The sequence below is a fragment of the Rhinolophus sinicus genome, chromosome 3 (assembly GCF_057876585.1).
Source record: "Rhinolophus sinicus isolate RSI-liver-muscle chromosome 3, RSI-T2T, whole genome shotgun sequence".
In the NCBI taxonomy this organism is placed as follows: domain Eukaryota; kingdom Metazoa; phylum Chordata; class Mammalia; order Chiroptera; family Rhinolophidae; genus Rhinolophus; species Rhinolophus sinicus.
Genome location: NC_142503.1, coordinates 154855249 through 154910838, shown reverse-complemented (window position 1 = coordinate 154910838; position 55590 = coordinate 154855249). Strand labels below are relative to the sequence as shown.

Below are 55590 nucleotides of genomic sequence, written 5' to 3'. Positions count from 1 at the left end.
ATCACCACTTCTATTCAACATAGTATTGGAAGTCCTAGCCACAGCAATCAAGAACAAAGTAAAAGGCATCGAATTGGGAATAAAGAAGTAAAACACTCACAATTTGTAGATGACATGATACTATGTCTAGAAAATCCTAAAGATGTCACCAAAAAACAATTAGAACTAATAAATTAATTCAGTAAAGTTGTAGGATACAGAATCAATATACAGAAATCTGTTGCATTTCTATACACCAACAATGAATGACCAGGAGGAGAAAGTAAGAGAACAATCCCATTTACAATTGCATCAAAAAGCATAAAATACCTAGGAATAAATTTAACCAGAGGTGAAAGACCTGTACTCCGGAAATTATAAGATACTGAAGAAAGACATTGAAGAAGACACACATAAATGGAAGGATATGTATACCAAACTCATGGATTAGAAGGATTAATATTCTTAAAATGTCCTTACTACCTACAGCAATATACAGATTCAATGCAATCCCTATTAAAATACCAATGGCTTTCTCCTCAGAACCAGAACAACTAATCCTAAACTTTATATGGTACCACAAAAGACCCTGAGTAGTCATAGAAACCTTGGAAAAAACAAAGTGGGAGGTATCATACTCCCCAATGTTAAACTAACTATACTACAAAGATACAATTAAAACAGTGTGGCACTGGCATAAAAGCAGATATATAGATCAATGGAATAGAATAGAGAGCCCAGAAATAAATCCTCACTTATATGGCAACTAATCTATAACAAAGAAGGAAAGGATATATTATGGGGTAAAGATAGTATCTTCAATAAGTGGTGATGGGAAAACTGGGCAGATAATGCAAAAATAAATGAAATTTAACCACTTTCTTATACCTTATACAAAAATAAATTGAAAATGGATAAAAGACGTAAATGTAAGACCCCTAACCATAAAACTCCTAGAAGAAAACATAGGCAGTAAACAATTGTCATAGCAATATCTTTTGAGATATGTCTCCTCAAGCAAGGTAAAAAGAAAACAAACAAATGGGAATACATCAAAATAAGAAAGCTTTTGCGCAGTGAAGGAAACCATCAACAAAATGAAAAGACAACCTACTGAATGGGAGAAGATATTCACAAATGATACATCCAATAAAGGGTTAATATCCAAAATATGTAAGAAATTCATACAACTTAACACCAAATAAACAAACAATCCAATTAAAAATGGGCAGAGGACCAAACAGACATCTCTCCAAAAAGGACATACAGATGGCCAACAGGCATATGAAAAAATGCTCCACATCACTAACTATCAAGGAAATGCAAATCAGAACCACAGTAAAATATCACTTCACACCTGTCAGAATGACTATCATCCAAAAATCAACTAAGTGCTGGTGAGGATGTGGAGAAAAGGGAACCCTCATACACTGTTGGTGGGATTGTAAATTTGTGCAACTACTATGGAAACAGTATGGAGATTCTTCAAAAAATTAAAAATCGAGCTGCCATATGACCCAGAAATTCCACTTCTGGGTATTTATCCAAATAAAATAAAAATACTAATTTTAAAAGATATATACACCGCTGTGTTCACTGCAGCATAACTTACAATGGCCAAGATATGGAAGCAACCTAGGTGTCTATTGATAGATGAATGGATAAAGAAGATGTGGTATACACACACACACACACAGAGGAATCTTACGCAGCAATTAAAAAGAATAAAATCTTGCTATTTGCAACAACATGGACGGACCTAGAGGGTATTATGCTAAATGAAATAAGTCAGACAGAGAAAGACAAATACCATATGATTTCATTTATATGTGGAATCTAAAAAACAAAACAAATGAATAAGCAAAACAGATCCATAGATATAGAGAACAAGTTGATAGTTACCAAAAGGGAGGGGGTAAGGGGATGAATGAAAAAAAAAGCAAAAAAAAGAACAATATTTACAGGTTCTTATTAAATGAGATTTCTCTATATTGCATATTCAAAAAGTACATATTTTTATCAGAATGTTTTATTTCGAGAGTTAACATTTTTTTCAAAAAGTAAACACAATAGTTATACTTCCCTGAGTATAAAGCACTAATCCTACAATAAAAGACAATTACAAAATTAAGCAATTAGAGGTATATAACTCTCTGCATTCAATTATACTCTAGTACAAATTTATTCTTAAAAATCTCATGTGTTTTGGAACTTTAGTTAACGTTTTAGAAAACAAAACAGTTCATTTTACACCTGTGATGTTAAGGTATGTCTGATCTGTCTTTATCAAATTCCAGAGCGATCTTTAAAGCAGTGCTATTAAGGCCAACAGATTGCATGTTACATATAATAGAAACAACCACTCCTCTTGGGGGAACCTTGTTATTTATAGATTCTGCATCCAGTTCTTCAGGAAGGATCAGCAGGACACTACTGGCACCCACTGCACCTCCAGTATGGGAGGCATAATGCCGCTGCTTCCTACAAGAACCATATGTTTGCTTCTTTTCCACGACACCCCATGCCATGGCGTATTTACCCTCTTTATCCCATGACATCTCCGTGTTAGGGACTGGTGTCCAAATCATAACCATTGTTTCTGGTTTGAGATACCCAGGTAAAAGATTTTCATTTGAGTTCTTAAACAGCCCGACCTGGTAACCATACAGCATTGCATTCCCAAATTTGATAAGGTCACCCACTGTCGACAGAAATCCACCACCAGCCCATTTATAGGAGTTATCCACGTAAGGTGTGTTGACAAGACGTCTCTTTTTATTGTAAACATAAAATCTAAAATGAAATAAGAATGGTCATTAAAAATTTAATAGTCTATTATTGACTTTACACATGAAAATGAATAGGAAAATGTATACATCAGACAGATTATATTTCAATGTAGTGATCATACATTGTCAGAAACCAACCACTAATTTTTAGTATGATTCAGATCCTAATGAAACACTGATAACTGAGTAAACTAGTCTAATTACATGTGAATTAAAGCATAGGAAGTGGGTTGTTTTTCTATTGGCATGGCTTACCCATGCTGTTATCAAAACTTTCAATAACTGCAAAAAAGTGTTATCAAACTTTTAATAACTGCAAAAATTTAACGCTATTACACACGACATATTTTCCCCATGCATATATAGAACCTCCTATGGTTTGGTAGATATTCCTTGGGCTTAACAAATCATGGGACACATAACTAAAAGTGTATACAGCAGGAATAAGGCTAATATTTGTAAGGAGACAGGTACTATTATAATCCCTATTTTACAGATGAGGAAACTGAGGCATCGAGTATAAATAGCTTGTCCACATTCACACAGCTTGTAAGTGGTAGAGTTGGATTCACACCCAGGAAGACTGGCATCTCTATTCTATGTTGCCTCTCTGCTTCAGCATCCTACCTTGTACAATGAAGACAAAAATATCTACTTTGCAGAGTTAGGAATATATGCACAAAGTACCTTGCATATTTCTGGCAGGTACTTAATAAGTGATAGCTGTGATTTACTCATGCTCTCAGCAGTTACTGTGGAGCACTCACCATGTGCCCGGCACTGCTTGGATGCTGGGATAAAGTGTTAAACAAGAGACAAGGTGCATGACATCACCAAGTTTCTATTCTAATGTGAGGAGACTGTACCACAAATATTAGGTAAATATAATGAAATCGGAAAATAATTAACAAAAAAACTGAAACTTGGCTCATGAGGATCCTTTCTTTCAAGGTTCAGAATAAAACGATGCTCTGAGGTTTTCAGTTTGCTGACCGTCTCACCTCTAATGATCTTCATTCTACTTTGGATATTTATAAGCACTGTCAGACTGGAATCCACCATTACTTTAAACTGCTTTCTCTCTAAGGTCTCAAACTGAAAAATTTCTTCCTATCACTTCCAATTGTCCCAGCGCTCCAACTGAACATGCTCTCGGCCCTCACTGTGACCTCCACCTATTCCTCCTGGACTCTTTCCAGTTTCTCCAGTTCTGTTAGATCCTAATGATTTCACCTGCTTTTCTGTTCTAGCCTGAACGGTACCATCAGCCATTGCAACTGTTTCAGCGGTGGTCTCACTAGCACCTTTAGGTTCCTCACTCTTTTGACCTTATTCTACACCAATCCACCAGTCCTGAATACATCTCGGTACCGCTCTCCTTGTTTCCTTATCTGTCAAGAAAGGCTGTGGAAATTCATATAACAAAGATGAGATATCAATCCATACTCTTGCTAAGGGTCTTCACTGCTGTTAACAGATCTTTCCCTGGTCATTCCCTGGTATATTCATATTAGCTATTCCCTAGCTCTTCCACCCTCAGCCTTCTACTCTACCTCATGCCCAATCAGCAGACAACTATATCCTCTGTTATACTGAGAAGATTGAGGTCATCAAAGGGAGCTGGAAACTCCTCCAAAGTGAGCTGGAAACTCCCATCTTTATCTCAAAATGTATTTACATCATCATCCATTCTTTTTGCCTTCTCTCTAGAGTCACTTAAGAAATTTTCCTGTTGTTTTGAAGACTAATTCCACTACCTACATCTTTGCCTCTACAACTTTGCTTCACCAGTTATACTTTTAGATTATTTTACCTCTTTGCAGTCCATTCTCTATGCAGAAGCCAGAGATTATGTCTCCCCCTTCTCCCAACCATTTAAAACCCTCTAATGGTTACCACTGCAATGATAATAAAACCCAAATTTCTTACCACGGTCTACAATACAATCAGTGGACCTCAAAAGAGGCAGTACCAACCCCATAAGCAAAAATTGTGGAGGAATGTTTTCAGTTGTCACAAGTCCTAGAGGGCCCTGAGTGACACAGAGAGGGGCCCAAGGGGCCTGGATGTCCTGCGATGTATGGAAAAGTCCCACACAATGGTGCATCCTCCCATATGCTGCGAGACCTGCAACCATCACACCAGATATTCATGTAAATAAAAATCTGTTTATAACCAGGTGAGCTTAGAACCCTCTCTGTGTTATATAGTATAAACACAAAGTACTGATTGCGCATTTTTACTCTACAGTGAGTTTTTTTTAAAAAATGTAACCACCATAAAAATTGAAGAAAGACTATTTTATTTTGTTCAAACTTTAGCCAGAGTTGGCCACCAAGGGCATGAGTTAAAGCACCAATACAATATCCCTGTGTTGGTCTACACTGACACTTGTCACCTTTACAATGCTTTTATGTATTAAGTTGCATGTGACTGTCTTCTGATGTTGTCATGAGTAAACTTTAACATTGAAATATCTACTATTATAAATGATACTCATTTTATTTCTTCTTACATTCTAATTAGAGTACTAAGTGTCAGTTATATGATCTATGACTTTCATTTCAGGGCATTAAAGGAGGTGTTATAAAATATTTGTTAAATTAAGGAGCAGTGGGTCTAACAGCATTGAAACTCACTGTCCAAAATGATTTACCCCCGCTTACTACTTTGATCTCATCACTCGTAACACCTTGACTTGCTTCTTTCACACGCGAGACTTATTTCTGTATTTGCACCAAAGCAATCTTGCTTTCGTCATTCATGTCTCAGCTCAACTAACATGGCCTGAAAACAATGTATGGTAAATAAATTCCACTCCTCGTCCTCTCCTTGTTACTCTATATCCCATTGCCTTGTTTTATTTTCTTCATATCAATATCTGAAAATCTTAAATTGTTTGCTTATATGTCTGTCTGTCTCTTCCCGTAGAATGCAAGTTTCACAAGTGCAGGAACCTCATCTACGTTATGCATTGATGAGTCCCTGATCCAGAACAGAAGTGCTCAGTAAATGAAAGCTGAATGAAATCATTTGTTGGCCAAATCTTTAATGGAGAGACACTGGAGAGATCAGTAAAACCACATGCTGTGGTTGCTCTCAGGGGGCAACAGTCTTGTTGGACAGTTCTTAAATTTCCAAGCACCATATGAGTCACCTGGGGATTTTGTTAAAATGCAGATTCTGTTTCAGTGGGTCTAGAAAGGGACCTGAGACTCTGCAATTCTAACAAGCTCCCAGCAGATGCCAATACTGCTGGCCCCTGGGCCACACTTTGAGTAGCAGGTTGTGGAATGACTAGCAGAGATGGATTTGAGGAATCCTGAGCTCAGTGAAAGAGCCTTATTACAACGGCTGTTCACAGAGGCCAGCCGGCGGATCAAAGCAGTTCAGTTTGGCTGAAGCAGAGAGCTTGAGGGGAAAAGTCACAAGAGTTGATGCTGGAGGGGCAGACATGGGACAGGTCACAAAGGACTTTCTGTGCCATGCTAGGAACTTGGACTCCTTCACCTTAATTCACAAAATGCTCTAGTTTCCTAGATCCTAAGTGGGGGAAGGGGAACTGTTATCTTTTTTACCCTTGTTACATCTTCCAGTTACCAGTCCTTTTTTTCTCCTCATTTACTACCTACCTACATAACACAGTCCACACATGCTGTTTTTTCTATGTACTCACCCTCTGCGTTCATTCAATTCCTTAAAATCTGGCTTCCGTGCCCCCATCACTACCAAACCACATTCTGTGGGTTACTCTCTTGTGGGATCTTCTAATCCCCCTTTCAGACCGCATGCTGTGTGCCCCCTACAGCACTTTGCTGACATTCCCACCGCCCTGCGCTCCGAGCTCTCTCCAGCTCTCAGTCCTATAACTCCCGTGCCCCTCCAGTCACCAGTGGCTCCAGTTTCCCAGGCCTCTTCTATACAGATAACTATAAATCTGCATCTGTGCCACAACCTCTGTTCCATATTTACAATCAGATTTTCTACTAGCATTAGTCATTCTCAAACTTGGTTTTGGAGACGGGCAGGAGAGTTGTTTATCAGAATGACCTCTGGGTTTCCTCCCTCCCAAAATTATACCCTCCCTTCAAAATTCGTAACTTTGGAGAGCCTGTGGGCATATATAGTTTGAAAAATGACTCCTCTTTCTTCCTTCAAGATTCTTATATGTCCCCTGTAAGCCCAAGTCATAATATTGGGTGAAGCAGGGGTGGCCATAGGCATGTGCTTTGAAGATTTTAAAAAAGTCTACAGAGAATCTTAATATGCTCTCTGGAGAACCAATGACTTGATATGTGGACTTCTCATGTCTCAAAATGAACATGACTAAAACTAAAACTAAACTAATCTCTTCCCAACCTTTTTGTCATATTTCTCCTCTCCATTAAAACCTTGGCTGACTATCTTGCCCTCAACTCTCATATCCATTAGGACGCTAACTCCTATTCTTCAATCTCTGCTTTGTGTTTTGTTCTTCTTCCTTCCATTCCTGTAGCCATTATCATATTTTAGGTCCTCATTACTTTCTGCCTAAACAATGATTACACTTGTAATTCTAAGCCAATCAAATCTGAGAGAAGCCAAATAATAGAAATACATTTTGTCATTGAGACACATACTTCTTAGAGTGAACCCCAAGTTTGTGAACTAGGAGAGAACTACCGGTATATTTTGGCTAATAATCAGCTTTGTGTAACTTCCTTTTAACAGTAAAGCATTTTAAACCACTTACATCAAGGCTGGAAATTAGGACTCCTCAGTCATTCCTCCTTTAAAATAGGAAACTATGGAGAATTTCCAGACTTTAGTCTAGAGTTCTAAACTTTAAATAGCCAAATTCTAGACTGTAATCCCTTGATTCCTTTTCACAGAGGGCAAATTAATGGTTTTTCATGAAAATAAGTTTTTTCAGCTGGAAGATAACTTTATTTCAAATTCTTAAGGAATTTCTGCTCTAAAAAGAATGGGATATAGACACAAATTCTTGAGTAAGTTACTAGGACATCTTCGTAACTAAACTGATGGAATGATGCCAGATGACAAACAGCCTCTTCCTACTTATTTAAGAATCTCCAGATTCTGCACCATAACATTATATAACCACAGAAATCTACATCTGTGCATTCTTTATAGCTAAGTGTGGCCTGTGGCTAGAATTCTGGCCAAAGTAATCTAAGTAGTATTTTGGAGAGGGGTTCTGGGGAAATACCTTGAATAGGTGACAGACACTGAGAGGCACTATTTTAAACACATACATATACACACACAGACGTGATGAAGACAATAAATATTTACTCCTGGGGTACAATAACTCTAAAACGCATAGCATATTTAATTTATGGTCAGGATAGCATATTTAATTTATGATTATGACCAAGGACTCAAAAGGCTAAATAACAAAGCTGAAAATTTTTGCTGGAAATTTTATAAAACAAATGACTAGAAATATGCATTTACTAAGTTTACTTTAAGGGTTTTTTTAAAAAAATATGTTTGAAATGATTCCTTTTACTCCCTGAACTCTCCAAAAAAGGTGGTCCTTGTAAGCTCTTTTCAAATAATTACCAAAGAAAAAAAAAGAACCAGAGTTGACTTTTAGAGGCTCACATAGATATTGTATTAAGTAAAATAAAAACAAAGCAAATGGATAGAACATTTTCCTAGGTAACAATATTTCCTTTTTTTCTGCACCTAATTTTATTTCAGCAGCCCATTTAATCTAACTAAAATGAACCAAATATCCCTTTAGCACCATTGGGTACTACCAAAATCTAAAGAAAAAACCCAGGGCAGATAGGAACCTTTTACAATATAAATGGAAACTCTGCCTTTTTCCAAAGAATGGGAGATAAAATAAAATGAACTCTTCATCATATTCTGTATTTTGATTTTTGTGCAAGTCAAATTAATCAATCATTAAGAAAATAGAAAATAAATGACAACTATTCTGCAGTCTGTACATTCATAGCCTTAGTTTTCAGCTTAGAAAAGAGGCTCAAGGATACATAATGTTCTTTTCTCCCTTACATGCAAGTCTAGGCATTCATTATCAAATGCCTAGATCTAAATCAAAATAAGGTCATACATCTATGCCATGTTTATTAGAGAATCTTTTTTAGATTCAATTGACAACCTCTGGTAGTTGTCAGTTTTTCTTATGTTCCAGCAGAATATAATGTTGGACCTAAAAATAATGAACCCTAATAGTCTGAACTAGTTGAGAACTACAGGCCATTTAAAAAATTAAAATTCATTGCTTGCAGCTAACCCAATTTCCTTATGGTCCAGAAAAAAAAAAGTCTCTTTCAGGCCTGACTAACAATGCACATTTAATTCCTTTAAATAAGCTGGTAATTTTAAAATGGTAATTTAACTAAATACAACAAAACATTAAACAAAATTAGTGTGGAGACAGGAAGATAAAGCTAAAAAATATTCCACCATTTCATCTCTTTCCAGTACCATTAAGCCATTTAAAGCATGTACTAATGGAAATATGCAACAGTTGATTTGTTAAATGTTACCTTTCTAACAAACCAAATAATTTGAGTAAAATGGAAAACACTGTAACCATAAAACTCTTATTAGTCATTAGCTTCAAAATTCCCTCCCAATGCCCTTTTACAAATTACTGGTAAAAATTATGGTAAATTTTTCATTTGATGTATTTCAATGAAATGACGTTCACACTTTTACAGTGGAGAAACCTGGCAGGTACCACCTCAACAAGGTGATTAAAATTACCATCACCAATAATGGGACAAATTGGCATCATGAGACTTCTGCTATAAAGGACATTATTGGGACAACTGACAAAATTTGAATAAGGTCTGTAGATTTGATAAAAGCATTGTGTTAGTATTAATACCCTGAATGCCCTTGTTTTTAGAACATACACATTGAAGTATTGACAAGTAAAGGGATACCATGTCTGTAACTTATTTCCAAATGGTTCAAGAAAAAAATATATTAATAGATAAGACAGTTAAAGTAAATGTGGTAAAATGATAACATTTGTGGACTCTGGGTATATGGAAGCGTATATGGAAATTCTTTACACTATTCTTTTAACTTTTCTATAAATATGCAATCATTTTGAAATAAAAGTTAAAACAATTAAAAATAAAAAAGTAAACAAAGAAAGCATTAGCTTATAAAACATTTAAGAAAAGGGATGAATGAAGAACAAATTATAGATGCCCGACAGGTGCAATTTTGGTTTAATTATTCATGTGTTTAAATTATTATTGATGCTTTTCATCTAAGGATCTTGGGGGTACTTTACAAATATGTTTTGTTTCCCTCACTTTATGGATGGAAAAACAGACATGTAGAAAACCTCCCAAAATGGGGCAGCAAGTTGATTTTGGAAAGGAGACAAGGAAAATTTGACTTTCAATTGATAACATATTATTGAGATGTAATATAGCTAGACACACCAAAAGTATTTATTTACCTTGCTCTATTGTAAATCACTGGTTCATTTTCTTCCTGCACAGTTGTCAGCATATCCAAGTCATGGAATATTTTCTGCATATAGTCCAGATACTTATATCCTGAAGCTCTTTCAACTATGGCTGCCAGTAGGGTATAGCCAAAAGTGGAATACAAAAACTGACTACCTTGAGGCATCATTGCATGGAGAAAAAAAAAAAGAAAATGATTCATTATTATTTAAAAACATGTAAAATATTTTCCCACTGAAAACTGGTATACCTTAAAACTGGAATATTTTACTTCGGCATTTATAAAACATGGATGTTATATTAAATTTAGTCAGCTTTGCAATGGCCCTGCTTATTCCATGTACCTAACGAATGAATGAAATGATGATCAACATACTTAAAATTTCACATAAATCGACTCCTTTCTATGAAAATGAAATAAATAAATCCTTCCCTAAACATCACAAAAATCCTTCAAACTGGCAACAAAATAGGCAGGGAAAGAAAAGCAAATTTGGATTCTTGTGTCAATTGTCTTGTTCTTAATATACCTACTACCCATTGTTTAAGGCATAAATAGCTGTATAAGTTATTTTAACAAAACATATGTAGATATAAAACCCTTTCAAATACACATTAAAATACAAATACATATTCAAGTATATGTACTGTTTCAAATATATACCTTTATCTCATTTTGGATTCTGGAAATGTACATTGTATCATTTATACTAAATATGGGTGAGAATCTTATTTTTTAAGACAAAATCCATAATTATATTTCTTTGTCCTTATTAGTTATACCTACATAATATCTATTCATGGTAAAGACAACTTTTAAAATGAAATGGAATAAAAGTAAATAAACCTATGGTACATTTAAAGATATTAAGTGGTTTCAATAGGCATCATACCAAAAAATATACAAAAACAAAGATATTTATTTTTATAGATTAACTCTTTGGGAAATAAAATTGAGTAACACTAATTCTTTAAGGAATGAAGGCACAAAATAAGTTAAGCAATTTAAATTCTAACTAAATAGTAAAATACTAGCAATACTTTATCACGTCAACTTTGATCCAAATTTTATTTGGAGAACTATTATTCCAACATTTCTCCATAATTTTTCCACAAATATCCTGATATTGAGAATCCACTAAATTGGAAGCCTCTGTGAGGCTAAATTTAAATAACTACCTGGATGCTAGGCAGGAACTACATGTTAAGTTCTTAACTATTCAGAAACACAGACAAAAGGCAGGCACTGGACTGACAGCAAAATCCATGCCACAATCTTCAGCCACATCAAATGCCCTCAGGATGGTATCATTTTGGATTTCCTAACAATTAACACTCCAGTAATGATGACTTTGTTAAGAGAAGGAATTAACACTCACCAGGTTTAAAGAATAAAGGATCATTTTTAAATAATCTTAGGGATTCAATTGAATTTTCGAACTTTTCTCTCAAATATAATTCACCTTGTTCAAAATCATTTTTTTTCTTGACAGGTTTTGAATTCCGGCCTTTGGCTTCATTATCCTGCTCTATCTTAGCTTTAGCAAAATCATTCTTTTCATTACTTTTGCCTCCTTTTTCTTTTAACTCTTTTTCTTGGTCAGAGTCCATCGTCTCTTTCATCATCTTCAAGGCTTTATAAGCTTTCTCTTCTTTCACCTTTTTCATGTCCTTTTCATAATGACGAATTCCACTTAAATGGGAAATCAATAATCTTGTTGTGACAGAAACCTAATTGTAAAAACATGAACATTCAATTACATTATTAAATTATAATTAAAAAGTTCATAGCCTTGGAATAATACCTCAGTAATATTCTCCATTTTAAACTGCTGCTGGAAAAATATGTCACGTACAGATCTTTAGCCTCAAATTTCAGAAAAGTACCCACTTGATTGTCATCTGGATAAAAAAAAAAAAAAAAATTAACAGGGGGCCGGCCTGGTGGCTCAGGCAGTTGGAGCTCCTTGCTCCTAACATCGAAGGCTGCTGGTTCGATTCCCACAAGGGCCAGTGGGCTCTCAACCACAAGGTTGCCGGTTCGATTCCTCGACTCCCACAGAGGATGGTGGGCTGTGCCCCTTGCAACTAAGATTGAACACAGCACCTTGAGCTAAGCTGCCGCTGAGCTCCCAGATGGTTCAGTTGGTTGGAGCGCATCCTCTCAACCACAAAGGTTGCCAGTTCGACTCCCGCAAGGGATGGTGGGCTGTGCCGCCTGCAACTAACAACGGCAACTGGACCTGGAGTTGAGCTGCGCCCTCACAACTAAGATTGAAAGAACAACAACTTGACTTGAAAAAAGTCCTGGAAGTACACACTGTTCTCCAATAAAGTCCTGTTCCCCTTCCCCAATAAAATCTAAAAAAAAAAAAATTAAAAATAATTAAAAACAAACCAAAGAATTCTATGCAACCTGTTAAATCATTTAACATGTCATTTGTCAAATGAACTGTGGGTTTCATTACCTTTTCACCCTCATATTCTTTTTCTGGGAATTCAGGAACATAATGTTGTACTGGAATATCAAGATCCAGTTTCCCTGCTTCCCACAACTTGGCAAGAGCAACCATGGTGAGGCTTTTGCTGATACTGGCAATTCTCATAACCGTCTCTGGCTTGCATGGTACACGGTTCTCAATATCGGAATAACCTAAACCTTTTGGGGGAAAAAGAGCAAAAAATCACTATTAATAAGCTTCATGGTCAAAAGGGTCTTGAAAAACTGAAACAATACTATCTTAAAACATCCTGTGTATTTATCAAAAGGAAAAGGTATTCTACCTTTATAAGTTAATGAAAACTTAACATGTAAGGGACGACAGTCTTAAGAACACCGACAATAGTTAAGTCCACCAATTTAACCTTATAACTAAATGGAATTGTACCTTGTGCACAATAGCAATTTTCCAACTGGTTCAAATACTAATTTTTTTTAGCTTATCTTTTGGTTATTCTACATTTTAAATAAATTACATCATTGTTCTTCAGATTATATTTATTCTTGATTTTTGAGTTTCCACTGAATTCCTTAAAATAGCCATCCAATAAAAATAAATATGAAAAGGGGTCCCGCAAACCCAATCTAGCTACCAATTCAATTCAGCTGCAAACCAGTAGAAAAACAATGTAGTGCTAATTTAAAGCTCCTTCTAGAAAAAATTGTAAGTTCATCTTTTGCACAGGCTGAAAGTGTGGAAATCTAAGAGCTACAAAGAACTGAGATCTGCAAAGAAAGAAAAGGTATACAATGATTGTTTTTAAACTGTAAATGTGGGTTATGCTGAAAAGTATTTGCACTAAAAACAGTCTTCACCCATAAAGCTGAAATTTATATAATTTTTGACTATAATATTTTTCATAAATTAGATATATTGATTAGTCTATACTTGTACTTGGGGGAAGAATCATTTTTCTTTAAATTCAAGACCCTACTGCCCCCATTGTAAGTAGTAAAGAAGTACTACTTTGTTTCAGTGATGTCTGAAACAACATTTCCTAAAAGTATGGTTCCTCAAAACCTGGGATGACAAGTTGAACCAATTTGTGTGAAATGGAGAAGTATATCAAGTTATAAAATGTGATTTGATAAAAGTATAATAAAATAATCGGAAATCCCTCTCCCAATGCTTCTAGCTTGTTGTTTCAAAAAATAGCTGACACCTCTGCATAATCAAAGAAAGTAATAAAGTTCGTAAACTCATTAAGACAGGAATAATGCATACACCCAGTTCTTAGTACAGTGCCTTTTACAGAACAGGTGATTCAATACATTACTGACTGAATTAAAAAAGAAAAAAATCCTGACATTGTATCTACTTACAAGGGTTACCTACAAACATGCAGTTAATAGATTGTTTTATATACAACTGTCAGAACAATAAATCCAGTCCTTACAGAAAAGGGGCCATAGAAACAAGCCATTTTTAAGACTGCAACTTATTCATTAGTCACATTTTAATTCTTGTTTACAGAAAACCCGATACTTTATTGTTAGACACATTCTCTACAACATGGGTGGTTTTTCAAGGGATTCACTCCAAGCAGTAAAACAGCAAGATTTCATTCACCGATTGGCACAAAACAAGCCACTAAATAACACTGTTCTGAGCCTACCTTCTGACCAGACTTCTTTTCCATCTACAGAGACTCCAACCACTATACCAGGTGCGCCCACCTCATCCTAAAAGCGAAGTGGAAAGGAAGACAGTTCAAAGACAGGTCGAAATACCTCGCACACCAGCGCTCTCACCTGGACCAAGCTCCAGGCTCCGCCCCGCCCCCTCCACCTGGGCCCCGCCCACATGGGCTCTGGCCGGCCTGGGCGCTAACGGTGAGGGGTGTGCCGGGTTGGCACCCAGACTGGAAAGAGGCGGTCCCCGAGGAGGGCGGTGACCTCTGCCCGGACTTGGGCAACCACCCGACAGCGCCTGACCGAGGCCAGGAGGTCAGAAAACGGGAAGTCTTTCTCCGCAGCTGACCGCGGGAATCCCACTGCCCGGGGTGGGGTCTGCTTGGCCCGGGGAGATGACCACCGAGGGGCCCTATGCCAGGGTGACGCCCAGGATGGGGAGCCTGGTTCCCGGTTGCCTCCGCCCCGTTGACGCCGCACCTTGATTCTGTGAAGCAGGTCACGGCTGCTGTCGATGGCTCTGGCGAAACGCCTGGAGGTGGGCGGCGCCGGTTTTTGCGGAGACCATCCGGCGAGGGACTCCTCTTGCGGGGGCGGCCGCTCGGCCAGAGGCGACGCCTCAGGGTCGGGGGCCGCGGGGGGCGGCGCGGGGGCTGCACCCCTAAGCCCGCCCGCCAGCTTCACCCCGAGCGCCAGCCCCAGCCCCAGCCCGAGGCCCCCGACCCAGCCGGGACCGAGCTGCGGCAACCTGGCGCGCTGGTGAGCCCCGCGCCGCCCGCAGCCCCACGTCCAGGCCCCGCGTGTCGCTGCCCGGGCCGTTACGGCTGACAGGAGCCGGTACATGGCGTCTCTGGCGAGCCGGCAGCCACCGAGCTCGCACTGGCCCGGGTGGTTACAGATGCGCTGAGGAAGGAGAAGAGGGGGCGGTGACGGCGCTCAGACCCTAGCAGTCGAGGCCCGATAGCCGGAGCGCCGATCACATCGAGCCCTTCCTCCTTTCCTCTTTTTCACCTTTCCTTGTCTCTTGATGTTTCTTATCTTTCTCCCCCACCCCCTTCTCCCCATGTAACTCCCCCCAGATCAAGGGTCACCTCCTTAGAGAAGTCATCCTAGTCCCTGTCCCCTTGGGAGTTTTCGCCACAGCTTGACCGCCAGTGCGCACACTTCCTTAGTAACACTTAACACTTCGTTTCATTGAACTCATCTGATTCCTTACTAGATAGTGACCTCTCTGGAGAGCAGTGACTTTTACTTTTGGATCCTCAGCTCTTGGAACAGCGCCTGGCACATTGCCTTAACAGGCATCTCCTTTTCCCTCAGAACTCACTTTTCTCTCTCTTGTTATCTCTATTCTTTATCTCATTTCAGCTCATAGGGCCTTCTAAAATCTCTTCCAGAGGCCTAGCTCCACACTACATCAAACATATTAAGTTACATCCAGGCCTTATATTAATTTTTTTTGTACTGTAAAAAAAATTTTTTTTTAATTTGCACTTGAAAAATTTTAATAGAAAAACTCATATAATTTAGTTATGATTTCTGACATCTGTAGATGATCAGATATTCTTGTGAAATAAGAATCTAACCTCAAGTTGCTGCAAAATGTAAAACGTGTTATCCTAATTGAACAATTAGTGACAATGTTAATTTTGAACATCCACTCCAATTTTTTAATTTTTAAAAATACTTTGGGATACACACACACACACACACAAACATTTCTGAAAGATTTTTGAAAGCTTGTAGGCCTTCAGGGGCTGGGGCAATATACCCACTGTATAAAATCCTGTCTTTTCTTACAGGTGGAATATATATAGAATTCATAGGCTTGAATTGACAGTCTATTGTCAGGAGAAAAACACTGTAAACATCTTGAGCTAATAAATGTTTAACTGGAGGAAAAGGCAATAATGGTAACCACATCTAGTCAGAAAATACTGGGGCTAAATAATTATAAGGTGCTGGAGTTGCTCTCAAAGCCCTCAACCCTCAGGAGATCAGGGTATCCTAAGACTCAGTGTTTGGTAATGGAACTCAGAGGTTTCTGGAGCACCACCTGCAGTTAGAGTGGACAGGTGCACTCTGTCAAGATGGTATTGGAGGTTCCTATCATAGGGACCCCACTATTCTAAGCACATGACAGTGAGAGAAAACAATATAAAGAGAAAAATGTGAAAGACAGCCAGTGGTAATTACAATAAGTTCTCACTTTATTTTTTTTTTTAACAACTATTCTTCTGTACCTCTCCTCGGATCAGAAATGGAATAGAAAAACAGACCCATATAGAGAGCAAAAGCCAAGGTATGGGTGGACTTCCACCAGTTTAGAAGCAGGTAGAGGCCACCCAAAGTATAGTTTCTGTGAAAGTAACAGAATAAATGTTCTCCATGCAAACTGAGAGCCTGAGAGGCCACCTGAATAAGCAGCTAGCAGACATGTTGGTGGGATCTTGACTGCCACTGTGAGGAAGGAGCCCAGAGCGCCTATATTTTAGTTGGCTCTGGGAAGCCAGCTAAGCAGAAAATTAAGTCACCAGACAGGAGAGGAGTAGGAAGACAGAAAGAGAAAGGAAAAGGAGAGGAAGGAAATGGAAGAGGAAAATAATTTTCCACTAAAAATGAACACACAAACCAAATTTCCAAAACATATGAAAGAAAATATTTCTAAGAACACCTGGCAACAGAATCAATAATCAAAAAGTGAAATCACCTTAGACAAATGAAAACAGTAGAACAATCTACAGGAAAAGAGAAAAAAAACAAGCCATTCCCTGGCTAAAAAATAATATGTTGATAGAAAACAAAATAAGTATGTTTTTGTAAAACAACAATGAGATACACAGCACACCTATTAGAATGGTCAAAATCCAGAATACTGACACCACCACCACCAAATGTTGGTGAGGATATGGAGCAACAGGAAATCTCATTGATTGTTGGTGGGAATGTAAAATGGTATAGCCACTTGGGAAGACAGTTTAGTGATTTCTTACAAAACTAAACATAGTCTTATCATTGATCCAGCAATCATGCTGCTTGGTATTTATTTACCCAAAGGAGTTGAAAACTTATGTCCATACAAAAACCTGCACATGGATATTTACAGAACCTTTATTCATAATTGCCAAAACTTGGAAGCAAGCAAAAGGTTCTTTAGAAGGTGAACTGATACCATAAACTATGATACATTCAGATAATGGAATGTTATTCAACAGTAAAAAGAAATGAGATATCAAGCCGTGAAAAGACATGGAGGAAACTTAAATGTATATTATTAAGTTAAACCGATTTGAAAAGGGTACTACTGTATGATTCCTACTTTATGACTTTCTGGAAAAGGCAAATGACAGAGAAAGTAAAAAGATCAGTGGTTGCCAGGGATTAGAGGGGAGGAGGGAGGGATGAATAGGTGGAGCACAGAGGATTTTTTTAGGGCAGCAAAACTACTCTGTATGACACCATAATACATGGATACATGTCATTATTTATTTGTCCATTATTTATCACCCACGGACTTTGGATGATAATGATGTGTGTATGTAAATTCTTTAGTTGTAACAAATGTCCCGCTCTGGTGGGGGATGTTATAATGGGAAAGCTGTGCATGTGTGTGGGCAGGGAGTATACGGGAAATCTCGGTTCCTTCTGCTCAGTATTGCTGTAAACCTAACACTGCTCTTAAAATAGCCTATTTTCTAAAATGTAGGATGCAAATGAAATAGTGATGAATACTGAAGTGAGTTCAAATTATTGCTCTGGAACTGTGTAAAAAAACAACAAATAAACCTTGTCACACTTAGAATGTTTTCATGTGTTTCCCTGAATGTAATTATTGTACAGCTTCCAGAGCCCAACTCAAGTCCTGTCTCCTGCAAGGAAACTTCTTTTATCAGTATCAGTCCTAACTGTTCTCTCCTCTCCCTCGATCTTTTGTTTTCTAATTACTGTCCATGTTGTTTATTCTGATTTCGATTGCAAACCATTGAAGGCATAACGTTGTCTTACACGTGTCCCTCATCTATGAAGCTCAGGACTTATTTCGTTGTCGGGTGGGTCTGAATTTGGGTGATGAGTTCTGAACCTCAGTTTCTTCATCTGCAAGTCAGGGCTAATAATAACGATTAAATGTGCTTCAACCTGTAAAAAGATAAAATATGAGACGTCATCAAAATGGTGGCGTGAGGTGAGCCTCTGTAAATCTTCCCTGGAATTTACAACTAATCGAACAACAACAACTCCACAAAGGACTTCTTGCACAGCAGACAGGCAAGATGAAGAGGCCCACTACTGAATTCACCTAAAGGTGGGTGAATCGCAGAAGTGGGGGAGGAGGAAAGGGAGAAGCACAGAGACGGAGCCGCGTGGGTGCAGGATGCAGACCTAGCTCAGTGTTCTGAGCTCGCTGCTTCCCGGAACTACCGCAGCTGCAGGAGAGGGAAGAACTCGGACTGCTAGGGCTCCGCTTATGGCCCACAGGGCTGAGGGGGCAGCATATAACACGGCTGAACCCAACGCTCACGGCAAAGACTGAGGAAAGAAGGCTGAAAACGGTGGTTTAAGCCCTCACTGCCAAGCAGAGAATGGAAGCCTTAGGCACTGAGACTAGCCGCCCCCTCCCTACCCTCCCAGAGCTCGCCTCGCCCCCACCTGCCCGGTGCTAGAAGTGGAACAGTAGCAGTGTCAGATCAAAACAACAGAATATTTGCTTTTCTGAGAACTGTGGACCGCAGACACAGATTCACAGCCCAACTAGTTCCAGCAAAGGGGAGGGAGCTGTGGAAGCAGGACCGGCTGTGGTGGTGGTCGAGGCCATTGCTCTGGGCCTCCTCTCACAACTCACCCCGCCCCTGGCCCCACCTATCTGGGCAGATCCCTGCAGGAATAAACAGAACTGTTGAAACATATGGGCTCTGAATCTGGTGCAGGAAGAGCTTTGGAACTTCAAAAGCTCTCCGCGTACCCACCAGGACACTGCGCCCTGTGACCCAGGCGAACTATTAACAGAGTAGAAACCCGTATCCCAGGGAGTCCCCCCCATTGTGTGAGAAGCCGGAATAGTGCAGAGAAAACAGCACTACCATGTGAGAGAGAAAAAAAGGCTGCAATTGGAGAGAAAATAAAACATTCTACCAACAAGTACTGGAAAACAAAAGAAAGCCCTCTTCCTATCAACCTGTTGCAGAAGCCACTCCTGTAGATGTCTAGGAAGAGAAATAATAAATCAGTAATTGCCATGAATAACCAAGGCAACAAGACAGCTCAGAAAGAAAGTGAAAAGTCTGCAGAAAAGGAACTTAAAGACATGGAAATATGTGACTTAAATGACAGAGAATTCAAGATTGCAGTTCTGAAAAAATCTCAATGAGATGCAAGAAAACACAGAAAGGCAGTTTAATGAACTCTGAAACACAATCAAAGAACAATATGAGCATTTTACGAAAGAGATTGAAATTTTAAAAAAGAACCAAATAGAATTTCTGGAGATTAAGAACTCAATAGAAGAAATTAAGAATGAAATAGCCAGCTTAGATAGTAGAGTTGACCAGATGGAGGAAAGAATCAGTGACATCGAAGATAGAAACTTGGAAATTACACAGATGGAAGAAGAAAGAGACTTGAGACTTAAAAGAAATGAAAGAACTCTACAAGAACTTGCTGACTCCATCAGAAAGAGCAATATAAGAATAATGGGCATACCAGAAGGAGAAGAAAGAGAGAAGGGAACAGAGAATATATTCAAACAAATTGTCGATGAGAACTTCCCAAACTTGTGGACAGAACTGGATCCTTGACTCCAAGAAGCAAATAGAACACCTAATTACCTCAATCCCAACAGGCCTTCTCCAAGGCACATTGTACTGAAGCTGTCTAAAATCAATGACAAAGAAAGAATCCTCAAGGCAGCCAGGGAAAAGAAGACGGTAACCTACAAAGGAAAGCCCATTAGATTATTATCAGATTTTTCAGCAGAAACTATACAAGCCAGGAGGGAGTGGAACCAAATATTCAAACTATTGAAAGAGAGAAATTATGAGACAAGAATAATATATCCAGCAAAGATATCCTTTAGATATGAAGGAGGAATAAAGACCTTTCCAGACATACAGAAGCTGAGGGAATTTTCTAATACATGACCTGCCCTACAAGAAATACTAAAGGAGGCTATTCGACCACCATCAACAGGGACAATTTGTGGCAACCAAAACATAAAAAGTGGGAGAGTAAAGGCCTGAACTGGAATATGGGAATGGAGAACGTAAGCGTGCTGAAGAAAATGGAATACTCTAAATATCAAACTTTCTTTTACATAAACTTAAGGGTAACCACTCAAAAAAATTCCAGAACTGAAATATATACTGTAATAAAAGAAGAAACAGAGGGAAACATCATAGAATACCACCACACAGAAATAATAGACAACAACAAAAAGGCAAAGAAACAATGGAGACACAGCCTTACCAGAAAACTAAAGATAGAATGACAGGAAATCCTCACATATCAATAATCACCCTAAATGTAAATGGACTGAACTCACCAATAAAAAGGCACAGAGTAGCAGATTGGATCAAAAAACTAAACCCAACCATATGCTGTCTCCAAGACACACATCTCAGCTACAAGGACAAGCATAGATTCAAAGTGAAAGGGTGGAAATTGACACTCCAAGCAAATGGTATCCAGAGAAAATCAGGTGTAGCCATAATAGATATCACATGAAACAGACTTCAGGGTGAAAAAGATAACAAGAAACAAAGATGGACATTTCATAATGGTAAAGGGGACTATACAACAAGAAGACATAACAGTCATCAATATTTATGCCCCCAATCAGGGAGCACCGAAATATACCAAGCAACTACTAACAGAACTAAAGGGAGAAATTGACCAAAACACAATTATACTAGGGGACATAAATACATCATTGACAGCTATGGATAGATCATCCAAACAGAAAATAAATAACGAAATAGCAGCCCTAAATGACACATTAGATGAAATGGACATAATTGACATATATAGAGCACTTCATCCTAAAACATCAGACCATACATTTTTTTCTAGTGTACATGGAACATTCTCAAGGATAGACCATATATTGGGACACAAAATCAGCCTCAGCAAATTTAAGAAGATTGAAATCATACCAAGCATATTCTCTGATTACAAGGCTTTGAAATTGGATATCAACTGCAAAACGAAAGCAGGAAAAAACACAAACACATGGAGATTAAACAACGTACTTTTAAAGAATGACCAGGTCAAAGAAGAAATTAGAGGAGAGATCAAAAGATACACAGAAGCAAATGACAATGAAAATGCATCCTACCAAAATTTTTGGGATGCAGCGAAAGCAGTTTTAAGAGGGAAATTTATATCATTATAGGCCTATCTCAAGAAACAAGAAAACTCCCAAATAAATAACCTCATGTTACACCTTAAAGAACTAGAAAAAGAAGAACAAGTAAAACCCAAGGTCAGCAGAAGAAAGGAAATAACAAAAATTGGAGCAGAACTAAATGAAATAGAGAACAAAAAGACAATAGAAAAAATTAATGTGACAAAGAGCTGGTTCTTTGAAAAGATTAACAAAATTGACAAACCCTTGGCTAGACTCACTAAGATAAAAAGAGAGAAGACACTAATTAACAAAATCAGAAATGAAAAAGGGGAAGTTATCACAGACAGCACAGAAATACAAAGGATCATCCAAGAATACTATGAAGGACTATATGCCACCAAATTCAATAACCTTGAAGAAATGGACAAGTTCTTAGAAACATATAGCCTTCCTAGGCTGAACCATGAAGAACTGGAAAATCTAAACAGACTGATCACCAGTAACGAAATTGAATCGGTCATCCAAAACCTTCCCAAAAGCAAAAGTCCGGGACCAGATGGCTTCACTAGTGAATTCTACCAAACCTTCAAAGAGGATCTAATGCCAATCCTGCTCAAACTCTTCCAAAAAATTGAAGAAGAGACAGTACTCCCTAACTCATTTTATGAGGTCAACATTACCCTGATACCAAAACCTGGTAAGGACAACACAAAAAAAGAAAACTATGGACCAATATCTCTGATGAATACAGATGCAAAAATCCTAAACAAAATTCTAGCAAATCGAATACAAAAATGCATTAAAAAGATTATTCATCATGACCAAGTGGGGTTCATCCCAGGGGCACAAGGATGGTTCAACATCCGCAAATCCATCAATGTGATACATCACATAAACAAAATAAAGGACAAAAAGCATATGATTATATCAATTGATGCAGAAAAAGCATTTGACAAGATACAGCATCCATTTATGATTAAAACACTTAATAAAATAGGCATAGAAGGAAAATACCTTAATATAATAAAGGCCATATATGACCTCATAATTAATAATAATTAGCTAATCTCATAATTAATGGTGAAAAACTGAAGCCCTTTGCTTTACGTTCAGGAACATGACAGGGCTGTCCCCTATCACCTCTGCTTTTCAACATAGTGTTGCAAGTCCTTGCCAGAGCAATCAGGCAAGAGAAAGAAATAAAAGGCATCCAAATTGGGAATGAAGAAGTTAAATTATCACTCTTTGCAGATGACATGATGCTATATATAGAAAACCCTAAAGACTCCACCAAAAAGCTATTAGAAACAATCAACGAATACAGTAAAATTGCCAGCTACAAAATCAACGTACACAAGTCCATTGCATTCCTATATACTAACAATGAAATCTCAGAAAAAGAAATACAAAACACAATTCCTTTTGCAATTGCAGCAAAAGGAATAAAATACCTAGGAAGAAACTTAACCAAGGATGTGAAAGACCTATATGCTGAAAACTATAAGACATTTTTAAAAGAAATTGAAGAAGACACAAAGAAATGGAAAGACATTCCGTGCTCATGGATTGGAAGAATCAACATAGTTAAAGTGGCCATATTACCCAAAGCAATATTCAGATTTAATGCAATCCCCATCAAAATCCCAATGACATTTTTTAAAGAAATAGAACAAAAAATCATCAGATTTGTTTGGAACCACAAAAGACCCCGAATAGCCAAAGCAATCTTAAGGATAAAGAACAATACTGGAGGTATCACACTCCCTGACTTTAGCTTGTACTACAGGGCTACAATAATCAAAACAGCATGGTATTGGCAGAAAAACAGACACATAGACCAATGGAATAGAATTGAGAACGCAGAAATTAAACCACATAAATATGGACAGATAATTTTTGACAAAGAAGCAAAATACATACAATGGAGAAAAGACAGCCTCTTCAATAAATGGTGCTGGGAGAATTGGATAGCCACGTGCAAAAGAATGAAACTGGACTGCTATCTGTCACCATGTACCAAAATTAATTCAAAATGGATCAAAGACTTAAGCCTAAGACCTGACACAATAAACTGCATAGAAGAAAACATAGGTACTAAACTTATGGACCTTGGGTTCAAAGAGCATTTTATGAATTTGACTCCAAAGGCAAGGGAAGTAAAAGCTAAAATAAATGAATGGGACTATATGAAACTTAAAAGCTTCTGCACAGCAAAAGAAACCATCAACAAAATAAAGAGGGAACCAACTGAATGGGAGAAGAGTTTTGCAAACAGTGCCTCCGATAAGGGGCTAATATCTAAAATATACAAGGAACTCATGAAACTCAACAACAAAAAAACAAACAACCCAATTGAAAAATGGGCAGAGGACCTGGAGAGACATTTTTCCAAAGAGGACATACAAATGGCAAATAGACATATGAAAAAATGCTCATCACTAATCATTAGAGAAATGCAAATAAAAACCACAATGAGATATCACCTCACCCCAGTCAGAATGGCTGCCATCAACAAGACAAATAGTAACAAGTGTTGGAGAGGCTGTGGAGAAAAAGGAACCCTCATACACTGTTGGTGGGAATGCAGACTGGTGCAGCCGTTATGGAAGGCCGTGTGGAGGTTCCTCAAAAAATTACGAATAGAATTGCCATATGACTCAGCAATCCCTCTCCTGGGTATCTACCCAAAAAATCTGAAAACATTTATATATAAAGACACGTGTGCTCCAATGTTCATTACAGCTTTGTTTACGGTGGCCAAGACATGGAAACAACCAAAATGTCCTTCGATAGATGAATGGATAAAGAAGTTGTGGTATATATACACCATGGAATACTATTCGGCGGTAAGAAAAGATGATATAGGAACATTTGTGACAACATGGATGGATCTTGAGAGTATAATGCTAAGCGAAATAAGTCAGACAGAAAAAACAGAGAACCATATGATTTCACTGATATGTGGTATATAAATCAAAAACAACAAAAGAACAAGACAAACAAACTCATAGACACAGACAATAGTTTAGTGGTTACCAGAGTGTAAGGGGGTGGGGGGTGGGAGATGAGGGTAAGGGGGATCAAATATATGGTGATGGAAGGAGAACTGACTCTGGGTGAACTCACAATGGTATTTATAGATGATGTAATACAGAATTGTACACCTGAAATCTATGTAACTTTACTAACAATTGTCCCCCCAATAAATTAAAAAAAAAGATAAAATGTAAACTTTAGTGAATAGATTGGATGATTAGGAGTAGAGATTAGAACTGTTTATTCCCCTCTAACAATATTTTCAGTTAAAAAAACCAGATGTCAACTACTAAAGTCCCTAGTTCTTTTCCTGAACTAATCTTCCAGTTTATATAGTTTGTCTTCCTCCTCACATCTCTTTCCTTCAACTTGTCAACTTGTTTGGTCACTGCCTCAGTGGTTAAAAACAAAATAGGAATTCAACTCCCATCATCTGAAGAGCCAACCTACGCCTCCCCTGAATTGGGACCAATGGAAAGTTAATAAATATCCCTGTTTTGAAATGTCAGAATGACCTTTTTAAAAGAAAGCCATCGTCATACATGAGTGCATTCTCACTGTAGTTATGGGAATTTTAAACTGGGACCAAACACTGCAGCCGTTCCATGTCTCATCTCTGCTGATGAGCGTGGAGTCTAAAACGCCACTCTGTAACTCTGTTGCTGCAGCCGACTGTGTCTCCTGAATGACAGCCGTGAGGGTGTGGTGGGCGTCCCCACCTCACTGATGAGCAAATTGTGCAGCACAAGGGATCCAAGGAAGGGTCTTTAAGTCTGGTGATTTCTCCTGTGGCCTTAATAACAACTAGCCCCAGACAGATTTGCCTCCTGGGGAAGTGGAAAATAATTTTTTTGGTTTGTTTTTATTTTTGTTCGAAAAGGCAAAGAATGAAGTAACAGACTGCTGTAGGCATCTATTTTAGTCTCACGGATCTAAACAATTTCCAGCTGCAGATGTTAAAATATCCAGAATCCATGGAGAACAGAAGAAATGACATTATTCATCCCGCGTTTGCTGCTCTGAAGGTTTTCTGCAATTCACAGCATTTGAGACTCGTGTGTGGAGCAACTCTGCCTGTGTTCACACGCTGCATTCAGTTCACTTCAGCTTATAAAACCTTTTACAGAGAGCCACTATGGGGACAGGCTTATATGCTGGGGACATACAAAGATGAGCAAGTGCCAGTGAATCCTCAGGAGCTCACAGGAGAGAAGACATGTGGAGAGGCCACACACATGGCAGAGCAGGCTCTGCCCTGCACGAGGGTGCCTGGGAGTGGGGGCAGTGGGCTTAGATTCAGCCTGTGCTGCTATTCTCAAGCTGTGTGTCTGGCTCTGGAGGAAGTGGTGCCTTTCCCTAATATGCACAAAGGAGCAATGTGTGCTCCCAGCAGCCCAGGACGGAGGTATAAGCTTAGAACTCATTAATAGAGGGCTATATTAGAGGCAGGTATCAATAGCTATGGGAAGGGAGGGGAGAGCAGGTGAGTCTAAAGTTAAGGAGAGTGACAGAGAGTGAGGGACATTTCAGGAGGGTCCTGGAAGAGGAACAGGAATTTGCCTTGTAGAATTGATGAAAGAAAGGCAAACAAAGCAGAAGAAACAGAGTGAGCAGAGATACAGAGGCTGACCTGTTTCCACCCGGCTGGTAGAGGTGAGGCCAGAGGGAGGCAGGGTCAGATGGTTCAGGCCTTGGAAGCCACGCTGAGGATCCTGGGCTTCGGCTCCTAGGCTGGCGGTCCTCAGACTTCAGTGTGATCTGAAACGCATGGAAGGCTTGTTACAAGTGTATGTGATTTCCTTGGCCCACGCCCCAGAGACAGGTTCTGATTTACCACGTCTCGGGAGGGTCCCCAAAACAAACATTTTAAATGATTTTCGCCGAGGGTTTTGCTACAGTGGTCAGAGGGGAAACAGTGCTGAGCTAGAAGTGTGCTCGAGGGGTTTAGGCAGCAGAACATCTGCTAGGTTTGCTGGAACACAGATCACCAGCTGCAAAGTTGGGGTGGGGGGTAGAGGCAGCTGGGGGCAGCACGTGCCAGTGCATGTTCTTAGGAACTACCACAGGGCCCAGCCCTTAATTAATCCACCTTCAAGTGTGAAGGCCGGGTAATAGGCTAAAATGTGAGGAAAGAAGGCAGAAGGGACAAGAGGCAAGGATTTCAGGCCCAGCTCTACCTCCTGTGGGTTGGGTCACTTCAGGCTAATCATTTCCCCTCCAAGTCTCTATGTACCCCGACAGGAACTCAGGTCCTCAGGCCTCAGTCACACGGTACAAGACTCCCATCCCTCCCAGTGAGAAGTTCAATGCATTACATAAGAGGATGCTGGGTAAGGCTTAAAACAAAAGAAAACACAACAAAACAAAAATTTGAAGGGTGGAAGTTGGAATAGGCTCAGAGTTGTGTGGGGGAAGCGAAATTCTTTCTGAAACCTTCTCAAGCCTCTCTGTGCCTCATAGCACCCAGCGCAGTACTCTGCACCTCGTAGGCACTCAACACATGCTGCTCAATAATGAACAGCATTTAGGGTCTGAGCGCTGGGCACAGCGGAAACTCCTCCCCTGCCGTAGGCAGCCTACGATCAGCAGGCATTTCATATGGTGACCCACCTATTATCCAGACTTTTATTAATTAGGGTTCTTAATTATCTGGATGTTTTAAAATATCCTCGGGTAATGATAACGACATAATGATAACCCCCAGGTGGCTGTAACCTATATGTGATTGGGTGGGGGAAAGAATTAGAGATTTTCAAGGTAATGAAATGTTTTTCTTGGACTTAAACACCCTTTAACATATACAGACTGTAGCTTTAAAATTTGCCAAATGGAGATAGTTAGGTGGGCTATTTGAAAGTATAATAGGAAGTGTATAGCAGAGAAGGCAGCCTGTGGCTTGCCTGGGAAAGTGTGTTCCCTCCCATTCGAAATCAAAAGACAGGTATAAAGTTTCTTCGTTTATCAGTTTGCAAATTGAAAGAGACTGCAACTAGGGTTAGTTAGTCCTGAACAATGCAGTAGGCATGTGGAGCTCACTATTGGTTAAGGAAAGGGCCGGACCAGAGCTGGAAGGCCGTGCATTTACAAGATGCTCCTAAGGCAGATGCTATCGGTATCCTGTCCACATCCCCATGCTGCCCCGTCCAGCTGCCAGCACCTGTATCCCTGTGCCAAGGATTCTCTGGTGCTGGAGCCTGTCTGGACCATGAGTGCTACAGGCAGGAGTTGTCGGGAATCATTGCCACCTTCCCTCCAAAAGAAAAAAAGATTGATGGGACTAGGTGTATGCCTCAGCTCCCCTGTCCCTGGTGGGATAACTGTCTCCCAGAGTTCCCGGGGTGGGGGTTAAGCTCCATGTGGTCACAGTGGTAGCTTGCATGAACACACATCTCTCCTTCCTGTGTCACCTCTCTGCTGGTGTTTCCTGGGACCATCTACCAGACAAACCGTCTATACTGGAATCCATGTCTCAGGTGCTACCTCTGGGGGGACCCCAACTAAGACATCGGGCCACTGGGAGTGTGATCACTGAGGTCACTGATTTGAAGCCAGGGGTCTAACAAAAGACAGGGCCAGCATGAGACTTACAAAGCGATAGAGGGAGGAGCTGGAGAATAGGTCATAAAAAGAGATGAGCACAGGGACAACTCATGGGGGTGGAGGGCAGAGAGGAGAGAGGAGGTGACCGCGATGAGATGCCAGCTCTGGCTCTGCCCCTGCATGTCGTGTTAAGACACATTATCAGTCCATACAACAACACTATAAACGAGGAAGGTGTCATCTCCATTTTTCAGTTTAGGAAGCCATGTTGGAGGAAGTTAAGTAGCTTCTTTATGATCATGTGACTACTGAGTGGCACAGAGAAGGGATCTGAAGGCCTCTCTTGGTGCCAAAGCCTACACTCTATTCCAAAGAACTCACCTAATAGCCCACACATTATGAGTCATTATCAGTGAGCAGCGTGGTGTTTACGAAGAGGCAGCAGTTCCTCAGGCCAGGCCAGGCTTCCCAGGGTGGAAGGACCTTAAGGAAGTTGAGGTCAGCCACATTGGTTCTCAGCAGATCCAGAAATTTGATTGGTCTACAACCCAGCAGTGATCTGGCCCAAGGGAACTGAATGAAAATACCTCAACTCTCCGGAGAATCATGTAAGATCCAGGCACTAATCTGTTGACAGATATTCGTGTCAGTTGGTATATTACTTTCCTATAGCTGTTGCGACAAAACTACCACAAACTGAGTGTCTTCAGACAACACATATTTATCTTACAGGTCTGGAGGTCAGAAAACTGAAATCAGCTTCACTGGTCTAAAATCAGGGTGGGCGCGGGGTGGCGTCCTTTCTGGAGGCCCTAGAGGAGAATTTGTTTTCTTCCCTTTTCCAGCTTCTGGAGACCTCCCTCATTCGTAAAGCCAGCAGCATTGCGTCTTCCAGTCTCTCTCTAACTCTGTGCTCCTGCCTCCCCCTTGTGGTTACATTTGGTTTATCTAATTAATCCAGGGTAATCATCTCAAGGTCCTTATTAATCATAGCTGCAAAGTCCCTTTTGCCATGTAAGGTAAGGTAGTCGCAGTTTCCAGTGAATATCTTCGGGGGACCTGAGACCAGAGCATCGGGCGGGGACGATCTTCATGGACAGTGTCATCAGGTGCTGTGAGCCAGCTGGGCACCAATTCTCCATCCAACAAACAGGGAATGGGGAATTCTGACACTCGGGCCTCCCTTCTTGTAGATGTCGTGCATTTTCATCAGGCAGACTGTCAACTGCTGCTCTTTTCTTACACATTTGGGTGGCTCCCAATGCCCCATCCCTGGCACATTCGCGAATCATCTTTTATGGTTGCTTGATGGGACCTGTCTCACTCTGGATCCCCTTTAACTGTACCCATTAACATGGTCTGACAGACCATGTATAATACAAACTAGTCTCTAGAGATAGCATTTGACCCAGGACCTCTCTGACCCCTGCCCCCTCTCCCAATTGCTCTGATTTTTGACTATATACTCCAGGTTCCAAAATCTGTTCTGCCCTTTCTCTGTGGCTTTGGCAAGATATTAGGACTTTTTCCTCTGCATTCTGTGCTCAGATAATCTCATCCATTACATGTTGATTTTGAGTAACCTAGTCTTAAAGTTTTGGGAATAACTTACCTTAGCCTCTTATGTGCTGACCTTTAAAAAAAACAAAACCTGTAACTCACAGTTGTCTGTTTTTCTCACTGTCTACCTCTCTAAAATTCATTTTAAGAATGTTCCGTGATGTGCTAGGCAGCGGGTAAGGGCCTGGGGATACAATGGTGAACAGACTTGCCCCTGCTCTCATGGAGCCTGGAGACCAGGAGGAACGATGGATCTTTATCAAATAATCACACTCATGAACGTGTAATTAAAAATGGAGGTAATTGCTCTTAAGGAAAGAAACATGGTTAATGAAAACTTAAAACAAAGAGATCTGTCCTAGATTGGGGGTCCTCAAGGGAAGCTTCCTTAGGAAGTGCCATCTAAACTGTGATCCCTGGGTGGGTGGAGGGGAGAGGTGGGAAGCTGGGAGGTTAATGTGGCTACAGGCAGAGATGGATGGACAGGGAACATTCTTCACGGTAGGGGGAGGAGCTGTCTTTAAAACCAAACCATGAGCCAGAGGGGGGTGACCTTAGAGTGAGAGGTTTACAGTAAATTAGAAAATTCTGGGAATCCAACCCCAAGAATGCTGGTCCCTTTCCCCACTTGTGACTGTCTTTTGAACTTTAGGATTTGGCAATCATTCAAACCAAATAACTCTGGGGTGCAAAAGCCAACTGAGTCCAGAACACTTTCTGCCTCATTGTTTCAAATTAAATGTCTTTAACGGGTATGTCTCAGAATTCTTGTCTTTTTCCCTTAGAACAGACTTCGGCATAATGCATAAACATTTCCCCCCCCAACATGCTTTTTCTATAACAAGGCATTTTGTTGCTTCATTGGGAGTGAATTCCCAAGATTTTAAACTTGAGTCTCTGGTCCTAAGTTTCCTGGTGGCACCACTTGGATGTCCTAATTAAAGTCACTTGTCGAAGTGAGTGAGTTCCTTTGGAACGTCTTGTCCGATTCTGCTCCCAAGATCAGAGACCTGGCCTCCCAGCTCAGTAGAGGGGCAGTGGGGAAAGGAGTGGGAACCCTGGGATGAGCCCTCAAGGCTCCCAAACAGGAAGCATGGCCAGTGGGCTCTGACCTAGGCCATTACTTTCGTTCAACTCCACATTATGAAAAGGGGAAGGAACGAGGAAAGCAAATTAATGCTTAATAACTGTTGCAACCAACGCACATCTAAAGCTCCAGCATCTCATGGCTGAGATCTATTCACATCTGACCCGAGACCATTACCACATCCCATTCTTCCTCATTAACATCTGTGATTCTCAACCTGCACTTTGAATCATGGGGAGTAAGGGGACGGGCGGCGGGGATGTTAAAAAACAAACAATGCCTTTGGTAATTATTTCATTCGTTACCACATGATATGTGAATCACCCCGACTCCATTTGTATCTTACCTGATGGTCTACAAGGCAAGCTGTGGCCATTTCACTTCTGTTCTGTGATCTGTTCTACTCCTTACACCAATAAGGCACTCGCCCGTGTTTCCTGTTTGAGCCCAGTTCCCACGCCCTGTCTTAGCGCTGGAACCTTATACTGTTTAAGAACATGGACACTCATTCACCCCTCTGGCTCTGTCCTTTCTGGCCTCCCCTAATTCTGGCTTCCAGGAACCAGATCATGGCTCTGACCTGTTTGGTCAGTGCCTACACCTCCCATTGGGGGTTTGAGGCAGCTACTTAGATCCTCATAAGCTATTTGTGAAGTAGGAACTAATACAATTCCTATTCTGTAGGTGGGGAAATTAATGCCCAGAAAGATTAAGTGATTCATACAAGATCACCCAGCTCTGGGTTTTCCTGCTTTATGATTCTGTGATCCGAAGAATCCATTATTCGATACTAAGTCAAGAATGGGAGAAAAGCGTTGGCAGAAGGAGACTAAGGCAATGCTACTTATATTCTTGTAGTAAAACCAGCAATGCATCAAGAGAATCATCATCTCAATTTCAATTGCTTCCCCTCAAGAACAATTTTAATCTCTTTGGCATCCAAAGTCTCATAGGTTTGGTATCCAAAGTCTCATAAAGCTCCTGCTAGATTCTTATGCCATTTTGCATGAATCTTCAAGATATGTTTTGCTGATTCATATGAGTCCCTGAGAAGGATTCTGATTTCCTGTTCAATAGCAGATTGTGTTTCTGGACTCAGTTTCCCTGTATCGGTGTAGGTCATAACTCCTAGCTTGCCACTCCTTCCCAATTTGGTAACCATCTGCTTTGCTATTTCAGTTGCATTATCAAAATCAGTGGAAGCACCTGTTGTAATACGGTCATTTCCAAATATAAGCTCCTCTGCCAAACTTCCTCCCGTACTATCACCCATTTGTGCAAGCAGCTGAGCTCTGGTTTCATTCCATCTATAAGTCTCAAGCAACAGGGACACATGTCCAAGTGCTGACCCTCAAGGCATGACTGTAGCTTTTTCTGACAGGCATTGCATCTTTAGTGTAATATGCAATAAGAGCATCACCAGATTCATAATATGCTGTGATGGTTTTATTTTTGTTATCGGTCACACTTCTATGTTCAGGCCCCATTAGAATTTTATCTCTGAAAAACCATTTCTTTTCCATCAACAGCTGCCTTTAATGCAGCTTGGTTCACAAGATTCGCCAACTCTGCTCCAGAAAAGCCAACAGTGCCTCACGGTATGATTTCTGGATCAACAGAAATCAAATATTATTTTATTGAGACACCATTTCAAAATTTCTGTTCGACCTTGTACATCTGGCCTTGGAACTGTATGTAGTCTGCAGGTCAAAATGACCAGGACATATTATGGCATTATCTAATGCCTCCGGGAAGTTTGTGGCTCCTATGATGATAACTCCTTCATTGGGTTTAAAATCATCCATTTCAGCAAGAAGTTGATTTATAGTCTGCCTTGAATATGGATGCATTGGAGATTCGATTTGCTTTCCACCAACAATAAATATAACACAGGGAGCATTTGCTTTTGCTTCCCTAAAAGGATTTTTTGCCTCTTAGGGGCTACATGAAAAAAACAAAATAAAATAAAAGGATTTTTCATACAGCTGGCTCCCATACCCACAAACATCTCATCAAATTCTGATCCAGAAACATAATAAAAAGGAACATCAGCTTCTCCAGCCGCAGCTCGGGCAAGAAGTGTCTTTCCTGTTCCTGTTGGTCCAAATAAAATAGTTCCTTTTGGAAGTTTGCCTCCAGTAAATTTGCACAGTAAATTTTCCAAGAATTCAACAACTTCCTATAATTCTTGTTTAGCTTCCTCCAATCCTTTAACACGCTCAAAGGTGACATTTTTCATCAGGATAGGATCTACTACAGAATCAAGCCCCATTGTTGTCCAGAAGTGGAGAGATAAAAATGTTTTTTTTAAGAGTCCATAAATGCCAAAGAGTAGCAAAACAGAGAATCAGATGAGGTCATCTTAGAGAATTATTGGTTTTTTTGTTTGTTTGTTTTTTTGTGACAGTGTTTGAGCATTCAGAAAACCCTCTGGAAAACCAGTTTTAAGTGCATGTTGGTGAGCTTCAAGTCTGTTTTTGGTTTTCATGAGTTTGTCCAAAGTCTCAACATCTGCTCCTGTCTCACAAAAGAAATCCCTTCACAAACGATGGTGCTATCTGCTGTGTTTCTGCCCATCTTTCAGAGGTGGACTGTAGACGTCGTGTCCTTGATTTCAAAGTTTTAAAGCCCTGAGACTGTATGAAAACTGGCCAGTCCTGAAGATCTGAACAAATCCTTTTAAGAGTTCTTGAATGTTGTCTGTACAAGCAAGAGGAACATAAAGTACTAAAGACATCTCTGCAACCATATTTATTTTCAAAGAAGGACTGTGCAGAGAAATGAGATACACAAGTATGCCAATGGGAAAAAATGTTTCTGCCTTTACAAAGTCCAGGAAGTCGACTGTCTACCAATTGATCAATCTGTCCGATTTTTAATTCAGATAATCCAAGGCCCCTTAAGTTAAGCACAGGCTCATTGCTGGGAGCCTCATGCTCAGGAACTACATCTCGATGCTGGTTTTGAGAAACTGATGCACTGACAGATACAGATGTGCTTTTTGGTGAACGGAAGGCATGGATGAGATGCTTCAGGGGAACAGTCACCAGGGGCTGCACCATGCTCCGTAGGGAAAACATCTCCTCCAGGCCCTGAGCCACCTCACCGCCTGCTGAAACTGCCCTTCTGTCCACCACTCAGTGGGGAGGTGCTGATCCCTCACCCCCTTTTTCTCCCTCATTTTACCTTCATTCTTCCTAGAAAGAAAAAAAACCGGCCTCCCCTTCCTACAGGGGCCTCCCCTTTGTTTTATTGGACTTGTATGGGGTTTGCCATGGTTGCACGTACCGGATTGCAATTCCTTGTTGTTCCTGAAAAGGCCCATTTTTTTTTTGCTGGAGAAATAACTATCTTGCTGACTTTTTGTTTGCATACTTAACCCACACAAACAAAAGCTCTTTGGGATTCTCAATAACTTTTAAGAGTATGAATGGATCCTGAAAGCAAAACGATGATCCTTGGGCAGGACTTTATCCCTCTGTGTGACAGGGAAGGGACATGCTGCCCACCTTTCTCGGATATTTTTGCTTTAAAGAATTCTGCTTTGACATGCCTATACCTCATGGGCTGTGTGATAATTCTGTTTACCCACCAGTTTTGTTTCTGGTTGAACAACTGGGGAAGTTTTTGTCATACAATGTTTGTGATGTCCTTTGGCCTCTCCCTGTTTACCTATCAAATACATCTCTGTTCTTTTTTCCTCTAGTGTGACGATTCAAACAGCATTATTTGACCCTACTACTACCTAAACGCAGTGCCAATGTAGACATTGAAATCATGTGATCGTATTCAGTGGCTGTCCACATGACCCAGAATCTGCAAACATTAATCTTGTTTTAAATCGGCTTCCAATGAAGAGATGAAATATGAAAGTCCTTATGGAACCCTCACAGAGCCCTGAGGGGGAGTCTGCAGATCCCCGGTGAGGAAGCCCGAGCTAGCTGGCTGAAGCACAGTGGCCTGGAGCCATGTGTTGAATGAACCTCAGAGATACAGGCGGTGCTGCTGTTCTTACCACCCATTACGTGGTTACTTCATAGTTTCTGAATAGCTGTACATACCTCAATACATCTTAAGAGTTATTCTTATTTCTATGTCCCAGGTCTCAGTTTGAAATGTTTCCCTCTCCGCTTCCTTGATTACTAATGAATCAAAGCGCTAAGTCCAGGTCCACCCCTACTTCTTCCTCCCAAAGTCTCCATCAGGCACTTCCTAAGCCTTGTCTCCCTCCAGCAGATGTCCTTGTTCTGGGTACGAGGTCCTGAGTCATCTTCCCTCCACTGTCCCACACTCTCCCTTCACCACCAACAGGCCATTCATTGTGTGCTTCTCCTCAGGTACGCTAAACATTCCTTTCTTCCCTTACAAAGTCAATTATAAAAAGTGAATAGGATTTTCTCCATAATCCCTGTACCTCAGAGTTGATATGTAGACACTTACTGAGAGTCTGGTCATGTCCTCTTACATCAAACAATTGTCAAATATTTAGTTCCAGCTCTTTCACTTACTATCTGGAGGAACTAGGGCACATCACTTAGCCTTCTGAGCCTCAATGTCCCCATCTATAAGATGGTCATAATCCTACATGCACTATCTGTCATGTGGAGTTGCTGGGAAGCTCAAATTTGATCAAGGATGTGAAAGTGTTTTGAAAACTGTAAAGTGCTAGTGAAAGGCAAGTTGGTAGTAAGACCGACACTAACATATTTGTCACTTTATGATTCTTACCATTGAGGCTAGACAAGAGTGTCATTTCAGCACAGATCAACACACTGAAGATATAGGAACACGAGATTATTAAATAGAGGACTTTTTTTCAGCATGGCATTTCCTTCTTCGAATTGCAATACATCATATTTGAACCTTGTGGTGCTTGATGAAATTTTTTGCAACTGATGGAAATGAGAAATCATTATCCTTTCCAAATAGATCACAACTGCCTCCCTGTTCCAAAAAGAGGTGCTCTACAGAGTAACTAGATTCAACTTAGAGATGGAATATCTGCAGCCAGTTTTCTTTTTATAATGTAACCATATTAAAGACAATTTGGAAATAAAGAAATAAAAATAATCCAGAATCCTGCTATCCGAGTACAACTCTTTGTATACTTGCCCCTTACAGTCCTGTTGTCCTAAGCACAGGTAGCTTAAGATGGCTGTAGTTAGTTATCATGTACCCACCATTATGTACATTATAATGCCTTTTTTGACTTAACATAGCAAATATTTCTCCACAATTCCACATATATAGCCTCTGTGTTTATCATTTTAATGGACAAATAATTTTCTATGAACTTAATTCATCGTAATCCCCTTTAGGGCAGGGTTTAGGTTGCCTCCAGGTCTTTCTTTTGTTACTTCTGTTAACGCTGCAACGGACAGATTCTTAAATACTATAGCTTTTTGCCTTTGTCGACAGATAAATTCTCAAGGTAGAATTATTAGCTCAAAGGGTATGAAAAATCTTTAGGGTTCTTGCAAATATATTTCTATTGCTTTCTAAAAGGAATCCACAAATTACAATACCATTAGGCATATCTGACTTCATTACAAACATACCAGCATTGAGCAATTTATTATAAATTTTACTAATTGAATAGGTGTAAAATGCTATCTCAGAGTTGCTTTATTTTTATTTCCATAAAGGAAAGAAGAGATTTTCAAAAGCTACTGTTTAGAGGAGTAAAGTCTTGGCACCAAAAGAAATCCAGGCAGCACACAGTATCTTCATTTAGCACTAGGTCCACGCCAAAAAAAGTGAGAGAGTGAGTTGGTACCCAACCTCCCTGTTTGGATGGGAACAGCCAGGCCTGCCCCTTGAGTCCCCATCACATCCAGGCCTATAGTACGCAGTAGAGTGGATAATCCTGAAGCAGTTTACATATACTTGCCAGAACTCACCAACAGAGTTTCAGTTTTGCGGGACATCTCTACCAGCAGTACAAGTTGCAAATGTTCCAGGCAGGAATATTAGATTGGCAACAGGAAAGTTGATTATCATCCAACTCCTGGCATCTAGGCCCAGTCAGAAGGAATTTTCAGGCAAATAGAATCTGGTGTGATGTTTATAGCTGCTGAGAGGGAGCCAGGCCTCTTCGCTTTGCTAGTTACATCAGTTCCCAAGGGAACGGGAGTGGAAAAAGCCCACTCCAGTTTTCTCAGTTTTATGTTGCCCATTTGCTAGACAACTTGCCTGAAAGAAGTGATGTGAAACTTGTGAACCAGAATCTTGGAAATAACTCTGACAGTCTTGATGGAAGGGACAATTTGAGTCATGAAAGCTTTTCCCATTAAAAAAAAAAAAAATCAAATACCTTTTTCACTATTTCATATTCTGGCTCAAATACTCTTAATAAAATGCCCAGAAAACGACTTGAGACTTAATTTTGAAAAATTCAAAATCAGTAGCGAAATATAAAGGGAAATGCTTTACTACGAAAAAAAATTTGTAGTTGTTAAAAATGTTAATGTAATTAGAGGTGATTTTAGGTATTTAGGGACGTTTGTTCCCCATCCTAGTTAGCCTTTTACATATCTAACTTTTTTCTGGTAGGACAGTAGATGGTAGAGGGAAACTGAATCTCATTTCATCATAAAAACAATTGTATGAAGCAGATATTATTATTGTCTTCATTTTACTGATGCAAACTCAAAGAAGCAAAAGGCCTTGCTTCACGGTGGCCAGGTGTGGGGACAGAGCCCCAGAGAGCAGTTTCTAGGCTCTCGGCCTCACATGGAAAGGTGCTGGCTCAGGTAGTAAATGGCCATCAACTGTGATTGGATGGCCATCAGCTGTGGCTAGTTGGCCATCAGCTGTAACCAGTGAGCCATTGGCCACTAATATAACTGCTGTGGCTATGCTAGCAGAAAATGGGGGCTAGCAAGAAGATGGTGGCTGAGCCAGCAAGCGGCGGAGGGTTGCAGATCGTGTGGCTCCTGCTTCCTGTGTCGCCAACCCAGCCGCCAGCGAGAATATAGTGGTGTGACTCCCCTACCTATGGCTCCGTGGGTGTTCCTTTTTGGCCTCACCATATCCTGCATTCTTATGCGGGGAGCGGGAGCAGAGACCCCGCATGACACCCTACACGACACCAGGCTTTCGGAAGAAGCCCTTGGATGGAGAATGTGTGAACAGCAGGTGGCAGCAGTGTCCTTGGAGCTCGAGTCACCTCCAGTCCCTGGAAAGCTAGGCCAACAATACCCACCAGCAAAGCGGTGTCTAATGCCTGACTTCTGAGCTCTGACCTGTTTCCTACCCTTCATGCACCTCCTGCTGAGCCAGGCAGACAACTGTGTTCTAGAAGGTTGTATCCCTGAGGAATGTGTGGAGGAGAAATTTGGGAAAGATGACCCCAAAACCACTTACAATAGAAAGGCTCCCATCTAGATATAAATGTCAGGTTTAGCTATGTGACCTTGGCATATTACCCCGTGTTCCTCGATAGCCTTTTCTGTAAAACAGAGATAATAATGGCTACCTGCCTCACAGAGTCATTGAGATGATTGAAGGAACATGATACGCACAAAGCCTTGGAACAGCCCAGTGAAAACAGCACATGCTACTGGTTAGTATTTGTCTTTGCAGACTGCTTTATCATTTGCAGTGAGCTTTCAGACCTATCATCTCATTCCATTCTCTCTCCATTTTTGAGATGTAGATATCACACCCATTTAAAAGAGGACTCTTAGGTTGAGCCAGAGGGAATACAAATCTGCATGAGCTTTGAAGTCAGACTGGGAGTCAGATTCCTCTGAGCTGTGGGACGTGAGTTACTTCATGCTTTGGAGCTAGAGTTTCTTTGGCTATAAAACGATGATAATATTACCTACGTGGTGCATTTATTATGAGGATTAAATAAAATACATATATGAAGCCATCTGGTATAGTTCATCCTACATAGTGAACACTTAAAATTCCTAAAACGATGTCTTAAAATGAGACATACAGAAAAATTATAAGAAAGGGAAGTAAAGTTACTCACAATCACACCATCAGAAATAACCCTGTTATTATTGTGATGTTTTCCCTCAGTTTGTATGTAATATGACTGAGATCATATCACATATGTACAAGTAACTGAACCAAGGTGCTGCCTCTAAAGAAGGTGGCAGAGCTGGGCCTGCACACCAGGCAGCCTGGCTCCAGATCGGGACTCTTCTGTGTAACCACTTCTCACATTGTTTCTATAAAGCTCAGGCTTAAAGCCCTTTTGAGAAACTGATGAAAAAATATTTAAATGTTTCAAGTTTGGAAATACACACACTCAAAAGCACGTAAAGAAACCAGATGTAGCCAAAACAATCCTATCACAGTGTTCAAGGCTGGAATTTTGCCTGGAAAAGTAATGCTTCATGTGGAAAAAATTGTAATTTCTACATATTTGTTTGGCTAACATTTTAATTGTTAAAACATTAGTGTTCAAGCTGTGATCATTACAATGGGTAAATTTGTAAATTTCGTTTACAATGGGTAAAACCAGTAAACTGCTCATTTGACAAATTGACTAAATTGACAAATGGAGTGAACCGATTACTCAGCAATTGGGTTTTGGAGTGCACTGATGTTTGGCAAGTTGGCTTACATCTATGGGACGTGTAGTAGTGCTCAATATATAAACGTGAGTGAATATATTAATACATGAGTGAATTAATGACTAAATGAGTGCACTGAATCTTGCCGTAAACGAAATGATCTTTCCCTCTAAAGATCAATGACTTTACGTGATGTCAGCATTTTAAGAGCCTTGACAGAAATTCTGGTTCTAGGATCACTCATACTCACTGCGTGTGAACCCTTACTTCAAATCCATGCTCGTGACCAGGTGGCTGCTAAGTGAGACCCAGTGCTTCCCTGTGGGTTCAAGGTTGAAGCCCACGTTCCATGCGCTTGGAGTCAGAAGAACCAGGTTCCAATCTCACTTGGCTCCCACACTTACTAGCTGCAGATCGCATGCCAGTCAGTTCACTGTTGAACTGTTTGTTTCCTCATCTATAAATTGGGCATAATTCTGGTGTCTGCCTCACCTTGTTCCCAGCATCACTGTCAAGATCAAATAAAACATGTAGATGTTCTCTGGGAGCAGGGAAGGCCTAGATGAAGGTGAGCTCATTATTGTTAAAACTATTAGACTTCAGGGTCCCCAGTGATCGTGTGCTAGTGTGGTAGAGGGAGCACTGGGAGGGGGTGGGATCTCCTTGGGGACGGAGGGCCAGGAAGGTCACTCTTCCCTTTGCTCTTTGGTCTCTGCCTGTCTGGTCACTGACATCCATTGACAGAGAGACACACAGACCAGGTCAATGGCAATGGGAGCAGTCAAACACCAGTGGCCTTACCACACCTCCTTCCTGGTCACTTCAGGGCTGAGGTCATGAGCTAAGGGTGCGGAGAAGAGCCTGGATTCTCCCACAGCCACCTCTGGCTCTACAAGGCCAGGCTGGTGATGTCCTGCTCAGTCTGGCCTCTTCCATCTCTACAGCTCTGAAGCCAGCCTGAGTGGGTTCTGAGGGGGCGTCTACCAGCCACCTTTGCTGCCTCACAGAACCAAACCCAAAGTCAAGGAAACCTGCCTGGGGAGGGCGGCTGGGGAAAGGGAAGAACACAGCTGGGGGTGTCAGGAACAGGCATGGAATGCTACAAGCCTGAGAACAGGACCAAGGACAGAAAATGAGGGAAGAGAGAGATGACTGGAGAGCACTGTTTTCTCCTCTCACCCTTTTCTCAAGTGTTAGAGTGAAATCATCAAGGGGAAAAAAAAGACATCCTTCAAAGAGAAAATAGCAATCAGTGTCAGCTTTTAGTGATTGAGTGGACGACAGCACATCCCAGCTGCCATCAGGAGACCTGCCGCTGCTAAGTGACGCTGCGGGCTGCTGGTCTAGGCCAGAGGGACACCCAGTGCCTCCTTGCCTCACACCCAGGCCACCTGACCTGGGCAGGTCACTGTCACAAGCCGAGCCGTAATTTATCACCCACTCATACTGGTTCACTTTCTCTTTCATGAATTATATTAGCCCTAGTGGAGACTTAACGTAGCAGTTTACTACATTTGAAAGGTGCTTCCTCCTTCCAGAGACCATCAAAACCTTCATTTAAAAGCTCACACACCTGAACAACCCTTCAGGGTTGAAAGCACCTGAGTACAAATGGACTCTGAAATGGAAGGGTCCAAGTTCACCTAATTAAGTTATTATCTGATATCAACTGGGGCTCCCATGTCACCCCTCAGAGACCTGGTTCAACTTGGCCTAAACCCCAATTCCAGGGACTGTGAACAGCACTGGTTTCAGACCCTTTTGGGTCCCAGGGCCTTTTAATTATGGAGTCCACATTCCACATCACATCAAAGACACTAGAATATATCTATATTTAACATTAAATATAACATGTTTGCCGTTATATTTAATAATCAAAAGGGTTTTATTAATTTTGCTTTTGAAATTATTTAACTACCAGTCATTCATTCATTATATGATTGGCTATGATTTCTGGGCTGTCATCATACATTCACAGGAAATTTTATAGAGTGAGAAAATCAAACCATAGCATTATTTTCAAATAGAAGAGAATTTATAATACTAAATTTTAAAACGAAGCTGACATAATTATATGTTTTATAGACATTTAACTAAAATGCACTACTTTTAATTTTATACTTTTCTCTTTGTGTTTTGGATCCACTACATTCTTTTCTCATCACATGTGTTTTTATAGACCTTTGGGAAAAGCTCATGTGCCAGAGGCGCTGTGCCAGTGGGGCCTGCTGACCAGATGGCCCTGCTTGTGGTTGTTCAAAGCCCTTCCCAAGGTTTTGGCCCGGTCTCACCTCACTTGCAGCATCTTGCTGATTCCTTGCTCCTGCATTGCTGCTCATGTTTTGGTTTCAGCTGGTATCAGAACAGTCACAAAGCTCAGGGCCTTCTCTGCCTCCTACAAAATATCCAATTACACTGGACAAGTTGATAGCTTGACGGATTCTGAGGGCCATGGAGAGAGGACACTCATGTACCTTGCGACCTTTGGCCATCTGGTTGGCTCCACTCTGTGCCCACCCTTCCTCACTGCACATCCTCCAAACTGGCTGTGCCAGCAGTGTGGCCACCCTGTCCTGGGCAGCTCTCCAGCGAGTCTTTGTCACATTGTCCCCTTCCCTTTTCTGGCTGCTTCTCTCCAAACAGAAGACATGCCAGGAATGCCTGTACTCTCTACCCCACCGCCCGTCCTCCACTACCCCCCACCCCCCATACACACCACTACCGAATTTTCTCCATTTCCTTACACAACATTACTACTTAATGCATCCATGCCCTGAAAGCCCCCTGGGCAGGAGCCCCCAGTGGACACAGGATGGGGACCTCACGATCTCTCAGTCAAGGCTTTGGCTAGCCTTTGGTTTGTTTTCGCCATTAAAAAGTAGTAAGATCAATCTCAATTCTGGCCTAATTGAACCTTCACTCCCACTCCTGGTCCTGCCTCTGTCTCCTTGACCTTCAACGTACCACTGAGAGACAGAGTTGTCTCTCCCTGGGACAACTGAGGAGTCAAGTGGTTAAGTCCTGAGACCCAGGCTTCTCTACTGCCAGTCCTGGGCTTTCTCAGGGTCTTCCCTCTGTTGCCCCCCCGCCACCCCACCATTGTCGTTTGTTACTTGGCTTTCTTCAGGGAAGACATGTACTGCTCTGTGAATTTCCTTCAGCCGATACAGACTCTCTGCTTGTTTCAGCAAACAGGGTGTGGAGGGTGGAATGAAGTCGAGGCTGCAGGGTTGTGCAGCAGGGCCAACTTCTCCATCAGGCACAGGAGGCACGAGGCTCTCAGATGCCCACAAAAATGGTTTAATTTCTTTTAAAATCGAAGAAAAAATACTTTGAGGTCGAAGAAAATGTTTTAGTATATAATATTAATCTATTTGCCTTCATACCAACGCAGACTTAAAATATACTTTTAATATTGTTTTGTGGAGGAAAGGAGAACACAAAGGCAAGAGAACCCAGGGTCTACAACAGTCATTGTGCAGCCCTGGTGGGAGGAGTCTTCACACTGAGCTCCACAGATCTCCCAAGGCCTTTTTAATTTCCTAAGTGTTAAGTGTATCTTACGTTCTGATGAAGTGACTCCTTTTTCTGTGTGTGCATGAATTTGAGGTGCCTCTTGAATCCTGGAATACATTACCTACTCATATTGTGAGTATTGACTAAGATAACCTTGAATCTTGGATGGGATCACTAGAAAGACCGAGCCACAATCAGAAGCTTGGAACTTTCAGCATCACACCCTGCCCCTCCCCATTCTCTGGAGGGGCTGGGAATTCATAATCGACCATTCCTACATGACGAAATCTCCATCCGAATCCCAATAGTACGGGCCTTGGGGAGCTTCTGGGTTGGTGAACACAACTCGCTGCTGGGAGGGTGGCACAGCTCAACTCCACGGGCACAGAAGCTCCTGCACTTGGGACCCTTCTGGGTCTTGCCTTATCTCTTCACCTGGCTGTTCATTATCTTTATTATATCCTTTATAATAAACTGGTAAATGTGTTTCCGTGAGTTCTATGAGGCATTAGAGCAAATTATGGAATCCGAGGAGGGTGTCACGGGAACCCTGATTTATAGCTGGTCAGTCAGAAGTACAGCTGCCTGAAGTGGGGCAGTCTTGTGGGACTGAGCCCTTAATCTGTGGGATCTGATGCTAACTTCAGGTAGATGGTGTCAAAACTGATACGAATTGTAGAACACCCAGCTGGTGTCAGAGAATTGCTTAATATGTGGACAACCCTGGTGTCAGAAGTGTTGTGAGTGTGGCAGTACCTTGATTTTATGATTCTGGGCATATTCAAAGTTTCTTCATGTCAGAAAAAGATCGGGGATTGTTTCCTTAAAGGTATTTCATGACAGACACCACATTACACTATGAAAATGGGGAGATGGAAGCTGGCTGTCTTGCAATAACTCCCCTCAGTTCACATCTTGAAGGTGGAGGTGACTTTTCAATTTCTCACCAGCAACCCAGAGGGCGGCTGCAAGGCTCCCATCTGCTATTGGCAGACACTGAGGTGAGAGGGGAAATGGAGCTTCAAGGCTCACGCTGGTGAGACCCACAAAATCAATCCCACTGGCAAATCCAGTAGAATCTAGTATCGAGAAAGCCTGGGGAAATCGCAACTCTCAGACTGAGATCAGACCTCATCAACTTTCCCTATTGGGAGGTGATGTCTAACTTAAGATCCCTGTGCTGCCAATTTAGCCCAAGTTCACTTTCCTTAAAGTTGACCAGCTGCAGACCCAGAAGTTTGCGGAGAGTCCGTGATGGGGACTGAATGGGGGTCAAAATGACAATCCCACATTTACTGATAAGCTTGAGTAGGGGGGACAATGGAGGAAATATCAATTCTGGAAGGAATCCCTATCCTTGCTTAGGACCACCCCCTACTTCTTACAGTATGGAAACCTCTTAGCTGCAGACAGATGATTTCCCGTCATATTGGTGGGAGCAAACGGAGTAAATCACTTCCTTTTCCACCCCTGGGAAAAGTCTCTCTCTTGCTTGGATCATAATTCAGTCTGCCTCCAGGGAGGTGAGACGGAGATTAAGTATGGAGCGCACCAGTGCTGATAGCCTGAGCCCCAAGAATTATGAGCAGTGAATGGACAAGATAAAGAGGAGGTAATTCTGGGGGAATGAAGTGCCTGCTTCAGACAAACCTGACCTCCAAAACCAGAGAGAAAACATTTGCATTTCTCTAAATCTAAATAATTATTTAAGTAGAAATATAAAAAATATTTAAAACACGATTTTATTCACAAGATTTCTACTCACACATAACTTTCCTACAGGGAGTGTCACTTCCTCACTAAAATTAGATTATATCTAGTCGTTTTGTAAAAAAACACTGGGAAGAAGTTGATGGGATAAGTAGACAGTAGGGAGTCAACAGGCTTTTTCTGTAAAGGGACAGATAGTAAATATTTTAGACTCTGTGGACCATAAATCTCTGTCCCTGCTACTTAACTCCATCATTGTAGTACAAAAGCAGCCACGAACAGCACATAAGTGAATGAATGTGGCTGTGTTCCAATAAAACTTTATTTATAATCGCTCAAATTTGAATTTCATACAATGTTCACATATCATGAACTATTATTCATCTCTTGAGTTTTCTCCAACCATTAAAAAAATGTAAAAGCCATGCTTAGCTCCCAGGTTGTACAATAACAGATGGTGGGTTAATTTGGCCCATAGGCAATCGTTCGCCTGGTTTAGAAAATTCCCAACGCAAAAACTCAATAAAGGTAAAGGTTTGTTTCTGGTTAATGTAATCCTTTCCCTATGGCTCTGCTATTTAAAGTAAGGCAAGGGGGTAAGGAAAATGAAAGTCAAAGGAATAAATTATTAAGACAGGAATTTCAAGAAGAGGAAGGGAAAATATTGTGCAGAAGGTCCCTCGCTGCCACCTTGTGAACAGATACTGACTTCAGACTGAATGAGTTTCACCTCTGTCAAATTCAACAGACTTTTATTGACCTCTGTTATATTCTAGGAATGCACTAAGTGCAGAGCTGATGACAATAGCCCCTGTCCTCTGGATAGGAGGTAACTTCTATTAAATAATAAAAGGTCCTCCCCATTTATTAATAGGATTCAATCATTCACTGAACAAAACATTTGTGAGCACCTACTACATGCCAGGTCCTGGGTTAGGTGCCAGACATTCAGAGATAAATACATTCTGAAGGTATTTCTGGTAAGTGACTTTCTTTCTCATTTTCAACTTATTTTCTTGAGGGAAAAAAATGGAGGTACAGAGGGTTAAGCTGGCTGTCCCAGATGAAATACCAAAGAGGGAAGCCAAAGTGTGACTACTATCTGCCTTAGCAGGGCGGGGACGAGGGTGAGGTGAATGAGGCCTCTAGGTGCACAAGTTAAGGAGGCGTTCAGGTGCAAGTACTTGTGTGACCTTGAGAGCAAGTACCTCCTTACATTTTGCAGCCTAGTGCTTCACTTGCCTCCCCCTCGTCCTGGCCGGTGCCTGGACTCCTCCTAAGGCCTGCTGTGGTCCTGGGACGGCTGGAGTGCGCCTTTGTGGGTTTGGGCTACCTCATGCTCATGACCCCTTCCTAAGATGCCCCTATTTCCTGGTGAGGAATTACTTCTTTCTCACTGCACAGGCTTGTGGAACTACCGTGTTTCCCCAAAAATAAGACCTAGCCAGACAATCAGCTCTAAAGCATCTTTTGGAGCAAAAATTAACATAAGACCCGGCATTATATTATATTATAATCATACCTGGTCTTACAGTAAAATAAGACCAGGTCTTATATTAATTTTTGCTCCAAAAGATGCATTAGAGCTGACAGTCCAGCTAGGTCTTATATTCGGGCCTCCCCCCACCAGAGCCTAGGCTGGTGTAGGCATCGCATGCTCCCTTCCACATTGTGACTCCGGAGCTGAATGAGTTGGTTTCTGTTCTTCCCACCACCCAGGTGACAGCCAGTCTCTTTGAGTAATGCCAACGTTAACCGCCAGCTCACACCTCTGAGCCAGAGCCCTGCTACGTACTTAAAGGGGGGCCCGCAGACAAGCAGTGTCGGCATCCCCAGAGCTGGAAAGAAATGCAAGACCACAAGCCTGCCCAGACCCCAGTCAGCACCTGCATTTCGACAAGATGCCCAGGTAATTCCTGTGCTCACTTAAGTGTGGGAAGCGCTAATCAACGAATTTCCCCACCCTCCCACCACTGCATCTCCGTTACTGCTGTCCTTGAGCTTCACAACCACAGGGTCCTGGGAAGGGATCCCTTCCTGGAAATTCATGACCTGCTGACACTCAAGGAGGCTCAGGGCTGACCCTGCCCTTCCCAGGTGGGCTTCGCTCCCGGATGACTCCTCAGTCCAGGGCTTCTCAGACACACTTGTCTGGTCCCTAGCTGATGGCTGACGCTAAAAAAGAAAAAATTAGGCACCGATTTCAGAAAAGGACTGATGACAGCACCACCCTTTTGCGGCCCCCTCCTCTTTAAAAGTTTGGGGCAGCGGAGGCAGGAGACTCGGGAGGGAGGCTACTTCAAAGGCTAAAGTCTCCCTATAAAGTCCCTCAGGCTACTATGGGGTGTGGCAGATGGTGCTGGTTCTGTTACAGAAGAGGGAGCTGCTCGGTCTTCCTTTGAGAAGAGTGAAGAGAGGGCATTAACCATCCTAGTATTCACTAAGGGCCTGCCAGGTGCCAGGTCCTGGGCACATTTTATCTTTTATTCTTTATAACAACTGTAAAGGACAGGCTTTTCCAGAGAAGGAAACTGAAATCCAGAGACACCAAGTAACTTGCCTCAGATCCCCCAGTTGTTCTCCGGGAAGAAGCGGGGACTGAACTCAGGTGGTTTGTTCAGGGCTGCAGACTCACAAACACCCGTGCAACACAACACGAGAGGTACAGCTGTGGTCGGTGTTTGCCCCATGAGCGTCGTGGTGGTGGTGATGGTGGCTCTGAGCGTGGACTGTGTCAATGTGTTGGGGAACGTGGGGTGGGGTCCTCGGGACGGTTGAGGGCACAGTGAGAAGCTTGGAGTTGCCCAGCACTTCATGGTGGTCGGCCACGACATTGCTGAGCGATGCAGTCTGCTTAAGACACCCTCCACACATTTGTAATTCAAAATAAAACTTAAAAATTCACAATAAAGTAGTGGGAGACCAAGAATATTTAGATTTGTCCAGTGATGACTTCTTCAATGAGTTTTTTTTTTTGGGAAACATAAAATATTAAATTCTGTCATCTTTTTCTTATTCTTTTGGGTGCCCTGCTTTTGCTGATGCAGTCACTACACAGCAGGGACCCATCTTGATGGCAGCTCTGAGGCCGAGGGATGCCCACCCAGCTGTGTGGAGGTGGTGGTGAGACCCTCGATCTGGAAGACCAGCAGGGTGCAGCACGGTTAGGGAGGTGTGGAGGCTGAAAATGCAAGTGAGTCATTGCTCTAAGGATTTCTGGACTACTCACTATCCCCATTCCTGGGCTCTGAGTCAAGAATGTAATTGAAGCCCCAGGACAATAGAGTGTGAAAGGAAAGATGTTCTCTGGTGTCAGATACCCTGGCCAACCAGACCCGAAAGCACAGAGCAGGTGCTTGGCTTTTGTTCCCGGTGCTGGCTGGGTCCCTATGCCTGGCCCCACACCCCAAACCTCTTCAGACAAAAGCCACCGCTACAAAGCTTAGGCTCCTGCCTCCTCTGGCCTATCCAGAACCTGCTCCCACTGACAACTACTGCAGAGCCCTTCTTACAAGGCTCAAGATTCAGAAGCGGAAGCCACATCCCAACAGAGGAAACCAAGAAGCAGGACCTCAGATACTAAGGATTTCACCAGAGGAGGATGGGATATCGTTATTGTCTGAAGAAAACTTTCCAGTGCCCCAGGTAACCTTCTGGTGTCTGAGAATAGGATCAACCACCAGATGAGCTGGATTTTCATAGCGTCATTGAGAAGTCTCCAGGAAACCTGGGAGGCAAACGCCCATCATGCCCTGGTGAAGACACAGACCTGGGCGCTCTTGACTGCATGCCACAGAGAGGCAGCTCCCAGATAGCTGGTGAGGGTTGGTCATTCCCTCAGTCATTCACTCTACTCAGGACCCTCCCCCCTGAAGAAGGGCTGTTCTTACTGTTCACCAACACTGGAGTTTGGTCCTGAAGGGCCATGAATACTCTTGCCTTCTTGTGATTTCAGGGGTAAGATCCAACCGGGCTACCTGGCCCTGAACCATCTTAATGAACTGAACATCAGAGGAGCCTTGAAGGAGAAAAGACAGCACCATAGGGCAGCCTCACAGGTGAGTATGGATGAGACAAGGGGCAGCCTTTTCTTTGAAGCCTGGGGAAGGGGGCTAGAAGGGCTATTGCAAGGACACAAGACTGAGGTGTGTTTAATAACACAACAAAAGAAGTTGTCCATCATTGAGAGTTTGCTGTGTCAGGCACTATACTAAGAACTCTGCATACAATATCTCAATCGTGCCCTGAATGCAGGTACTGTTATTATCATCCCCAGTTTGCAGACAGAGTAAGGAAGTCAAATAGCTTAGTCAAAGCCACATGACCAATAAGTGGCAGAGGTGGCTTTCAAAGTCTGGTCTTACTGCAAAGCATGGGATTGTAACCACTATCCTAGATTGTCCTTCGTAGCACAGTTTAAGCTTCGTTTATCTCTTCTTCCCTCTATCACTGTTCATTACCAGTAATTAAGGGTCTTCTCAAAATTGAGGCAAGAATGGCCCTGGGCAGTACCTCTGAGCCCACACCCATTATTCACTTTGATCAGCTCTGGGTCTAGACATGGGGTACAGGAAAGAGAAGGGTGACTGCTGTGAGATCATCTCTTAAAGTTCCAGTTGGTGTGTTTTTGGTGGTGGGAGGAAGAAGGGGGAGAAACAGAGATAACATGTGGAGAGAGATGTCTTAAAGGCCTCTGTTTCATCCAGTTTGGAGAAAGTGTTTTGTTTAAGAACCCAAAGCCTGGAAATCAAATGGGCTGTCTAGTCCAGGCTAGAGCAGGAATCTCTACATAGTTAAATAGTTTACCACGATGTTTACGGTATGCCTGCACTTAAAAGAAATACCTTTTTTTTTTTAAGTGTATGTTTTCATTTCCTATGATTCAGAAAAATACCCAAATTAAAACATATCAGTTCTAATTATAGAGCAACAACTCAAAAACCATCCAAAATGATCAAAAATAGGAGAATAACAAATTATGGCACATTAACCAGATGGAATATCATACAATACCATGAGGACTAGCTTAGCAACATAGGAAGGTACTTATGTAAAAGTTTTTGAATAAAACATCGTTTGAATAAAAAGCTCTGCACACACACACATACAGGCAAAACACATGGAAAATATTTTAAGTGGTGGCGAGATTATGAGTGATCTTTTCCTTTATAGATTTCCCCTATTGTTTTCATGTTTTGTGACAAAGGAAAAACTCTAAATGTATTCAATTATATGATGGCTTGTACCTCATGTGTACATTTTGGCTTATTTACCTTGCAACCCTGTATCCAAAGAGCTTTTCATTTGAATTTGCAAATTGCTGCATGTAATTTACATATTCCTTTAAATACATAACACATTATCTATTGCTGTTATAGAGATGAGAATTAACCCTTCAGGCTAGTCTTTTTCACCCAAACTTCCTCATGCCACGTTTATCTGTAATACTTGATCATCCTGGGTGGGATCCCACACTAGAAAAGCAAAAAGCGAGCTCACAGCCGCCAGCAGTGCCTATCAACAGTAGTGAAACCCAATTCTCCCTGGCACACCACTTCACTTTTCATCTTCCCTAGAAGGCTGGAGAACGGATTATCTGGAGATCCTCAGGGCTCCTAGCCCATTAAGAAGGCTGAAGTCTGGCAACTCCTACAGATCAGATCATGCACTATCTCCTCCAAGGTCCATAAGAAATAGCACTGGGGCGGCTTCCCATGGAAGAAGTGTTAGTGGCCACTCTCGTCCACTTGCGGAAATCAAAGGCTCCCTTCAGACCTCCCTAGTGTAGCAGAAAGCAGGTTTTATAGTCTCTAAGGGTCTATGTAATTATTTATTCATATCCTGCTCTTTGCTCTAAAGATTGAGAGGGGGGCAGCCGGTTAGCTCAGTGGTTAGAGCGCAGTGCTCTCAATACCAAGGTCACCGGTTCGATTCCCGCATACGCCAGTGAGCTGCACCCTCCACAACTAGATTGGGGATAGCAACTTGACATAGAGCTGATGGGTCCTGGAGAAACACACTGTTCCCCAATATTCCCTCATTTAAAAAAAAAAAAAAAAAGAGAGAGAGATGCTCCATGGTAAAAGCAAAGGTATAATTAGGCCAAAATTAAAAAACAATTTAAACAGCACAAAACAAGAAGTGGGGGTTGGCAAGAGGGGAGAATTTTAAAATTAGGTCCAGCAGAAGAAACCTACAATAAAGAACAAAAAACTTGGTGGCCAGAGTAAATAGCAAAACCAAAGCATTTATAAACTGGCAGAGATCTTGTTTCTAAGGTTTGAAAGGTAAAGGTCCATTGTGAAATGCCTGTGGCTGGAGTACTAAGAAAATTATACAGCATGCCCAAGAGAGCCTTTCCCATTGATTTTAGGTGGTTAAAAATCTTCCAGGAAGGGGGCATGATGTCTGTTTTCAAAGCATGCCTGCATCATTTACTTTCAATTTGCCATGCCATCACATCCTGTTATTTTTTAATGTGTGTGTATTGCTTCCTCTAGATTATAGACTTGAGGGCAGGAAATCTATTTTATGCTTTTTCTATATTATGCTACAACCCCCAACCTATAGTCCCTAAAATAATGTGTGTGCTTCTTAAGTGGAAATGGAATTTAATGTAGTCCCATAGGCCAAATCATGTATAATCTTAATTTCCATATATTCTCTAGTTACTAGAAGACAATATGAAAGCTCTTTCTGTGTTTAAGAGAAAGTGAACAGAACAAGAGGTTAGAGTAATAAAAAATCACAAAGGGGGAAGAAAGAATACAAGCCAGAAACAGTAGACATTCCAGATAGTTTTCAAGTAGAGAGTTAGCGACCGAAAAGATGTGAGCAGTTTTGCCAGGATATGAGACTAGAAACACTCCATTGAGGCACATTTTCTTTACATGCAGTACATTCCTATTCCTAGGCAAATTATTCTGCCTTGTTCCTTTTTAATTTCCTGGGAAGGTGCTAATGCAGACAATCCCAGAATGTTCTAGAAAGGAGTACTTTCTGAGAACAGGAAGACACACCATGGAATGACAATCTCCAAGCTGAGTAAGCCAACAATTAATCACATCCTGGCTGGGTTCCGAGATGCAGATATGCTAGCCTTCCCTATGAAGCCATCACCTACCTTAAAAAGAAAAAACGGAAAACCCTACTGCATGGGTGCTGGTTCATGTCTAATATGCTGATTATGGGGCGTTCAGCAATAATATTGGACTGTTTGGGGACAGTGACAGGGCTCACTTCAGATAATGGCCCTGAAGGGGTCCAGAACAACCCAAGAGGTGCCCCTTTGGCATGTGAATTATTCTGAACTGAAGGCAATCGAGACCCTGCAGGCTCATAAGAAACTTTTACTTCTCCCTTAAATAATTTAAATTTGGGCCTTTCCCCTAAGAAGAGTTATTACTAGAGATATAATAGTTTTTAATCTATCTACAGGGCAGGGCAAATATCTAACTACTAAACATCTGCTTTTCTTACCATCCTGCAAATGATGTCCCTCCCCTCTGAAGTCCCAAGGTGCCTTTCCTCATCGTTAGCTCAACATGTCACAGGTACCTCATGTTAACCATCTGTCCTTGAACCTGTCCTGGGGGGGGGGGGGGTAGGGCTCTGACTCTCTCATGCTTGTGGGGTTTCCATACATGTGTAATTGAACTTGGTTATTTTTCTCTTGTTCATCTGTCTTGTGTAGATTTAAGTATTAAATTAGCTAAAATAACCTTGGAGGGTGACATTTCTTCCTCCCCAGCCGTGTTCTTGACCACAGCAATTCACGCAGTTACTTGGTAATTTGTTTTACTGTGAAACATGGTTTTCACAGAGGAAGCGGGCTTGGGATGGGGTGCTGATGTGGACTGTGGTCAGCATCAAACCTTGGCTCATGGGAAGGCCACGGGCCTATATCATTCCACTGCATGTACCTGAGAATTTAATATTCAATTTGTGAGTCTAATCAACAAGACTTCCACTGAAAAGACATTATTCAAAATCCCGAGTATGTCCTCGGTTGAAAACAGATCGGGACTCACGACCTTCTCACTCCCATCTCCACGCAGCATCCACCCAGAGCCGACTCTACCGGGCCTCAGGCCCAGCCATGCCCAGTCGGCCCCTTGGGAGACAGAATGGAGAATCACCCCTCGGTTGCACACACACAAAGGACTCTTTACCTTTCCTGTCACTAGCTTTCCTCTGGGGGCAGTGGATACTGAAGCGGTCCTGCCAAGTGGTTCCTCAAGAAAGAACAAGGGCTGAGCCGCCTTCATTTACATCTACGGCAAGGTCTATGAGCAGGATTCCACATCCTGTCTGCTTCCTCACAGCAACATTCAAATGCAGTTTGAGAATGGAGCAACAGAAACTTATCTTCAAAGGCCAGTGTTTTGCTTAAAAATAAAATGTGAATCAATTACTTTGGGATATTCTTCACCTCCTGTGCATAGGTGACTAACGATTCCAGAACTGTTACTTCAGCATTTGTGTCCGGGCCACTTGTCCAATCAACAAATGTATGCTGAATATCTGTTATGTATGGGGAACCACTGCAATGCAATGAGAGGCATGGGGAGGGGAGTTACTTTTAGTTTCCCTAAGGACCCAATCCGAGGTGGGGAAAAGGCTCAGGGCTGAGGAGCAGAAAAGGGGCTGGAGGAGGAGTAAGACGGGAGCACTTTACACACATCACCTCGCTTAGTTCTCAGCCTTGTGAGGAAGCACACAAGCATGTGAAGAGGCAAACCACCTATCTCCTTTAAAGGTGAAGAAATTGCTCCTCCAATGGCAAAATAAACCCGGAGCACACTGTGAGTGTGGAGGATGCAAAGCTGGCCCTTCTGGTTTCCAAGACCTGCACTGGGGCTGCCTGCCCCACAGGAGAGCTAAACTCCATGGCGTTGGACTCAACTAGCTGAATGACTCTGAGCAAGCCACGAAACTTCTCTAGGCCTCGATGAGCATAAGCTGTCTTCCTGCTCTGAATCGGCATTTCAGTTAGGCCATCAGCCCTGGCAGGCCCTGATAAGGCCGTGACTCGACTCTTTGTTCTCTGTGGCCTTGGTAACAGATGGAAATAAAACTTTCACAGGCAGCAGGAACCAGTCTTACCCTCGAGGTCGATGCCCATTTGTCAAAAACTTGGCAAAAGTTGCATTCACATTAGTGAACCCTCAACATAGCTTCATTCACTGTTTGACACATAAAATTTATGACATCTGTTGGAGGAATGTAGCTCTGAAAACCCTCAATGTCAAAAAGTATATATAATGGAAGGAACATTTCTTGCACTGCCTGACATTTCTAATTTCTTTCCAAACCCCTGTCTCCAATTCTGGAAATGATGGCTCCCTGAGCACCCCAGTGGGTTTTTTTTTTTTTAATTGGAGAATTCAGATTTTTTTCCCTAAATGTACATCTACGTGCAGATTGAAAAAAAAGTTACGTCTACAAATCGTGTTGACAGGTTGAAAAAATGGTTAACATATACTCAAATATTTGTTCAAGTAAAAAAGACATTTTTTTCCTGGAGAAAAAAATCAGGCCAAAAGTATTAAACTCCAGAGGATACATGCCAGCATATACAAAACTTAGATTTTGTTTCTGCTAATGGAATCTCTAGGAGCAATAAGGGAACTCGTCTTCCATGCCAGTCTCGAAAAATTCAGAATGTATCCACAGGTGCTTTTCTTTTATCCCTAATAACAGACTGTAGAACGCTCATCACAAATTTAAAGATTTTTGGAGATGCGTATATTCTTCCACTTAGCCTTTCTCTGCAGAGTTCTAGCGTTTTATTCTGAACAGGGAAACTTTTCCAGCAGTTCATTCTGAACTATGGGCCTTCTGAGTTGCAGCAGAGGAACTGAGAGTATGAATCTTGAATTCTTTCTCTGTACTTCATGGTTTTCAATACTTCATGATGACTGTTTCCAGCTCCCAGCCTCGACGTTGCCACACTGAAGAGCCCTAATCTCTCACGGCGGCATGTTGTTTATCACACTGGGTCAGACCTAAGGTATGTGCCACTGGAGACAGGGTGTCCTCCCTTTTCTACGTATCAGAGATCAGGTAGTAATTCTTCGAATTGGCATGATGCTTCATTAATGGATTTTATCTGATCCCTGGGACCCAAAGAGGCTAAACCACCCACTTGTGATCATAACTGCACACTGACTTAACTTACATCTTCCCAGTTTCCTCCTCCCAACTGTACCTTCTGCGGCAACTGTTTCTGTTTCTGTCTAGTAGTTGCTTTTCTTCTGCTGCAAAACGTCTGGAACAAGCAGAGGAAGAAAGCAAACAGGGCTTTGGAGTTGCGCAGGGCTATGTTTTGAACCTCACGCTACTGCTTTGTGAGCGAGGAACTGTGAGCACATTTGCTCCGCCTCCCTGTTAGTACAATGGGGACGGATGTGAAGCTTAAATAACACTGGTCAGGTGCTTACTATACGCTCTGGCATATGGTATCTGACAATAGCATTAACGACCATCATAAACTGGGGCAAAGTCAGTGTGGTCCTAGCTTCACCAAGTCAGACATTAAATATCCTCTGTGGTCTCTGGAGCACACGTGGCAGGTGGAGCATAGCAGCAGGTAATGGTCATCAAGAATGCCCTGGGGGCTGTGCTATGTACTGTGTTACGTGGGTTATACATTTGAGTTCCATGATAATTGCCTAAGAGCTAGGTGCTAATCTCATCCCCATCTCAGAGACGAAGAATCTCAGATTTAGGGACAGGCGAGGCAGCTAGTAAAGAGGAGGCCAGATCTGGCTCCCAAAGTGAAAGAGTACGGGGTTTAGGAAAGGCCTCTACGACTAGAGTGACGCACAGAGGCATTTCCTATCTAGGGAGGATGGACAGAGGTGAGCCTATGGGTGTGAAGATGTGGGAAGGTCAAGAACCAGA

General features: G+C 41.6%; 1 protein-coding gene, 1 long non-coding RNA gene and 1 pseudogene across 6 annotated transcripts; all 3 read right to left on the bottom strand.

Moving 5' to 3' along the window:
• Window positions 1-1786: 1786 nt before the first annotated feature.
• Window positions 1787-15372, bottom strand: LACTB (lactamase beta). 4 transcript variants are annotated; one of them, XM_074327611.2, is made up of 6 exons: window positions 14847-15367; window positions 14351-14417; window positions 12703-12893; window positions 11698-11965; window positions 10225-10390; window positions 1787-2772 (listed from the first exon to the last, which is right to left on the bottom strand). In XM_074327611.2, exons 1-6 carry the CDS (start codon window positions 15207-15209, stop codon window positions 2241-2243), a joined length of 1587 nt encoding a protein of 528 aa, XP_074183712.1. In that variant the 5' UTR covers window positions 15210-15367; the 3' UTR covers window positions 1787-2240. The 4 variants fall into 4 exon arrangements, 2 of the variants coding, with proteins under 2 accessions (XP_074183712.1, XP_019610929.2); XM_019755370.3 differs by having other exon boundaries at window positions 11614-11965; window positions 14847-15364; XR_012494725.2 differs by having other exon boundaries at window positions 2635-2772; window positions 10225-10386; window positions 11614-11965; window positions 14847-15371.
• A 1181-nt stretch (window positions 15373-16553) lies between these two features.
• Window positions 16554-42091, bottom strand: LOC141570576 (uncharacterized). Of its 2 annotated transcripts, XR_012494727.2 has the most exons (4): window positions 41751-42091; window positions 28663-28840; window positions 26372-26499; window positions 16554-18503 (listed from the first exon to the last, which is right to left on the bottom strand). It is a non-coding gene; the product is annotated as an uncharacterized LOC141570576 (long non-coding RNA). The 2 variants fall into 2 exon arrangements; XR_012494728.2 differs by lacking the exon at window positions 28663-28840 and having other exon boundaries at window positions 41751-42074.
• On the bottom strand, window positions 28847-41744 carry LOC109460198 (ATP-dependent zinc metalloprotease YME1L1-like; annotated as a pseudogene).
• Window positions 42092-55590: the final 13499 nt, after the last annotated feature.

Bases quoted from the DNA above. Each gene is read 5' to 3' on its own strand.
- LACTB (XM_019755370.3), bottom strand. From the start codon at position 15,209: ATGTACCGGCTCCTGTCAGCCGTAACGGCCCGGGCAGCGACACGCGGG. The intron at 11,966-12,702 runs GTAATGAAACCC...TTTTACAATTAG, and splicing joins AAGAATATGAGGGTGAAAAG to GTTTCTGTCACAACAAGATT. The intron at 10,391-11,613 runs GTGAGTGTTAAT...TGATGCCTCAAG, and splicing joins TCCTTTATTCTTTAAACCTG to GTAGTCAGTTTTTGTATTCC.